Consider the following 72089-nt stretch of genomic DNA (forward strand, 5'->3'; position numbering starts at 1 on the left):
TTTGTTATGAATGAAAATGGAAGAGTCTCTCTGGAAGGAAAACTCAGGTAATTTCTATCTCAACCATATCTATTCCATAGTGTATATGGAACGCAATGCTAGTTCTGCCTATCATTCTTTGCCAGAGTAGAAAACAGGTTCCAAATAAAATAGTCATAAAGCCAAAAATAAGAATAAAATATTTAAAATTATAATTCACTAACTAGTGAAAACTGAACACATTATCGTCTTTAGTTGTGAATTTGTAGTCATCTTTTGCATACTATATTTAGCCAACCACCAAATTTTAATTTTAATTAGCAGACATTAAAATATAATTAGCAAGTAACAGAATAACAAAGCTAGAAAAATTCATACAGATCAAAGGAAGCAACATTTTTTTAGCCATAGCAAAAAGTGTTCTTTCATGAATTTAGGGACTCATGATGACCACTTCACCGTCCCCATATCCCCTTCCCAGGCAAATTTTATAGAAACAACATTGCTTTTTGACAAAAATGATGGTGATACAGGAATGGCTGTCAAAACGAGAGCACTTACATTCTCAGTCAAAAGATCCTCAAGCCCCAATAAACACCTTATATAAAGGAACATAGCAAATTCCAACACAGCATACACACAACAAAATTAATTAATTATCAGAGACCAATACAATTTTGAATATGCATTTTCCAGAAGGAAGCAGGGGGCAACAGAAGCCACCTGCAACTGTCAACCCTGTGGAAGTGAAACAATGCATTACAAAATACCCACTATATAGGAATTCTAAGTGAAAAACAAATGTTTTATCCAAAAAGAAAGTTGGTTGATGGCCCAACATATAGATATTTATTTGTATATATTTATATAGAGAATGATAAAAATCAGCTTGCATGAGGTTCAGAGTCTATCTACTTTGAAGTTGTATCACACATACTATAAGCAATTTACAGAATTTGTCATTTGCGTATACAAGAATTGCAAAATAACTTAAAATGCACTGAAATATAGAATGCTTAAAATGTCTTCATATAAACCTCCCAGGATTTACAGGGATTGGCCACAATCAGCATTTGCCAGCATGGAATAAGAACTACAATCAAGAAAAAGGAGACAAACCCAAGAAAAGGGTTGAAATTAAAAAAAAAAAAATTCTCTTTTATTATCTCTTATTTAAAATTATTCCTTATTTAAATTATTATTTATTTAAAATAATGTTGTTGACTTGCAGTGTTGAAAATTTTGTTCTTGCCCCCAGCCAGGGGTTTTGTTTGATGATAGTTTATTTTCTGTAGCCTTTTGATCTCTGCTTACTTTCTGCAGATAATGGGTCTTTAGTAGGAAATCAGTGGTGTCTGTGGTAAATATTCACTATACCGAGGACGGTCAGGCCAACCCCTGAGTAGTCAGTGAGATGATGCTTTGAGTAGCCGAAAGAAAAGGAAAAATATAGATCTTGCTATTAGAAAATGTTCTATCATTTCACACTAATTCTCTTGAAATAAAAGATCAGTGATTTGCCCAAGAAAATGTTATGAACAAAGCGTGAGATAGCCTCTTCGTTTATGCTTCGGAAAGCGGGCGCTCCTTGTGTAGGTAATTAGAGTACAGTGGGTGCAGAGTGGTGCTTGGAGTTTAGGGTCAACTTTGCTGTCCGCTCCGTAGATTTTACAGGCGATTTGCTCTTTGCTTTAAGAAGAGAAAGTGATATTGGAAAAAAGTCAGCACTTTAGACTAAAGCAAAGCACCCTTCACAAAGCCACAGACAAGAAGCAGGACAGAAAGTCCATGGCTTGTAGCTATCCTCGCACCTGCGGAAGAAGTTATAAGATATTCGCTCATCTCGAAGATTTCCAATGCTCCTTATTAGGCTGTTTTAAACACATACATATATATATTTAATTAGCTCGCCAGCTTGGCTCTGGTGCCCATGAATGTCTTGGCATGCACTGCAAATAACAACACATACAAAGTATTTCAGTCCCAGGAAGTGGTCTTGTTTGCTTTGTCTGTTTTCAAACCATGCCATTTCACGGTTGGGAACACTGAGAGGAACAAATGCAGATAATTTTTCCTCAAGCAATTTTGTGAGGATTATTCCCTATAGTCATTTGGTTGTTCCTAAATGGGTGTCTAAAAACACATCCCCTGTTTTACCACTGCAAGCGTAAAACCACAGGAGGTGAAAACCAAACCAAGGGCAGCAGGCTTCTCAAGGGCAAGGAGAACAGGTTCTGGAGCATGTGCATTTGGGCATCTGCTTTTAGAGGAAGAGCTTTCTCAACTTTTTATCCTTAAAATCTGAAGAAAATTTAGCATTATCAAGAACTGGACACATTTGACAGCTCTCTGAGACTACATAAGAGAAGGAATGAAATTGTCCTTTTGCATTTTTCTTTACATATTTTATCCATGAATGTAAATGATATACCTTTACTAGTAATAATCATTATTGATAAGAAAATAAAAATGTGATGGACCTTAAAGCATTTCTTTTCTTTCTTCCTTTAATTCAAGAAAAGTCAAAAGGGTTTGAAGGGAGTGAAGGTAGGCAAATTCAATCTTTCAAATATTTCAGCTAAATCATGTTCAAGTCTACATTGGTAGTGATAGAAATTAAGGTGAAAGCACACACTCTCAAAAAGTCACTGTAGAGTAAATATTTAGGGTTCTAAAGGGGTGGTTTAGCAGACTCACATTAATGTTTCTAGTTAGGTTACTTAAGTGTCGCCATTGATTTGCCTTTGTTTAGGTGGTGAGTCATGTACTTAACACAGAAACCTGATGACTCAAAACCCAAGGTCAGTGGTGGGTCTCTGGAGTGTGTTGCTTCACTCAAGCTGGGGGACAAATTTCAAAAATGCAAAAGTAAAGGTACAGTACATGTGTGGCTCTAAATATAAAGATTATGCAAGGAAAATATATACAATCCATGTAGAATCACTTGCATCAGGGCCAAAATTAAATATGTGCCCTCATTATCTTTGAAGGGAGACTCTTTGACAGGAATTCATTTAATTATAAGAAAGAAATTCATGCAATTAAAAGAAAGAAAGAAACAAAATGATTACATGACTCAAATTGCCAGTAGTACTTGACATAAAGTATGTATGATAGCAAATAAAGGTTTAAAAAATGCTAAAAACAATAAAACCAAGGAAAATGATTCATTCTACAATAATGATATTTTGTGAAATAATGTTTCCTTTTCAGTATAAGCATTGCAGATTGGCTCAATCTTGCTGAAACTGTTAATTATGTGCTTCTTTTCTCAACTAATCAACCCTTCACAGGAGATGTCCATCATTCCTGAGAATGATGAGATTCGAAGGGAACAGCTACCATCCTGACACAACATTTTCTATTATACTGTGTCCAGTATGTGCAAATTAAAACAAAATTTACATAGGCAGTATAACTGCAAACAAACCCAATTATACACTGTAAAGAATATGTTAAGATTAATATTTTGAATTGCCATCAGATATACAATAAACCACTGCAACACATAACATTTTTTTCAGATTGTAATCATTCATCCACTTTAGGCACTTGCATTACTAGCATATTGTTCATTAAGTGAAATTTATTTCTGTCAAGCCAATTTTTTTTCCCCTATACAGTAAATTCTAGAACAAATCTGTTGTGTCATCAAATCATAGATTGTTTCTCTCTTCTTTCTAAAGGTTATATTCATGTCTGGAAAGAAGGGATATGTGCTTCTTCATAGATCTTGGTAATCCCAAAGATTTCAACAGTGAAATCTGAGACTCTAAAATGCTATACTGGGTCCTATGTAATTTTAACAAATAATCATCATAGTCGATTTCATTTAGATGCACACTATTCTGAATATATAGGGCTTCCCAAGTGGTGCTAGTGGTAAAGCCAATGCACGAGATGTAAGAGATCTGGGTTCAATCCTCAGGTGGGGATGATCCCCTGGAAGAGGGCATGGCAACACACTCTAGCGCCTGGAGAATCCCATGGACAGAGGAGCCTGGAAAGCTATGGTCCCAAAGAGCCAGCCACAACTAAAGCAACTTATCACACACAAGCACACATTCTGAATATAACATTATTGTTTTATCAAACATGCTGTGGTTTATTCTAAAGAAAATTAAAAAAAAAACAATACTTTTTTTTTTTTTTTTGTAAAGTGCAAACTTTGGCTACTCATCATGCTCTATTGTTGTTATTGTTTTGGAATGATGAGATTCAGGATTGCAATCAGGAGCCCTGACTTCTAATTTCCTCTGCAGCCACTCACCTTGAAATCTCAAAAAAATTATTTCTTTGATGTTTCCTAAAATGAGCATAACAATTGTTTGCATTTTATTGTTTTATATATATTTTCTCATGAGGAGGCCAGAAATTGTATTTGGTCACCTGTTTTGCTTTATTTGGTTTCCTTTTGCTCTGTGCTCAAACCAAGCTAAGATAACCTGTTTTTCCCTAAAAATGATCATTCTCTTAAGCAACTCTTCCCCTCACATAACCTGTATTCTGCTGTGTCTGTTCCCATCGAGTAGCTGGAAGCTCTCTCTCCTCTAATCTTCCTGGTGATTCTGGTTTTGCCTCTCTTATGGCCTTAACAGGGCTCACATTGACTTATAACTCATTATATTTGTATTTTATCTGACTGATTACACTATAAACTCATTAAAGGCAAGGATAAAATTTTAGGAATTTTTAAATTATTCTCAAAGTGTAAAGCAATGACTTAAGTTTTTAAACTTTTGCCCCCACCACAAAATACCCTGTGAAGAAGAAAGGGAGAGGCTGTTATCTAAATTATGGCTAGAAAATGTGCAGATAACATGCTTCAATGAGGAGCAGTCTAACAGAATCTGAAGATTTTTCTCTGATTCAGAATGTGATTTCAAGATGTCCTTTGACTTCAGTGTAATAATGACACCTTTCATTTGTTTTAATGCTTAAAGATTCCTCAGTGCTCTCTCAGGTACAATTTCTCATGCCTTTATAAGGTAGGGTGAAGAGGGATTTGTTCCATTTTGCAAATGGAAATGTATAAGAAGTCTTCTTAGAAGTCTCATGAGTACAGGCACTTAGCTTTCTTCTTCAGCCCTTTTTCTTTCTGGTGATAGTGCATCACACTGCCCTCACTGGGATGCAGATAAACAAGATCGCTGCCCAAGGCTGTGTCTGTGACAAATGAGTTTGGCCAATGAGAAATAGGAAAGAAAAAAGCTTCAAATATTTTATCTTCACTGTGTAAAACAATTATTTCAGAGAATAACAGAAAATTCCATCTACTTCTTTTATAAGAAACAAGACAAAATAAGAACCTAACACGACAACACAAGAGTCGAGATCTTGGAGTCCTTGGAGATCAGGTGGAGGAGGAACCATTTACTCACATTCTCAGTCACTGCCTTCCTCCTGCCTTGATTAACTCAGCACAGTGTCCGAACTGGAAAGCCTTCCTGGCCCTCAGCTGTTTGCCAGATGGAAGGACTTGGCTCCCTTTTTGCACCTCCGTTTTTAGATGGTTCCATCTGAACTGCCATTTCTTTCCCCCTGCATCTACAGCCATGAGGCTGGAAGACACTGGGCAGATTGAACAAAGCTGCACCCTCTCCTTCGCGCCAAACTGGAAGATTCAGCACCTACCATGTATCTCTAATGGAATACGTATACATGTGACATACAAATGTTGTCTTAGTTTATCCTCTCATTAGGCCCATACAGTGAACACACAGATTAGGAAAACTCAGTGGCATGGAATAACTCAGTCTAGGTTACACAGTTAATAGATAACTAAACAAAGGTACAGAAATGAGGACATAGCAATGCAGTCAGATCAACTCACGGTCTGGATGTGTTTTTTTCTGAAAATCCCTCAGGCACTGCAAACTTGCCTCACTGCCTCCACATATTAGATTAAGATGTGAAGCTATTATTTAAATGTACAATAATCTTTTCAGGGAAAATACAACTGGCTTTAGGGGAAAAAAAAAATAAACTTTTTCCCCAAGACTGAACTGATAAGTATTGGATATGAAAACATCAGCTTTTTTTTTTCCTAAATATTAATAAAGTTTGTTTTGTGCCATGCAGTATGCCAAATGTCTGATGGTATAATATCATTTTGAAATTTTCTATTATAGTCTTTTAGATCTTACAGGTTCCTCCAAATTCATTTCAATATTTGAATGAGACGTGGTCCCACTCTTATTCTTACATGTCCTCTTCTTTCTATGAACTCTTCTCTATACTTTTAATCTAAATTTGATAGCCTGGAACCAGGAAAAGTTAAGTTGATGTTCAAAGTACCACCATTAGTGGTGGGAAGAGAAAGACAACCAAAGCTTCTGGCCACCAGGAAAGATACGGGACATGGATATTTAATTCAAAGAAGGAAACCATTGAGACAACTATCTAGATAATTTATCACATCTAAATCTTACCAGCTCTTTAAATATCCTCTTTCTCTGGGCTGAGATTGTTTTGATGGATTGATTTCCTACGTGAGGACAACTTGGTTTTGATATGGGGAAGAGTCGCAATTCAGGGCACCAATCTACAGATTTAGGTATAATCCTCATTGGTTCTTCTTCTTGTTTGAGTATCCAGTGGGATTAAAAGGAGCAAGAGAAGAGAAAGGGCACAATTTATGTCCTTCTGTGGCTTTCTGATCTGGCTCCAGAATCTTAATTTTCTCCAAGTGAATATTAGTGATGCTTATCCTAGGAACAAACTTAAAATGGAATTTTTCCAATAATAAAAGAAGCAACACTGGAAAAACTGTTTTGCCTGTGAAGAGGCCTAGGTTACAGCTCTAGGGACAGACAGGCCTTGACTAACCTCTTTTTTATTATAGGTGTCAGCTTTACAATATGAAATTAGCTGTGAGAAAATTTGAGCTATCTTTTAATGCAATTTTTATTCAGGTTTGCACATACTATATCACAACTTAAGGGGAAGTGTCAAATAACAGGATGATTTTATCCTATAATTTTTTGAAAAGAATATCTTTTTTATTAGATTCCTATGGAACTAGTGCCAATTTCTTATAGAGATCCATTTTTTAAAAGAAATGTGCTTCATTTTGACCTAATACATAAATTGCCTATTTCGCCCAGGCATGTTGGCAGCAGCTGTTTAAACTTCCTTTCCTGCTTTCCTTTAGTCAGCAGATTTACACCTCTATTCTAGTTTTGAGGCCTCTTGTAGCTGAGGGAGACAAGCACAGCTTCCCATGTACACAAAGGTCTAGGTGACAAGGTGCAGGAGTGATACCCCATTCACCACAGAAGGTTCCAGACTTTTCTGCTTACAGCATGCTTTTGGGGTTCCTACTTTCTACAGCAACTCAAGAATGGGCACATAAAAGTGAAATTGCCTTCTGCCTGCTAGGACCACAGTGCATCTCAAAACAGCACATTTTCACTGTAATTGATTCATCCAAGTAAGAACTGATCCTGGTGCAGACAGGGTGATGATTAGGACAATAGCAGCTAATATTTCTTTACCTCTGACTGTGGTCCCAGGAGGCTGCCACAATCATTCTGCTGATTAAGGAACTGAAACTGAGAGGGGTTATACAATACTGTTTGCTCAGAGAGTAGGTGAAGGACTGCTACTCAGGAGTTCTGTCTGAGGCTAGAAACTGATTTGCATCTTGACAAATGTTTGAGCACTTAAAGAAGCACATTCAACTCAAGAATAATCTATGAGGACAACTGGTGCCAAGGTGGGATGACTTTGCTGAGGGCCTGTGGGCCAGATTTCTGATCCCATCACACTTGCATCACTCTAAGGACAGTGTCCTAAGCTTTTGCAATTTGCTTTATTTCAAGCACTGAGAGTTTAACCTATATTGGATCTTTTAATGCAGATAGGATTCTGACTTCATACAGAAATGCTCTCTCAGACTTTTCTGAAGCACTCGTATGAAATAAAACAAGGTTAATATGTATAAAATCTCCCAGAGTATTGACTTTCCTTGGCACCCCTGGAGACCATACCACCACTCATCACTTTGATCTCCCTCCAAATTGGGGGCTCAGTCAGTCATATTATAGAAAGGAAAAGTAATTGAATGAAATTTTATTTAAAGACGTTATATGTGCTTGATTTATTTTATCAATATAAATGTATCAAGATAACACCCATTATGTTTAGACAAATAAGAATAATTTAATGGTCAGATTCTCCAACCAGCTCCCAGGAAATAAGATATAATGCTCTTAATTTCAATGCTACTAGGAATTTCTAGGGACACCACTTTCACCATAGTGCTTTTAATATACATACACACATATGTATACATGCATGTGAGTTTTTTTGCCATAAGCTTCACAATTACACAAAATTTTACTTTGCTTTTGTTTATTTGTTCAATGTATTTTCTTTGTTTTTCTCTCAAGAGCCGTCTGACATTGGCTTATTTTTAAATTTGGGCAATTTAGAATATCTTTTTCTTATGACAAAAGTAATAAATTATCAGTGTACAAATGTTATCAATACAAACAAAATAAACAAATAATTTGATGGGCATTTTCATATTATTTCTTGTCATTTTCTATGTGAATATCTCAGATTGACTTAAAATTTAGTATTCTTTATGTTTTCACTTTAAAGTTCTTTGTCCTATATTTTTCACATTGTATTACATATTGGTTCTTTTCTAATTTCATTAAACTTTCTTTGAAGACATGCTTTTAGAAGGTGCTTACTATCCATTGTATGGTTTTGCCATGCTCACTGTGACACTTCCCTCCTATTGGTCCTCTGAGTATTTCCCATTGTGGGCAGAACTCCGTGATATGCATTCCTGTTGACAGGTCTGGGTCTGCCTCACTCCTGAGCTCCTTGGATTTTCCTCCCCGAGCATCATCTCAGGGCCAACCTCATCTTTCTTGCCAATTTCCCTCCAGAAAGGAAGTATCAATTCACCCTGCAAGCAATGATACAGCAGAATACCTGAGTCACTGTAACCTCGCTGGCATGTGTTGATTATTAAGTGAAAGTGAAAATTGCTCAGTTGTGTCCGACTCTTTACAACCCCATGGACTATACAGTCCATGGAATTCTCCAGGCCAGAATACTGGAGTGGGTAGCCTTTCCCTTCTCCAGGGGATCCTCCCAACCCAGGAATTGAACCCAGGTCTCCCACATTGCAGGCAGATTCTTTACCAGCTGAGCCACATCTTTGCCAAATTACATGTGTCAAATTTTCAAAATTGACTAAGGATTTGACTGGGAATGCAACAAATCTATAAATACTTTTGAAAAACTTGACATATTTCCAGTACTGAGATTGCTCATCCAAAAACAGCCTATTTTCTCATTTATTCAGACCTAAACTTTTCTAACAAAATGTTCTAATCATTTTCATATTTATACTACTTATTTGCTATTCCTTTAAAAAATCAGATATGTTATACCTTTTTCTTTTTACTATTGAGGATTATATATTATGCTGCAAATATTTTCTATTTGCTTATTGCTGTCATATGGACAACTGATTTAAGTTTATATCTTTCCTTTGAGCTTATCAAAATTACATGATCACTTTTGATATCTCTAAGGCATTTAGAGTGGATTACATAATCATTTGCATTTCTAAAATGGAAATTTTCCCTTCTTTCCCTGAGTATTAGACACAAATATTTCTCTTACACCACTTATTAGTTACACTTGATTTAATCAAACAAATGTTTTAAATTATTTATAGTACAATGTTATTTTCATTTGTATATTTTGTAACTTTAAACTTTCTTTAGTAACGTTAAACCGTCAGGCCTCTGATTTTATGCTAATCTTATTGTGTCAAATTTCTCTTTTCTGCTCACTCTTAATTCATTTGGATTCATTCTTAATTCATTTGGAATTCTTAATTCATTTGGATTAATTCTTAGTTCATTTGGATATTTAGCTCTTAATTCATTTGGATTCTTTCTTAGTTCATTTGGATATGCAGCCTAAATTGTAATTTTTTTTGTTATTTATTAAATAAATTCAGCTTCAATTATTATATTTTAATGCATCAGATATTACTGCATTTTACTATTTTAGAGCCTTCTTTGTTTCTATTTATGTTCCTTTATTTCCCTCTTTATGCATGGTTATTTCAGAGAACCAAAAAGTGACGACCTCACTCACGTGCCAGGTTTACTCTGCTAGATGTTTAAAATAGATCATGACACAATGCTGAAATGTTACCTGGGGCACATGTGTCACTACCTCGATTTTATAGATAAAGACTCTGATATTCAGAAAGATTTGTATGCAGCTCACTCAAGAAACAAGGTATCTAGGAGACAATGTTATCTACCACTACTATGTCATTCATATTATAAGGTTCTAAATCCTTTTTGCTTTTCTCTCTTTTTAAAGCTTTTAATCATATTCTTGTTTATGTTTTCAGATGCACCTGTGGGGTCGCAAAGAGTCGGACATAATTGAGAGACTTTCATTTTCACTTTCCATAGTTATTTTGTGATTAAAAAAAAATTCTGAGGGTCTTTTCTGAAAGCTTGAATTTAATTACAATAGCATAACTTCAGCTTCCATAAGCACATTACTTATTCAAGTCACAGTTCAAAGTCCTAAAAATCCTTTGGAATTTTATTATTTTGTAACCAATAAAGTCAACCATCTAGTTATAACATTGGTCAAGACAGTTGGTGGCTAATGTGGTATGGTTTTTTCTTCTGTGACAGAAGAAAAAAAGGAAGCTCTGAAATTACGAACAATAAAAGGTAGTCAGGAATGAAGACCCATTCTCCCTTCTTTAGCTCATCACCTACACACAGCCTTACATACTTACTCACTTATCGAGAGTTGATCAGTGACATGCTCTCTATGTATATAATTTCATTTAATTCTCAAAACCATGAGGATCATTCCTATTTAATAACTGAGAAAGCAAAGGTACACGCAGCTGTGAGTGATGGACATGAGACGAGAACAGCCTAATAACTGTGCCCACCACCTCCCCTGGTGAGAGAACCAGCTGGTCTAAGAAGCATGTTCCCCTGGATTTCTGCCTCTTTGGCGCAGATGTAAAGAAGCTGCCTGCCAATGCCGGAGACGCAGGAAAAGCCGGTTCAATCCCTGGGTCGGGAAGATTCCATGGAATAGGAAATGACAACCTACTCCAGTATTCTTGCTGGAAAATCCCATGGTCAGAGGAGTCTGGCAGGCTACAGTCCATGGGATCACATTCAGACACAACTGAGCAACTGGGCAGGCACAGCTGAAATGAATACACCTGTCAGGCTATAGGTGGCAGCAGTGTTCCTTGGAAGAAGGAACCCTTGCCTTTCTTGAGAATTTGCGCTATTTTGACCAACAGAGTGAAGTCTTTCGAGCAACTTCTCAACCCTTTGGTCATCTATCCAGATAAAGCTCCTCTGGCAGCTTCCTGAAACCTTAAGGAGAATGAAATCATTCGTGACAAGATCTTAAAACACTGGCAAATTCTGCTTCATGGCTCCTCAATCACAGAGCCCTAGTAATCACAAATGAACTTTGCAGAACACTTAAGTGTCCATGCATTGAAAAAACCCTTACAGCACAAAATGGAGCCTTGGTTTTGCAGACCCAGCTAGTTACTGAATTTCAACCAGTTAAGTTAAATATAGTTTACAGGAGAATTTAGCCAGTATAGACTCTTACTCTGCATAATTTGAACTCAAACATAGCTCCAGCAGATTCTTTGACCTGTATTATCCAAAGCATTGCCTCAAATCTATTTTTTATCATATTCATGGCTGCTTGATTTACATAGCAGCCATTTAACTGATAGAAGTACAATGATCAAATTAATTTAACCTGTGTAAGCAGCCACGTTGGATCTTTATACCAAAATCAACATTGAGGTCTGGATTGTATACATGTGGCTCTCTACCTGGATGTCATGCACCACTTCCTCATATTTTAACTCAGGAAAATAATCTCCAGCAAGATACTGAGCCCCTCATCTACCTCCCCTCACCAGCTCTGAAATCTGTTGTAAGATCATTTCTCTAACTTTGACCACTTTTGGAAAGCTGCTACATTTGTAAGCCAGAGAGGAGCTTCCGGAGCCCTTGGAGTCTAGCAGCTGGAGCAGCAGCTGCCTCTCAATGCTCAGGTTCACATCATGTTGAAAACACAACAATCATATTTCTGAGTTCAGAGAATCACTATTCCTGCTGAGCAACCACACATGGAAACATAACTACACCTTAATTATGGCCAGTTTTCTTATGACTGCCAGCTTGAAGAGAACAGGTTCACAAAAGTCCAAAACAATGCTGGAAAAAACAATAACAAAAGACCAGTTTCTAAAAGTGTATTTTTTAGTATCACACACATGCACACACATCTCATAGTACATAATGAAATTTTTTCTCTCACTCATACGAACTTTTTAGAGAGAATGATTCTCATAATTAACTGCTCATAAAAATGGGTATTTCTGCTTCTAGATTCAGACGTTTGTTCTGGGATATGAACTTTTTAATAAGCTTCCTTGTAAGTCTGGCACAGGACAGCTGCACTTTGAAAAACACTGTTTAGGAGTCTTGATCGTTTTTGAAACAGAGGCAATGTAATCAATTTATGCAAATATATGAAAAACGACAAAAGCAAAGTTATATCTGCCCTCTCTCTCTTCCTTTTCTCCCCAAACAAGACGTCCACTTGTCCTAGACACTTACTTATAGGAAGACAAAAGAAGGGGTGATCTCTGTAGCCAAAAAATCATCTTCAGGGTGACTACTATTTTGTCTGTGTGTCAGGTTTCCCAGAAAATGGGACTTCTAGCACTGAAAGGAGGAACACCCCAGGGCAAAGGATACAATGAGGACTTCAAAATAAGTGTAAACAAGTTGCTGTGGAGACCTGAATGAGGAAACAGCCAATTCTGACTAAGACAACAGGAGAAAGTTTTATAAAAGAATTTTGCATTCGTGTACAACTCCAAAAAGAGGGAAAGAAAACATCATTTTCAAAGTCAGAGAGGTAAGAAATATCTGAAAACATTCAGGAAAGAGCCATATAGAAGATTATGTGTGAGGGTTAGGAAATCAGGAGAAACAGCTGGAAATGAGACCTTGAAAATCTATGATAGTGCTTTGGAAATGATAATTATTCAATATTTATGCTCTGTTGTGACGTGTTCCACATATTGAGATATGAGCTTATTCAAGACTTCCTCATTACTTGTGATGTTGTTACTAAAAGAACTGGGGACACCGGAGGAAGAACATTTTTTGTGTGTGAGAAAGCTAAAATAATAAATTCAATTTTTGAATATTTAGGGACCTAATCTAAATATTTATTTCCATGAAACAAGCCACCCTAAAGCCTAGCACCTTAAGACAACAATTTATTATCACATCTCACAGGTCTGGAGGATGGTCAGCTGGGGCTCAATTCAAAGGCTAGCTGCCTTCAATCAACACCCTGTCTCAAGGCAGCTGCACTTGGTGCTCAATGGCTGGCTCTAAGGCCACCGCAGAGGCTGCCTATCCTGTTGTAGGAAAGGTCTCGGATTGGCTGGTGAGGCATTACTCCTTCCTATCTCATTGTCACAGCAGTCACAGTCCAGTCCAGGCTCAGGGTAGGGACAAGCGGCACATGTGTCAACAGGTGCTGTCAACCACTGTGCAGGGGCTCTGCTCTGCACAAGCCTCCTGGGACAGACATGGCAGTGGTGGAGAGGAGGTTAATGGGGACAGCAGGAGCCCTGGTCTGGCTTTCCAGAGAGAAGTCAGGATCAGACTGTCAATTTGTTAGGGGAACCACTGACCAAAACCACTTGTCTTGGCCAGGCAAAACAGTAATCACTTGCATTAGTTATCCTCCAACAGGAAGTTCTGGTAAGGAACCTGGAACTAACAAGCTACCAATGACAGGAAGGACTTGGGAAAGGTCAAAAGAAGAGAGGAGATACCAGTTCATATGCCAGACCTATGAGGTCCTACCACCTCCCAGAATCCTCCTCGCTGGAACCCATCTTGGCTGAGCGAAGTGCAAGCCACCAGCAAGGACCCTGAGTCACCAAATATGGGCCAAACAGGATGACTGGCCACAGACAAACTGGCAACTAACCCCCACTACTATAAGCCCAAGACTGCAAGTCATGTGGCAGACCTCCTGGGTTCTCATACCTCGCTGCTCTCTACCCAGGTGCCCCTTCCCAATAAAGTCTCTTGCTTTGTCAGCACTTATGTCTCCTCAGACAATTCATTTCAGAGTATTAGACAAAAGTCCACTCTCAGGCCCTGGAAGGGGTTCCCCTTTTTGCGACAGACTGAGAAATTTTCTAAGGAAAACTTAGTAGTTGAAACCATAGAAATGGATGAGACTGGAGCACTAAAAACGGGAAAAGAACTACATTTAAGAGAGGAATTTAGTTGGAGAAGTCCACAGAGAGAAAGGGGAATGCTAACAGTCAACTTGAAGGGGCCAGAGGGGAGTTCAGGAAACCAGCAGCTGAGGGGTGGGGCTGTGGGTGTGACCTTTAGGGGTGTAGCTGCCAGGCTGGGGTGGGACTGGGCCAGGCTGTGTTCATAGCTTCATTGGCTTGTTGGCAAGAATGTGGAGAGGGGATCCATAGAAGGGGGTATAGACTGGGTGGGGAAGGACAAAAGTAGGAAACTGGGGTGGTGGTGAGTGGAGGGGATGTTTGGCTTCTGTATAAAGTAGATGTTCTCCATGAGACAGAAAGAAATGAGTAGAGAATGGTGTAGTTTATTGAGGTACTTGGGGATCTGTTCTCAGTGCAGATGGAACTAAACCAGTTCATGCTACAATCAGGACTTGTTACCCTCAGAACATCTATAGGACATTCTAAATATTAGTTATGACTACAAAGATTGGAGAAGAGAAAAACCTAAGGGACTGCAAAAGCCAAGTTCTAATTATTTGCTTTATGATTTTTCTTCAGTATTTTGGTTCTAATTGTGGATTATCAAATGTAGGTAGAATTAAAAGAATTAAAAATAAATACCATAAAGATACAGCTCAATTGGATAGTTACATGTGCATTAGGTTTTGAAAAAATATCTGGTAAAGTAGCTATATATTTTGTGATATACAGATAATAAAAGACTATTTTTCTATATTTTTAATATAAATTTCTGCTCTAGGAAAATTGAGTAATTTGAATGTTATGATATATATTCAGTTATTTTCAGCTAATGGTTTTCCTTCAAAGAGAGACAGAACTACTTTAACAGAAAGAAGTATGAATTAGGAACTGAGAATTTCAAACTAAATAGTTCAGTCAACTAAGTAAAAACTGTGATGAAAATAAAAGGCCAACAGCCCAGGTTTTGGTAACAGGTTGGTATTAGAGTGTCACAGACACCATGGATGACACATGCCTCCCTATATCAAGTGAAAAAACAAAAGCCTAATATAATTCTTGGTCTGTAAAGGCAAGATTTCAATTATTTTTTCTTCATCATGTCTTGCCTTTAATAAAACAGGAAAACAAAGATACGTGGTCAGTGTAATTTACAAATATTTTGTTTTCTCACAAATGAAAATATAAAAATGATTAACTTTTAAGAATGGAGGTATGTCTTCCATTTTTGTATCATTGTGCTTGGCATACAAGTTCTCGAAAGGATGGAGAGTGAATAAATGAAGCATGGGTATTGAAATCAGCTTTATTTGAATTTGAATATAACCTGAAAAATCATAAAGCAAAATTACAAATCAGGATGTGGGTGTTAGAGGAAATATTATATAGGTATCTAACCTAAATACTATATCTTATGCAATAATTGTGCAAGCACAGAGACTTACACATGAATAAAATGAGTGGCTGGGCCACCATAGCTTCTGCACTAGAAGTTAGAAAATGTTAAATGTATATAAAATATTTTCCAGAATTTAATTGTAGAAGAAACTAGAAATGAAAATTTTTCATGTGTTTCAGATTAACCTTTGCTACTGCTGATCGTTTTTAGTGGAAATGGCTTTGGATGGATACAGGCTTCCATGAGCAGTACACCCTGTTCCTTTAGAAGAAGCAATGGGTGAGCCTGGTGAAGGTTGGAAAATGAGTGGTGATTTCTCTCTGAAATTTTTTAGATTTGTATAGCCCTTGCATTTAGCACCAATCACAAGACTAAGAAAAAGATACTAAAATAAAATGAATCTTTTTAGAGCACATTATTCAATCTAAAATGTAAAGAATTTAGAAACAGAACTTTTCATCCTATGCTTAGAATCCTTCATCTGGGATAAGTAATCTGATTCCACAAAGTGGATTTATGATTTCTAGCTTGGAATATTCTGTGCAGGCTAATAACTTCAGTTCCATGATTTGGAGCCCTCATCAGTTAGATTGTAAATTGTCTGCTGAGTGGTCTCTGTAATTTTGAATATAGCATTTTGGTTCTTCTTTTGACAGTGAGAAAGGAATGAAGACAATGTCTCCAAAAGTATAAAATCTTTACCAAATAATGGCCAAAAAAATTACAACTGTTAGGTGTGTATGTGCATACGTGTGTGTATATGTGTGTGTATATACATGTGTATAAATATATATTTTTTAGCTTGTTTTTTTCCTTTGGGGAACAAAAGAGATGATAAAGATGAAAATGAGACAAAGTCACACAAATATGGCTTCAGAGAAGCTGTCTCCTTTCAGCATGGCATAAGGTACCATAAGCAATGCATGTTGGGATTGCTGCTTACCTACATCACAGGGACCCTTAGTCAAGCTCACAACAAATAGTCTCCATTAGCATATGAAGCCTAAGGAGGAATCTAGGGTGGCATATATTATTTTTAAAATATTGTTTATAAATAAGTATTTAAAGATATACACATGCACACACACATGGGCTTCCCAGATGTCTCAGTGGTAAAGAATCTACCTGCCAATGCAGGAGGCACAGGAGACACAGACTTGAACCCTGGGCTGGGAAGATCCCCTGGAGAAAGGGAAGAAATAGCAACCCACTCCAGTATTCTTGCCTGGAATATTCCACGGACAGAGGAGCCTGGCAGGCTACAGTTGATGGGGTCTCGAGTTGGACGCGACTGATAAATATATATATATATGTACATATTTTTACATATAAATGTAAAAATACATTTAAATGTTTTTTATATATAAATCATCCTGATAAAATGATGGAATTTTAAAAATCTAGTAGCTAAAAAGAATTTGAATGTTAACAATATAATTTTCTATTACAATAGTAGTATCAATAATTCTTCAATGATAAACTATAAAGAGACAAACTCAAAAATGAGAAATTCAATATTTTATGCTCCCTTCATCCTATAATACTACAGCAAGCATTTGAGCAGGATGGAGAACAGTCTAGGGTAGTGTAAGGTATTGCTCATTCCATGCCAAGGTTAAAACTTCAGTGAGTTTCCATTGGCTGAATCAGTGCATAAATTAATGCTATTCAGAACAGCTTTAACTTGCACAGCTGACTTAGGAAATGTGTGACTAAGCTTCTAAATTGGCATCGAAGCCACATTGACAGGAGCTGCCTTATCACTGTACCACTTTCTGCCTTTCACCCCTCCTTATTTCCTCCCATTACCATAATTACTTTCATCACAGGCAGCTGAAGTTTCTCCTTCAAAACAGGAGCCCTTGGTAACTGGTCTTGCTTAAAGCTACGAGTCCCTGAAAATGTGGTGTGTCTCTTTCATTTACATGATGATGAAGTGAAAGTCTCTTAATTTGGGTCATTATCGATACATAAATCCGTAGAGAAAATGAACATGCATTTATAATGCAACCAAATGCACATGATTTATTGTGTTTATAGTGTGTAAATACAGAAGGAAAAGAAGTCCAGTCCTCAGATTCCCTGGACATGAAGCACTGCCAGCGACTAATGGGGCAATTCACACCCTTAGGAAGATCAGCCTCCAGCTCTCATAGCTCATCCTCATTTTAACTGAACTAGCTGTCCAATTTTAGAGAAACCATCACACATAAATCTGTCTACACTGACCCATCTTCCTGTGGAGAGTTTGTGAGTGGTAAAATGGGTTTCCATACCTGATTGTGGACTTTGTTTGGGGATTTTGGCTACCTCTTGAGGGCTGGAAGTGGAGGGCACTCGCTGGTTGGCAGAGCTGTGCATACTGCTGGGAGCTGCCACGGAGACATTCTTGCGAGGTTTCATATCCTGCAGCCACATGGGTGAGGCCTCAAAGGCCTGCATCCTCCGGGCATGGCTGTTGGCGTTGACTTTTAGGTAGGCCTGGGCTTTGTATTCCTGAAGCTCTCCATAATTGGCGTCGGTCACCCTGCACTCATATAAGCCTTCATCCTTTTTCCTCACTTTGGAAATCTGAAGCTTGTGAGAGATGTCATTCCCTTGGACTTTCACTGTCTGAAAAATTGCAGGTAAAAAAACAAAGTGCCACATCAAGTGATTTGGTTTCCATATCTTGTCCTGAGCTTGCTAAGGTTGGAAAATTAAAAGGTCTTAATGGCCTCACAGCCACAGTCAGAAAGTTTTTTTTTTTATTTCCTCAGCTATCTAATTAGAAGATCTTATTTATCTTATTCTATTAACACCTAGATTCACAAGATCATGGAAACATGAGTTCAGTCCAGCTGAACCAGATTCCATCAGCCACATGGTTTGCATTTGGTACCAGCTCTACCATGATCCCATCAGGGGACTGGCCTCTGCCAGGTGAGCTCAACTGAATGAAGAAGAATCTAACTTGTGCATGGTTTACAAAGCCTCTCTTCTTCACTGTAGGCTACCTACCACTCTGAGAGATCACAAAAACAAGCTGTTGGTCACAGCTGAATTTAAGTGGGAATGTGCTTTTAATCCCCACTTCAGGATGATTACTAAATGAACTGACAAAATAGACTTGGATAGTAAAGTTTTTACTCCAGCTGTTGGTGCAGTCTGACCTATAGTCATGGGGTGGCAAGACTCAGGGAGCAAATAAATATCTGAAATCCTATGACTCGGAGTACATGCCCCTACCACAGGGTCTGTGTGCTGCTGGAACTTGAGATGCCATTAATTAAACACTGCTTTGATTTTCAAAATAGAAACTGACTCCCACTTCTGATACCATTTATACCAGATTAACATCAAGAACATGTATATGGTTATATAGAATATATAAAATTCTAGATAATATGCAATAGATCTCTAAGCATCTTTATCAGAAGAGGTAGATTTGATATACATCATATTATCATATTATCCATAACTGACAATGATGGACTTCATATGACATTCAAGATCTGGATTTGGATAATTTCCAAATTAATTTCAAAAGACAAAGAAGAGAAGTGAGAACGCAGAAAGTTATTCCTGTACTGGGCATTACACTTTCAAACAGCCATAAATAATTTAGAAAATTTGGGAAGTGTTCATCTGGTTTTTACATACAGAGTTGTATATATAAACAGTTTTCAACATCTGAACCATAACCATAAGTATGCATTTATGTTCATGAAAATTGCATATGAATATTATTAAGACTGTAAAACTAATGGGAAACAGTAGTTTCAAATATATTTTCAACTGGGTGTCCTGATAATGTTAGGTAGTCAGAGTGCTTATATATTGTTATTATTCCGTTTTATAGTAAACTGAGGCTTAGGGGGTTTGGGTCAGTGCTTGTCAATGTTGACTGTACACTAGAATCATCTGAGGAGGTTTAGAAAATACTCTCATTTGGATTAATAGAGAAACACTCTGCATCTCTCCAGGGCAAAGCTCATACTGTATTTTGTAAAAACTCACCTGGGAATTCAAATTAACTGCTGGCTTAGGACCTATGTTCAAGATCACATACCAGGTAAACTGGGAACACACTGCTTTCTACCTCTGTGTTTAGAGCTCTTTCCAGTTGACTAGATTGTATGAAATCTGGGTGTTGATAATGCTGTTAGCAGTTGTGTGCACAACTATGCAACTAACTGCATGTTTCTCTAGGTCAAGATGTGTGAGGCTGCTTTACGACTGGTCTTTGGAGGATTGGGGTATGGGTGAAGAATGAAAGATGGATAGGAAATAAACAATCTATCTAATTATATGTGTATATATAAATGAATATTTAAGAAAAACATCATTAGTAACTGATCTTACCAATAAAGCTTTTCTAGCACTGCTGGAAAAGAACAGATTCTGTGCTATAAGAATAATTAAATTGAAAGAGTCTAAAAAGTCAGTGAGTTTATGAAAAGAAATTGGGAGTTTCTGGTTTATATCTTATTTTTGATATTTTTTCCATGCTGAGATTATATAGAGAATTTGATTGTATTAGCATATTTTTACACTTTTAATTATGATGGAACCCCTATATTCTATCACTTTATATATGCCTAAAATAGCCTCAGAATAAATTTCCTTTTAAAATGTGATTATCAGATTCCTTATACACATATTACTTCTACTAATGAAAACTTGTTTACTAATTATCAACAAACTAAGCAATTCTATTAGTATAAAGTGATTCTAGATGGCTTCCTCTGAGGTACAGTAATTTTTTTTTTCTAATTTCAGACATTTATGAGCAGTATTAACCAGCAGAGTAGAAACACATCTCTATTTCCAAAAGGTTAACCTCCTCTAACAATGCTTTTATATTTATATTGGCTTTTGGTCATATATTACATGATTTTGAACACTGGCATTAGAAATGCCAATGACATTGAAAGTTGAGTTATTTTAATTACAACTTCACCACCCTGTTGGATGCTTTAATTTTTTTTTTCTGCCTGGGAAGATTTTCATCTTTTACTTGCTATTGAAGGATAATTATTGGTATAAATTTGAACGTACTCTTATAGTTAATGAAAGCAAGAAAGTGTCACATTCCTCTTTGGATGCAAAATGATTCCCAATCAATTTTTCAAATATTTACGCCATTATGATAAATAATTTTATTGTATGAATTCTAAATCTCCTTCAGTTTGTTTGTATCCAGTGAGGTAAGGTATGACAGAGCCAGAGGGCTCTCGTCCTGCGTGTGCAAATTTCCTCTATTGGGAACAGTAAGTATAAACACTTTTGAAAACCGAAATTCACTAACTGGTGCCCCGGGCCCGAGTGCACCGGTTTCATTGACACTCACGCTGATCTTGGTCCCATCTCCGTCAGGGTCCCGGTCTGGCAGCAGCTCAGCCTGTGGGGAGGGATGGGGAGTGGGGCACACGGATGCTCAGAACTCGCCCAGCCAGAGCCGTCCGCAGCGCAAACCTGGAGGGAGGGGCGCTGCCCCAGCTACCCGCTAGGGGACCAATCCCTGTGGCTGCGCTCGGGGACTCCGGAGCAGGGATTAGGGGACAGGGAACTCTGGGGGTGGGGGAGGGGTGAGGAATCGGCGCGGGCGCTCGGACTCGGGGGACGGGGACTCGGGAACTCGAGGAGCTGCATTCGGGTCAGTGCCCGGGGTGCGCGAGTCTGCGGGGGATGGGGGACCTGGGATCTCGGGGGACTGCATTCTGTCATTCCCTGCTGTCACTCCTACAGACCTTCCCTCACCCCCGCACATCCGCAGCCTCTTCTGCAGAACTGCCTCCTTCTCGGTTCAGACGTTCGTTTCTCTACCCGCCCCCTCTTCTCTCCTCTTCTCCCCGCCCCCTCTCCACTCAAGTCGCCTCGGGTTCCTCCGTCACTCCCCATTCCCTTTTTTCCACCGTCACCCCGTCTCTCCTTCTTTCCCCATCTCCTGCCTCCCTCCTGGGTCTCCTCCCACCTCCTTTCTCCCCTTCCATTCCTCGCCCTCTGTCTCTCCCCCTCCTGTTCAGTCTCCCACTCCTCTCCATCTCTCCCCCCGCTCCCTCCCTCTGCGTCTGGCAGAGGTGGTAAGAACCCAAGAGGGTGGGGGTGGGGGTGGCGGTGAAGGAAAACCGACAGAATTTTCCCCCATCCCACCATAATGAAGGGATAGCGAGTGTCCGGGGATGTATCAACGCAGCAGTGCCATCTAGGGCTGCTGAAAATGTCCAGTACTAAAAGGAGGAGTCTATTCCCAGTTCTTAACCGGGAAAGACTAGACAACCTGCCTTCCCCTGGTTTTAACGCGGTGTCGCCAGGACAGTGTTCACCCCCTGGCATCCCTAGGTGTCATCCTTGCCACCAGGAGAGCCAGGGGGGTTCCCAGGGGCGCCCCAACACCATCTTGGTCAAGATCTCGGCTGGACACTCAGGAGTCTAAGTCAGTGAATGGACCGGACACGAAGCAGGAAATTCGGACGACGCAACTCCGCTACCTGTGCCCCGGCCACATCGGCCCCAGGCTCCAGGTCCTCCGGCCCCCGCAGGAACCACCACTGGATCTCCAGGTACACCGAGGCAGAGCCGCTCTGGAAAGCGCAGGACATCTCCACATTCTGCCCCTCCGTTGCTGTCACATTCCGCGGAAACTCGGTAAATTTTGCTGAAAAACAGAAACACACCCTTTTGGAATATGCACTCCACTCTTGACAGCATCTCTTGTGAGCTCACTACATTTTCCTGGGTCTTAAAAAAAAAAAAAAAAAAAAAAAAAAAAAACCTCTATGATATCCCAGAGGCTCCCCCCACCCCTTTCCTTGGCCTCTTTCTTGTCTTATTTTTGGTATCATACCTAAATCATTTTGTTGTTGATCAAATCCAGATAATAGAAAGGTTAACTAGCTTTCCAATAACTCCCCTCTGCTAGCCAGGCTGCTCACAGTTAGATACAAATACCTTTTGTCAGACTGCAGTATTCCCCAAAACTTACTGAGGGATTCAGGGAAGTACATTTTACACAAATCTGTCAAGCTGATACATGAAGAGAGCCTCTTATGTCCAGGTTTCTAAACAATCTGTGACTAACTGGATGTTCCATGTAATAAAGAAAAGATCACGATTATCTGTCAAAATTTGCATTCCTGATATATATATATATATATATATATATATATATATATATATATAATATCACAACACATTAGCAGTTGTGGTTGGAGGGCTACTGCATTGAAACAAGTTGCACAGTTTTTAAGCTGTGGATATTTCTTTCTTTCTTTCCAAATTAACCTTCATATCTGTTCCCAACAAGCTAATGTATTGTAAATTGTCATACATCATGGGATGTAAGAATCACACACTTGGGCTTGGTTCAGATTAAAGATTGTTCTAAAGTCACTAGAGACTTTTTTTTTTTTTTGAGCCTTTTCATTACAAATCTTGACACTGCTAGTTTGCAAGATTCATGGAGTCACGGCGAAACTCACAAAAATATGTTTCCTCTCTCCCAAAGGCACTTCCTTAACACGGAATGCGTTGGATGGTTGTTCTTATCTTGTCTAAGAGACACTCTGAGAAAGGCTGATGATTCCTTAAAAGTCTAGGAGAGATTTGTAGCTTAAGGAAGTGCACAGCTACAATGCGTACTCATGGGGAGGAGGATTGAGGGGCTGCAGGATCGATTTAGGGTAGATGCACTTTGCCCCCACTCTTTAAAGCAAGGCGCCATCAGTGTCTCTTTTAAAAATTTATAAAATCCCAACATGATCTCTACTGAAATAGAACTGTATTTATACTTAGAGGAAACGGGAGATGTTAAGAAGACATTCTGATCTGAAAAGGACTTTTCTGTTGATGGCATTTCTGTCTGCAGAAGTGATGCAGTCTTCTGGCACCAGAGATGTGATCTGTTCATGGTGCTGAAATGATCACTGCAGCCTGCGAAGTCCTGAACAACTGGATTCAGCAGGCTGCTGCTGCTTGTAATGCAAGTCGTGCCTTTTTATGAGTCCTCAGAGGAGTCTGTCCTTTGATAAACACACACGCAAACGAAGTCACACGGACACAGAAAAAGGAAACTCTAAGCCCATACTGCCTACATAGAGGAGGGCTCGCCATGGAGAGACCCCATCCCCAGCTCTGTTTGCGAAGAAGATAATGTATGCAAGAGTCGTTACCCTGTGCATGCACACAGATAGAGGGAACACACACACACACACACACACACTCATAGCTCTGTGTTTGTGCTCACCGAGGAACCCCCCTCGTTGTCAGGAACCAACTGGATTTGCTCTCAAATCTACCTGGGCTACTGTTAATAAACTTTAAAGAAAAATGCCAAACAGAATACTATTCTTTGTTACTTGCTAAGAACCTGACTAGATCTGCCTGGCCATTCTTTGAACGCAAAGACACAGACACCGCGAGCAAATGTACACTTGCCAGTGAGCACAGACTTACCTTGAGAAGAAAGCCCTTGCTGTACATATAAAACGGAAAAGAAAACAAATCCAACATATGGCAAAAAGATCCCCATCATTCCAAAAAGTGTAAGGTTGGCGGGGGTGGGGGGTGGGGGGTGTCACATCGGTGTATCCAACAGCCAAAAAGCTTCAAAAGAAAGGAATGCCACTGTCCGGCAGGCTTCGTCTCAGCGGCCAGGGTGCGGAGCCGCGAACATCCCGCCCCTCGCCTGCTCGGACTGCTCTGGAGACCCGGAGAGGGGACTGGGAGTTGGCGGCGCGGTCGAGGGCTGGGTACTGGGCTCGGCTTTGGCGGGCTGCGCTTGCACACCCAGACCTCGGCGCGGAGTAGTGCTCGCCGCTCGGCTGCCCGCCTTCCGCTTCCTGCTGCGGGTCCAGCGTCAGCCCGCGGTGCGGGGTGCCGGGCGCGGGGCGCGGGGCGCGGGGCGCGGGGACGGCGCGGGGCGGGGGCCTCGCGGTTTCGCGCCGTCTCCGCTCTTCGCGCCGCGGCGCCGTTAACTCCGTGCGCGCCGGGCCGCGTTGGGTCTACGCCTCAGTCCCGGAGAGCAGCGGCCCCGGTCCTTCCCCATGCGCTGCTTCCGGCCAACTGAGCCTCTCCCGCCTCAGTGAGTCCCGGCAGGCGGACTGCGGCGGGGCTACGAGGACGGGGCCGGGGCAGCGGGCGGGAGGATGGGGCTCTCCGGGAAGGAGAGGGACGGGACTGGGCGAAGACACTGCGCCGGGGCGACGAAAACAGCCATTGGAGGGAGATGTCGCTTAACCAGTTATTAACTGCTCTAACTAGGAAGAGCGCAAGCTATTATTTCACACGGATTTATTGCTGAGCAACCTCGCGAGGAAGAGAAGCGGCTCCTGCAGGGACCGTATCACTCTTGCTGGTGAATGGAAGGGACGAAAAGTACAAAAAGTCACGTATTGAGGGAATTTTCCAGAAAGAAAAGTCGTACCACTTTTACGCCTTCATTTATTTGTTTTTGCTAATTCATATACTACTTTGCTTTCCCAGCCTCCATCTCACGTGTATTTTGGCGGTGGGGGAGGGGGTCTCAAATACCATTAGGGTCTTTATTGCATGGTCTATTTTTTGTTTGTTTTTTCTTTTGGCTAACACAGTAATGATTTCATGTTCCCTGAGATTCTATTAATAACAAATACAGTTTTAGGAAGAAAAAGTACAGTAAGCTTTACGATATGGAACAAATCTAGCTGTCTTCCATGGAGAAGATTTGAGATGTGTATTCTATTTCTTATTAAGAATCTAAAAGCAATAACTGTCGCTTTAAAGACTCTGTCCACCGTTAGGCAGTGAATTTAAGTCTTCTTAATAAAATTAAAATTATTTGCCCTTTAAGCACAGTGCCAAGTATTTTATTTTCACTGTTACTTCTATGCATCTCTACCACAGATTTACAGTATTATTTGAAAATATGACTAAGTGTTAACAATGCTGTCAGGAAACCAATGCAGTATGTGTATTTTCATTTTATTGCTAAAAATATGTAGGTGGCTAATTCCTTCACAGACCAGAAAAAAAAAAAAAAAATACTGTCGGATTACTAAACCACTTATCTGCTGAATACAGCAGTAACTTAAATGTTCAGAAAATTAAGGCACAATAACTTCAGAACAATATTATTTTTCTGGAGATTTATTTATTTTTCACTGTGGTTTGGCAGACTGTAAGACTTGGAGAAAGTCATGAGGGACGTTTTATATTTGTTCATGTTTAGGCTAACATGACTCCTTATCCTTCCTCTCTTGAGCAAAGAATTCTGAAGGATGTCTTTTCAAGAAAATAAATCATTTTTACATCGAAACACTCTCTTATGGAGAATGTGTTCACAATATAGAAAAAAAAATTTCCAAGTTAATCCAGCTACTTAATACATTATTATCTGAAAAATAAAAGTATGAAGATATTCGATCCTCAGAGGTTAGTCACCTCCAGCTTTAAATTATATGCCTAACAAGATGTGTGCAGTGTTTAATCACAAGGTTTTAGCTTTCTTTTAATATTTCATATAAACATAAGATTAATATATCATGGAAATGACCTGACTTGAAGGTTATCTACGGTTAGAACTGTTTCTAATATAAAGAAAAGGGCGTCCATTTTAAGCAAAGGAAGTTCTGAATTAATTTGGCAAAGCATGTCAGCTCTTTTTAAGGGTACCTTGGTCAATGTAACTGCAGAAGTACAATACAACTAAGTTGAAAATGTGAAAAGTAGAGTGAGAAACGTTTTTATAGGACAAACTATCAAGCTTCTTTAAATAGAAAGATAAGCATTTTAAGCAGTGAAAGAAGGAAAATGATGGAAAGAAAGGAAAGAAGAAAGGAAAAAGTAAGTAAGAAATGAAGAGAGAAGGGAGATAAAATTGGGTAAAAAAATTATGCTCTTTTCCTTGTGAAAATTGCCTTATATATATTTTATTTTCAGTCTTACCAGTGAGACCAAAGTATTTTCTTAATACTTGGCACATCATCATAAGGACATTTGCATTACCTCTTTTAGAACATTTGCCTTATTAAAGACAAAATGTCTCTATATGAATAGTTTGAAATAAAATTAAATTAAAACCCAAATATATTCAGTATACCAAATGACACAGTTCTAAGTCCCATTATTTTAAATAAGTCCTTGTAAAACATTATATTTTCTTATAGGATTGGAAACAACTTCAAGGAAAGACAAACTGTCCTCATCCAGTTGTGGGAGAGATATTTCCTGCTCATTGCTATGCCTTATCTTATAAAATGACTGCATATCTCTTCTTTGAAAATATTTAGGAAATAGATGCTACAAAAAATATGATCTCATTTTTATTATTGTGTTCTTGCTCTTTGAATTAGCTTTTTTGATCTTTTATTTTTCTTTTCAAAGATTGAATATCAATGGACATGTGTATGCTAAGTCGTTTCAGTCTTGTCCAACTCTTCATGACCCTATGGACTGTAGCTTGCCAGGTTCCACTGTCCATGGGATTCTCCAGGCAAGAATACTGCAGTGGGTTGGCATACCCACCTCCAGGGGAATCTTCCCAACACAGGGATCTCTTAAGTCTCCTGTATTGGCAGGCAGGTTCTTTACCACCTGGGAAGCCCATCAGTGGACATGAATTTGTGCAAATTTCAGGAGATAGTGGAGGACAGAGGAGCCTGGCATACTACAGTCCATAGGGTCACAAAGAGTCAGACACAACTTAGTGACTGAACATTGTTACAGCTGTTTAACCCTAAGATTTATAATAGAAATGTTTATATGCTTCTTTCTCAGCTTGAGTTCATGCCATTGTCTTCCTTTGGTTTTTATTTTTCCTTTTTTTTCCTTTCCTTCCTTTTTTTTTTTTTCATTGGAATTTATCCTGTGTGTGTATTAAAAAAAAAAAAATACTTGTTTAACTTTTGTCTTTCAAATACTGTTCCCTTATGAGTCTGTAGGCCTTTACAAATGCTTTCAGAGCCATCCATCCATTCAAGAGTTGACTGGAGAGGGGGCTCATCAAGTTCAGTGATTATAGACTAAATCATTTCTTTCTCCTAGGAAGGATTTTAGGCATGATTGCATCTTGGGCTTAATGGGAAATCACCACCCTTCGCTGTCATAGGCTTGTGATAGAGTGATATTTTATATTACATTTCCATCATCTCTCCTAAGTTGGGGCTTAAGTGCCCAATGTAAACATTTTTCATTTTCTGAGTAAGTGGAAGTCACAAAATTATGTATTTTATTTATAAATAATCAGTAAAGCCAATTCTGGAATAGGAAGATCACCCTTAGGAGCTCTAGGCATAAACTTCATGTCTTCATCTCTCTTGCAGACATCTCACAGTGCTGTGGAGTGAGCACACTTTTCCATTCCTGCCCCTAAAGAGCCTCCCTCTGTGGCCTTGAACACATTCTTTGGAGAAGCTCAAGACTGAGTAAGAGAGAATATTGCAGGGTTTTGAAGAAAATTTTCATTTGTAACCTCATGCCTGCATTATTTTTCCTCATTTGGAAAAATAAGATGAATTAAATATTAAATAATTGATATTAATTATTAATAAACATTAATATTTAAATAATAATAAAACAAACTCTTTAAATATGGAAGTAATATTGACAATTCAAAGAAGCTGTTTCAACTAAAAAAAATAAGTGTCGAAGAGAAAGACATTAACTAAAGATGAGCTTTTTTTCCTTTTTTTTAAAAGTAATTTATTTATTTATTTTTATTTTACTTTATTTTACTTTACAATACTGTATTGGTTTTGCCGTACATCAACATGAATCCACCACGGGTGTACACCACTGGAGTCCACGGGTGTTCCAATCCTGAACCCCCCCTCCCACCAGAAGCTTTGGTAATGCTGGGTTTACCAGTATCCTCCACATTGTCAGATTTCCAAAGATTGACAGAGTCAAGGACACACAATTATGACAAAAAATATGAATAATATACTTTTAAGACATATACACAGCATATAGTCACAAAATAAGTGAATTTCAGAACCAGAATGGAACTCAGTAAGGAATGAATCTGAACCATTCTACATATGAAGGATTAGGGCTGCTAGTGATAGTCAGTTGTATCACACACACACACACACACACACACAACCAAGGCAAGGCCTTATTTCTTTAGGCTTTTAGCTCAAAAATGCTTAAAATGTAGGGCAGAGAATTAAACATTTTAAAACAAACAAACGAACAAACAAAAGTTTGTTGTTCATACTCTTGGTTCTATTTATACTGAAAAAGTGAGCACTGAAAATAAAATTAACTCCACCCAAACTCTTTCCTAGGCATGAGTGCACAAGTCATTTGTATTTTCAGACTCTGAAATCTTTTGAATCTTTGAATTGAGTCTTTAAATCTTCTCTATACAACTTGTTGTTTCATATCTCATCTTATAAATGATTCTGAGAGTAAGGTTACTGATGGTCATTGGAAATGAACAGCAATATCAAAGAGCCAGATGGCCTATATAGACTTTAACTGTCCATCATACAACTGCTCATTTAAAATTTCTGCGTGGCATTTCTCCCTTTATCTTTTCCTTCTGTACATGACTAAACTATAAATTACCTAGATCTAAATTATTCTGTGGAGCTCTATGTAACTTTGGAGTTGAAGTTCATGAAGTAAGAACTCTTAATTATTCATGAGGTCATGTTATGTCATTTTGAGAATGTAACATCTGGCCTGGTGGTGGCCCCTGGAAACAGCAAAGGAAGTGTCACATTTTCTGTATTTTGTAAACCCAAAATATAATCTGCTTAGATGCCCTCTACAAACCTATGGACCCTTTTCTTAAGATTGTGATATAAACCAATACAGTATTGTAAAGTAAAATAAAGTAAGAAAAAAATAAAAAAATAAAAAAATACAAATAAATTAAAAAAATAAAATGTTATGTTATTTATCTTCAAAAAAAAAGAGATTGTGATAGTTGATGTACATTGTTATATAAATTACTGGTGTACAACAAAGTAATTTACAGTTTTAAAGCTTATACTCCACTTATAATTATTATAAACTATTGGCTATATCCCTTGTGTTGTACAATATATCTTTGTAGCTTATTTATTCTATACATAGTATTTTTAAGTAAATTAATTAGGACATGTCATGTCTTACTTGTGTCATGTGGGATCTTTCCTTCCAGTGCACTCTCTAGGTGTGGTGTGCCAACTCAGTAGTCGCATTGCGTGGGCTTAGTTGCTCTGTGGCATGTCGGATCTTACTTCCCAGACCAAGGAACAAACTTGTATCCCCTACATTTCAAGGTGGATTCTTAACCATTGGACCACCAGGGAAGTTCCCCAAAGTAGTTTGTACTTAATCCCCCACCCCATGTGCCCCTCCCAAAACTCATTGACTCTTATATCTACAAGTTTTTTCTGTTCTTCATTAGGAAAAAAGTTAACATGAATAGTATATGTCCATCCCATAGTAAGATATCTATGACTAGAAACCATGAGGTAAGGAAAGCTGAGGATCTTGTAACTGAATCTGCTATTTCCAGACTATTTCTTCTTATTTCAAAGTCAAAATGCAGCTTTTGAGATATTTATTACTTTTAACATATGCTTTTTATTCATTAAAAATCTTGTGAGGTTGATTAGACATGAATAACTACTTTCTAATCTATTTTTGTACAATGGGTAATTATTTGGGGAAACAAACCCAAAATACAAGAAAACTAGCAATTTTTGGTGAGTCTGTAATTTCCATGGTTCTTTGCCTATATTTATAAAATAAATAATGACTCATAAGGTGCTGTAGAAAATCTTTCAAGAAACAAAAGAAATTTATAAACATTTAACTAGCTTTACATTTTTAAGTATATATGTTTCCTAATTATTTACTATTGCAGACTGAGTTCAAGTTTCTCTTCAGTATTTATCACTATATCCTCAAGCAAGTGACATCCTCCCTAGATATCACCCAGTTTCTCATAAATAGGGTTTTATATCTCGGGAAGAACATAGGGGTCCCTAAACTCCAGGGCATAATCCCTGATGATCTGAGGAGGAGCTGATGTAATAATAATAGGAGTTAAGCACTCAATAAATATAATGTACTAAATCATCCCCAAATCTCCCTGCAACCTTGCACCACCATCTGTGGAAAAATTGGCTTCCACAAAACCAGTCCCTGATGCTAAAAATATTGAGGACCACTGTACAGTAAAGTCTCAGTAAAAGCTAATTATTACTTTATTGTCATTTACCCCTAATTTTGACTTGTGAGCCTTTTCATGAAAATCAGACTGAATGAAAAAGAAAGTCTAGTTAAATCTTACAATGAGTTGTTAGGAGGAAAATATGGGAGTCTTCTCAGCTTCTCCAAAGGCAAGCAGTGGTAAATTATAACTGTATTTCTGAAATAAAGATCCTGAAGTCTGAGAGAAACACTGGAGTTCAAAACATCAAAGCTAAATAAAACACTGTATTCATGAGATGTATTATAGGAGGTGCCAAGACAACAGTTCAGAGATCTAGAATTGGTATAGCCCTGTTATACCACAGAGTTATCCTAGGGAAAGGGCTTTGGCCTGACTCCAGTACATATGAAGTTTCAGCAAACCAAACCAGATATGTTAATAGTGACTATTATTAAATCTTTATGGCAATGAACTTAATTGGAATCAGTCTAGCTGTAGTAGAAAGGGTTCAGTGAGTTAAGGGATCACTGTCATCATAATACCTCTGTGTCTTCCCAACTCAACCCAAAGCCTTTTAAGGGAATATCCCAGAAGTCCTATGATGGTTAAAGACATAGTGACCACACTGGAATGGTCTTGGTTCTTGTCCGTTGTCTCACCATAATTGTTTACAGCACGTACTTTTGTTTTAAGAATAATATGACCATTCTAGCTAAAGAGGAAAATGAAGCTTTTAGATTTATATCAGCTTCAAGATCTTGACTGGGTAACTTGCAAGGTACAAGATGAAAGACTAATACTTCTTTATTTTTTTTTTTTTTAAGTTTTCTAACTCTTTATACATACTATTGGAGAAGGCAATGGCACCCCACTCCAGTACTCTTGCCTGGAAAATCCCATGGACAGAGGAGCCTGGTAGGCTGCAGTCCATAGGGTCACCAAGAGTCGGACATGACTGAGTGACTTCACTTTCACTTTTCACTTTCATACATTGGAGAAGGAAATGGCAGCCCACTCCAGTGTTCTTGCTTGGAGAATCCCAGGGATGGGGGAGCCTGGTGGGCTACCATCTATAGGGTCGCACAGAGTCGGACATGACTGAAATGACTTAGCAGCAGCAGCAGCAGCATACATACTATATATATATATATATTTAAGCTTTTCTACTATGCTTGATAAAGGCTTGAGAAAGAATATTAAAAAATAAGAACAGATGGAGATATTGGAAAACAAGCTAAATGAAATGGGAGCACTGAATATGAAATAGAAAAAGTGAAACAATCTAGGTAAAAGTAAAAGATCAATATACTCGAAGCCAGTTGTTTTTAAACATGGTTGCTCATTAGAAACATATTTGGAGCTTTGGAGAAAAAAGCAACACCTGGGTATTTGTATTTTTCAAAATATTCCAAGATAATTCTTATATGCATCAGGATTTTGAAAAGCGACTACAGGTTTTTCTATTAAATGGAAATCTTGGTGATATAGAATTCTATTATTTTTCTGTTGATCAATCATGTTACAATGGTATTATATGAGTAATAGTTACATGATCACAATAGTAAAAGATGTTTATCAGTTTTTACATCAATAGATCAAAAAATAATAATAATTACAATTGCAAGTCACAAAGGGAACATGATTAACCTAATATGAAAATATATAATTACAATATAAAATAATTACATACAACTTGAGGGGTCCAGCAGACTGATGTGGTAGTGGAAGTGCATGTTTTCACATGTTTTCATCCACCCTGCAAATCTATGTCTTTTGGTTGGTGATTTTAACCCATTTGCATTTAAGGTAATTATTGATATGTATGATCCTATTACCATTGTATTAATTGTTTTGGGTTTATTTTCAGTAGGTCTTTTCCTTCTGTGTTTCCTGCCTAGAGAAGTTCGTTTAGCATTTATTGCAAAGCTGGTTTGGTGTTGCTGAATTCTCTTAACTTTTGCTTGTCTGGAAAACCTTTGATTTCTCCATCAAATCTGAATGAGGCTTGTTGGGTAGAGTACTCTTGGTTATAGGTTCTTCCCCTTCATCACCTTGACTATGTTGTGCCGTACCTTTCTGGATTGGAGAGTTTCTGTTGAGAAATCAGGTAGGAGTTCCCTTGTACATTGTCATTTTTCCCTTGTAGTTTTTAATATTTTATTATTGTCTTTAATTTTTCTTAGTTTGATTACTATGCATTTTGGAGTATTCTTCCTTGGGTTTATCCTGCCTGGGATTCTCTGTGCTTTCTGGATTTGGTTGAGTATTCCTTTGCCGTGTTAGGAAGTTTTCATCTATTATCTCTTCAAATATTTTCTTGGGTCCTTTCTTTCTCCACCTTCTGAGATCCCTTTAACATAAAAAAAAAATGCATCTATCTCTGCTTTATTGACTATGCCAAAGCATTTGTCTGTGTGGGTCACAAAAAACTGGAAAATTCTTAAAGAGTTGGAAATACCAGACCACTTTCTCAGACCTGCCTCCTGAGAAATCTGAATGCAGGTCAAGAAGCATGGTAAAGTTGGAACCAGACATGGAACAAGAGACTGGTTCTGAATTGGGAAAGGAGTACATCAAGAATGTATATTGTCACCCTGCTTATTTAACTAATATGCAGAGTATATCAAGCAAATTCTGGGAGGGATGAAGCACAAGCTAGAATCAAGATTTCCAGGAGAAATATCAATAACCTCAGATATTCAGATGGCACCACCCATATGGCAGAAAGCGAAGAAGTACTGAAGTGCCTCTTGGTGAAAGTGAAAGAGGAGAGTGAAAAAGTTGGGTTAAAACTCAACATTCAGAAAACTAAAATCATGGCATCCGGTCCCATTGCTTCATGACAAATAGATGGGGAAACAATGGAAACAGTGAGAGACTTTCTTTCATTGGGCTCCAAAATCACTGCCGATGGGGACTGCAGCCATGAAATTAAAAGATGCTTGCTCCTTGGAAGAAAAGCTATGACCAACCTAGACAGCATATTAAAAAGCAGAGACATTCCTGACGAAGGTCAGTCTAGTCAAAGCTATGGTTTTTCCAGTAGTCATGAATAGATTGAGAGTTGGACTATAAAAAAAGCTGAAAGCTGATAAATTGATGCTTTTGAACTGTGGTGTTGAAGGAGACTCTTGAGAGTCCCTTGGACTGCAAAGAGATCAAAGGGTCCATCTTAAAGGAAATCAGTCCTGAATAGACATTGGAAGGACTGATGCTGAAGCTGAAGCTCCAATAATTTGGCCAGCTGATAAGAAGAACTGACTCATTGGAAAAGACCCTGTTACTGGGAAAGATTGAAGGCAGGAGAAGAAGGGGATGACAGAGGATAAGCTGGTTGGATGGCAAAACCAACTCAATGGACATGAGTTTGAGCAAGCTCTGGGAGTTCGTGATGGACAGGAAAGCCTGGCATGCTGCAGTCCATGGAGTCACAAGGATTCAGACACAACTGAGCAACTGAAATGACAATGAATGTTCGTGGTTTAATGTTGCCCCAGAGGTCTCTTGTTGTTCAGTTGCTAAGTTGTGTCTGACTCTCTGTGACCCGCCCCCCCCGGCTCCCCCCTCCCCCGGCCCCTGACAACCCAGGAACTGCAGCACATCAGACTTCCCTGTCCTTCACTATCAAACTCAAGTCCATTGAGTCAGTGATGCCATCCAGGCATCTCATCTTCTGTGTCCCCCTTCTACTCTTGCCCTCAATTTTTCTCAGCATCAGGGTCTTTTTGAATGAGTCGGCTCTTCAGTTCAGGTGGCCAATGTATTGGAGCTTCTGCTTCAGCACCAGTCCTTGCAACAAATATTCAGGGTTGATTTCCTTTATGACTGACTGGTTTGACTTTCTTGCTGTCCAAGGGACTCTCAAGAGACTTCTCTAGCACTACAGGTCTCTTAGGCTATCGTTTCTTTTTGTTTTTTTTTTTTTCATTTTTTTCTATATTCTGTTTTGTGGTGGTGATTTCCATTATTCTGTCCTCCAGGTCACTTATTTATTCTTCTGACTCAGTTATTCTGCTATTGATTCTTTCTAGTGTAATCATTCATCTCTATTTGTTGTTTAGGTCTTTGGTAAATATTTCTTGCATCTTCTCCATTCTATTTTTGAAATCCTGTATAATCTTCACTATCATTATTCTGAATTCTTTTTCTGAAAGGTTGGCCTATTTAGTTGTTCTTCATTTAAATGTTTTTCTGGGGGTTTATATTGTCCCTTCATCCTGGGTGTAACTGTCTACATTTTCATCCTGATTAACTTTCTGTATTTTTTTTTTTTTTCTAGCCACAGTGGGATTGTGGTTCTTCTTGTTTCTTCTGTCGACCCTCTGATGGATGAGGCTAAGAGCCTTCTGTAAACTTCTTGATGGGAGGGACAGGGTAGGAAAAACTGGCTCTTGCTTTGGTGGACAGGGCCTTTCTCAGTAAAGCTTTACTCTAATTATCTTCTGATGGATTGGGTTGTGCTCCCTCTCTGTTAGTTATTTGGCTTTAGATGGACCCAGCCCTGGGATCCATAGGATCTTTAGTAGGGTTAATGGTGAATTCCAAGAGTACTTATACCAGAGGGGATCCTCCATGACTGCTGCTCCCAGTGCCCTCATCCCTGTGCTGAGTCCCTGACAAACCATGCCTCCACAGGAGACCCTGGAACACTAGCAGGTAGATTCGGTTCAGTCTCCTATAGGGTTACTACTCCTTTTCTCTGGGTCTTGGTACATGTAAGATTTTGTCTGTGCTCTCAAATTTGGAGCCTCTGTTTCCCCAAGTCCCGCGGAAGTCCTATAAACAAATCGCACTGGCTTTCAGACTCCCTGGAGATTCCTGGTCTCTTTGATGGATTCTCAGATTGGGAAGCTTGACATGGGTTCAGAATTTTCACTACTGTGGGAAAACTTCTATGGTATTATTTTTCTCCAGTGTGTGGGTCACCCACCCAGTGGGTATGGGGATTTTTTTAAATCGTGATTTTGCCCCTCCTACCATCTCACTGGGGCTTCTTCTTTGTCTTTGAACATGGGATTCAAGTGTCCTCCTGTCGATGCTTGTTCTTAACTAGTTGTGATTTTGATGCTCTCGTAAGAGGAGATGAGTGCACATTCTTCTACTCTGCCATCCTGAACCAGAAAGAGACAAGGTAAGACTTATTTAAAAGGCTTGGATTTTGTAGTGAGGTTTTTTTTTTTTTTTTTTTGAGGTTGGACAAAAGGAGATTTTGATTCGAAGTCATAGTGGTATAAATCCTCAGAGTAAAAATCATCTTATATTCTTTTTGGACAGACCCATAGGCCCTGTGGGAGTAGCCCCCAATGGCTAGACTGAATCATCAATTACTCTTGATAATTGCTAAGAAAGAGCAAAAAGGCTTTGGGTTTAAAAAAAAATATGAGTACAGGAAACTGTACTTTGAAAAAATACCTTGCAACTTAAGAAAGAAAGAAACAGGTAAAGGAGGTCTTTAGAATTTCCTGGAATTATGAAATGTGCATTCATCACTCCATTTTGAGAGCAGAGGGCTGTGTGTGTGTGTGTGTGTGAGCATGCATACATAAAGGGTGCACTGCAGCAGTGAAATACAGGGAAGGAATGCAACAGGGGAAAGGGTGGTAAATATAAGACTAAAGGGAAAACTGAAGCTGGCACTCATTCTTATATCCTTTTTAGCCAGATGACTATATTAAACCACACATGCTTGTCCCAGCATGCTTTATTTTCCAAGGAAGAGGTACACCAACCTTCTTAATTTATTGAGGATTCAATACTTCATCTCTTAATCTCTAACCTATCCTTATCCTCTCATCCCTTAGTTACTTCAACTTTCATTTGGATGGTGCTTTCCAAATACTGGTACCTCATACTTGTAGTTTCATACAAAATAAAAATATTGTTTACCCTACTAAAATTACCTGATTTCATTGTCTCATTATGAACTATGCCATTTTCTAGAAGAGTTGTACCTTGGAAATAATAAATTCTGGCATATCATCACTTACCAAAACATTTCATTCTTTCAATCATTTTACTCCACTATCCCAACAATGTTGGTTGGTCAACTATCTTGCAAAGCTTATCCAAAATTCCTCTTCTGACCCTTCCACATGCATCATTTTCTCCAGTCTTCCCTGCCTTCCCTCTCAAACTTAGATTCAGTATGATACCACTTTAACCAGTCTTGGCCTCAATTGTTACATAAAGACAGCGATATAAACATTATGCAAGTTTCTGAGTATGTCTAGGTTAATGTTCATTAAATGTCCAGTTTAATGTTCAGGCAAAAATAAGAGACCCCATGAATTGCAGCACACCAGGCCTCCCTGTCCATCACCATCTCTCGGAGTTTACTCAGACTCACGTCCATCGAGTCAGTGATGCCATCCAGCCATCTCATCCTCTGCCGTCCCCTTCTCCTCCTGCCTCCAATCCCTCAAGCATCACAATATTTTCCAATGAGTCAACTCTTCGCATGAGGTGGCCAAAGTACTGGAGTTTCAGCTATAGCATCATTCCTTCCAAAGAAATCCCAGGGCTGATCTCCTTCAGAATGGACTGGTTGGATCTCCTTGCAGTCCAAGGGACTCTCAAGGGTCTTCTCCAACACCACAGTTCAAAAGCATTAATTCTTTGGTGCTCAGCTTTCTTCACAGTCCAACTTTCACATCCATACATGACTACTGGAAAAACCATAGGCTTGACTAGATGGACATTAGTCGGCAAAGTAATGTCTCTGTTTTTGAATATGCTATCTAGGTTGATCATAGCTTTCCTTCCAAGGAGAAAGCGTCTTTTAATTTCATGGTTGCAGTCACCATCTGCAGTGATTTTGGAGCCCCCAGTAAATAAAGTCTGACACTGTTTCCACTGTTTCCCCATCTATTTACCATGAAGGGATGGGACCGGATGCCATGATCTTCGTTTTCTGAATGTTGAGCTTTAAGCCAACTTTTTCACTCTCCTCTTTCACTTTCTTCAAGGGGCTTTTTAGTTCCTCTTCACTTTCTACCATAAGGGTGGTGTCATCTGCATATCTGAGGTTATTGATATTTCTCCCAGGAATCTTGATTCCAGCTTGTGTTTCTTCCAGCCCAGCATTGCTCAGGATGTACTCTGCATATAAGTTAAATAAGCAGAGTGGCAATATCCAGGCTTGACATACTCCTTTTCCTATTTGGAACCAGTCTGTTGTTCTGTGTCCAGTTCTAACTGTTGCTTCCTGACCTGCATACAGATTTCTCAGGAGGCAGGTCAGGTGGTCTGGTATTCCCATCTCTTTCAGAATTTTCCACAGTTTATTGTGATCCACCCAGTCAAAGGCTTTGGCATAGTCAATAAAGCAGGAATAGATATTCTTCTGGAACTCTCTTGCTTTTTCCATGATCCAGCAGATGTTGGCAATTTGATCTCTGGTTCCTCTACCTTTTCTAAAACCAGCTTGAACATCAGGAAGGTCACGGTTCACATATTGTTGAAGCCTGGCTTGAAGAATTTTGAGCATTACTTTACTAGTGTGTGAGATGAGTTCAATTGTGCAGTAGTTTGAGCATTCTTTGACATTTCCTTGCTTTGGGATTGGAATGAAAACTGACTGTTTCCAGTCCTGTGGCCATGGCTGAGTTTTCCAAATTTGCTGGCATATTGAATGCAGCACTTTCACAGCATCATCTTTCAGGATTTGAAACAGCTCAACTGGAATTCCATCACCTCCACTAGCTTTGTTCGTAGTGATGCTTTCTAAGGCCCACTTGACTTCACATTCCAGGATGTCTGGCTCTGGATGAGTGATCACACCATTGTGATTATCCAGGTCATGAAGATCTTTTTTGTACAGTTCTTCTGTGTATTCTTGCCACCTCTTCTTAATATCATCTGCCTCTTGTTAGGTCCATACCATTACTGTCCTTTATCGAGCCCATCTTTGCATGAAATGTTCCCTTGGTATCTCTAATTTTCTTGAAGAGATCTCTAGTCTTTCCCATTCTGTTCTTTTCCTCTATTTCTTTGCATTGATCGCTGAAGAAGGCTTTCTTATCTCTTCTTGCTATTCTTTGGAACTCTGCATTCAAATGCTTATATCTTTCCTTTTCTCCTTTGCTTTTCACTTCTCTTCTTTTCACAGCTATTTGTAAGGCCTCCTCAGACAGCAATTTTGCTTTTTTGCATTTATTTTCCATGGAGATGGTCTTGATCCCTGTCTTCTCTACAATGTCACAAACCTCATTCCATAATTCATCGGGCACTCTATCTATCAGATCTAAGCCCTTAAATCTATTTATCATTTCCACTATATAATCATAAGGGATTTGATTTAAGTCATACCTGAATGGTCTAGCAGTTTTCCCTACTTTCTTCAATTTCAGTCTGAATTTGGCAATAAGGATTTCATGATCTGAGCCACAGTCAGCTCCCAGTCTTGTTTTTGCTGACTGTATAGAGCTCCTCCATCTTTGGCTGCAAAGAATACAATCAATCTGATTTCGGTGTTGACCGTCTGGTGATGTCCATGTGTAGAGTCTTCTCTTGTGTTGTTGGGAGAGGGTGTTTGCTATGACCAGTGCGTTTTCTTGGCCAAACTCTATTAGTCTTTGCCATTTTTCATTCTGCATTCCAAAGCCAAATTTGCCTGTTACTCCAGGTGTTTCTTTCTTTTTTTTAATTTTTTTTTTTTTTTTACTTTATTTTACTTTACAGTACTGTATTGGTTTTGCCATACATTGGCATGAATCCACCATGGGTGTACATGCGATCCCAAACATGAACCCCCCCTCCCACCTCCCTCCCCACAACATCCCTCTGGGTCATCCCCGTGCACCAGCCCCTAGCATGCTGTATCCTGCATCAGACATAGACTGGCAATTCAATTCTTACATGATAGTATACATGTATCAATGCCATTCTCCCAAATCATCCCACCCTCTCCCTCTCCCTCTGAGTCCAAAAGTCCACTATACACATCTGTGTCTTTTTTGCTGTCTTGCATACAGGGTCATCATTGCCAGCTTTCTAAATTCCATATATATGTGTTAGTATACTGTATTGGTGTTTTTCTTTCTGGCTTACTTCACTCTGTATAATCAGCTCCAGTTTCATCCATCTTATCAGAACTGATTCAAATGTATTTTTTTTAATGGCTGAGTAATACTCCATTGTGTATATGTACCACAGCTTTCTTATCCATTCATCTGCTGATGGCCATCTAGGTTGTTTCCATGTCCTGTCTATTATAAGCAGTGCTGTGATGAACATTGGGGTACTTGTGAAATCCCTTGCATTTCTATACACTAATAATGAGAAAGTAGAAAAAGAAATTAAGGAAACAGTTCCATTCACCATTGAAACGAAAAGAATAAAATACTTAGGAATATATCTACCTAAAGAAACTAAAGACCTATATATAGAAAACTATAAAACACTGATGAAAGAAATCAAAGAGGACACTAATAGATGGAGAAATATACCATGTTCATGGATCGGAAGAATCAATATAGTGAAAATGAGTATACTAACCAATGCAATTTACAAATTCAATGCAATCCCTATAAAGCTGCCAGCGATATTTTTCACAGAGCTAGAACAAATAATTTCAAGATTTGTATGGAGATACAAAAACCCTCGAATAGCCAAAGCAATCTTGAGAAAGAAGAATGGAACTGGAGGAATCAACTTGCCTGACTTCAGGCTCTACTACAAAGCCACAGTCATCAAGACAGTATGGTATTGGCACAAAGACAGAAATATAGATCAATGGAACCAAATAGAAAGCCCAGAGATAAATCCACACACATATGTACACCTTATCTTTGACAAAGGAGGCAGGAATATACAATGGAGTAAAGACAATTTCTTTAACAAGTGGTGCTGGGAAAACTGGTCAACCACTTGTAAAAGAATGAAACTAGATCACTTTCTAACACCGCACACAAAAATAAACTCAAAATTGATTAAAGATCTAAATGTAAGATCAGAAACTATAAAACTCCTAGAGGAGAACATAGGCAAAACACTCTCCGACATAAATCACAGCAGGATCCTCTATGATCCACCTCCCAGAATTCTGGAAATAAAAGCAAAAATAAACAAATGGGATCAAATTAAAATTAAAAGCTTCTGCACAACAAAGGAAAGTATAGCAAGGTGAAAAGATAGCCTTCTGAATGGGAGAAAATAATAGCAAATGGAACAATGGACAAAAAACTAATCTCAAAAATAAACAAGCAACTTATGCAGCTCAATTCCCGAAAAATAAATGACCCAATCAAAAAATGGGCCAAAGGACTAAACAGACATTTCTCCAAAGAAGACATACGGATGGCTAACAAACACATGAAAAGATGCTCAACATCACTCATTATTAGAGAAATGCAAATCAAAACCACAATGAGGTATCACTACACACCAATCAGAATGGCTGAGATCCAAAAATCTGTAAGCAATAAATGCTGGAGAGGGTGTGGAGAAAAGGGAACCCTCCTACACTGTTGGTGGGAATGCAAACTAGTACAACCACTATGGAAAACTGTGGAGATTCCTTTAAAAATTGGAAATAAAACTGCCATATGACCCAGCAATCCCACTGCTGGGCATACACACTGAGGAAACTAGAAATGAAAGAGACACTTCAGGTGTTTCTTTACTTCCTATTTTTGCATTCCATTCCCCTATAATGAAAAGGACATATTTTGGGGGGTGTTAGTTCTATGACGTCTTGTAGGTCTTCATAGAACTGTTCAACTTCAGCTTCTTCAGCATTACTGGTTGGGGCATAGACTTGGACTACTGTGATATTGAATGGTTTTCCTTGGAAACAAACAGAGATCATTCTGTTGTTTTTGAGATTGCATCCAAGTACTGCATTTCAGACTCTTTTGTTGACCATGATGGCTACTCCATTTCTTCTGAGGGATTCCTGCTCACAGTAGTAGACATAACGGTCCTCAGAGTTAAATTCACCCATTCCAGTCCATTTTAGTTCGCTGATTCATAGAATCTTCACGATCACTCTTGCCATCTCCTGTTTGACCACTTCCAATTTGCCTTGATTCATGGACCTGACATTCCAGGTTCTTATGCAGTATTCCTCTTTACAGCATCGGACCTTGTTTCTATCACCAGTCACATCCACAGCTGGGTATTGTTTTTGTTTTGGCTCCATCCCTTCTTTCTTTCTGGAGTTATTTCTCCACTGATCTCCAGTAGCATATTGGGCACCTACTGACCTGGGGAGTTCCTTGTTCAGTATCCTATTATTTTGCCTTTTCATACTGTTCATGGGTTTCTCAAGGCAAGAATTGTGGTCTGAAGTGGTTTGCCATTCCCTTCTCCAGTGGACCACATTCTGTCAGACCTCTACACCATGACCTTCCCATCTTGGGTTGCCCAGTGGGCATGGCTTTGTTTCGTTAAGTTAGACAAGGCTGTGGTTTAGTGTGATTAGATTGACTAGTTTTCTGTGAGTATGGTTTCAGTGTTTCTGCCCTCTGATGCCCTCTTGCAACACCTACCATCTTACTTGGGTTTCTCTTACCTTGGGCATGGGGTATCTCTTCACGGCTGCTCCAGCAAAGCACAGCCGCTGCTCCTTACCTTGGACAAAGAGTATCTCCTCACCACTGCTCTTCCTTACCTTCAACGTGGGATTGCTCCTCTAGGCCCTCCTGTGCCAGCGCAGCCACTGCTCCTTGGATGTGGGTTGCTCTTCCCGGCTGTTGCCCCTGTCCTCGGACATGGGGGGGCTCCTCCTGGCTGCCGACCCTGGGCTTGTATGTGGGGTGGCTCCTCCAGACCATCACCACTGACCTCAGACGGAGGGTGGCTCCTCCTGGCCGCTGCCCCAAGCTCGAACGTGGGTTGGCTCCTCCCGGCTGCCACCCCTGACGTTGAACATGGGGTAGCTCCTCTCGGCAGCACTGTGAGCCGGCCGTCACAGCCGCTTGTGCTTAGTGTGCCGGCCGTCCCAGCTGCTTGTGCTTAATGCGCTGACCAGAGCCAAGATTCCATTTATGACATGATTTCAATAAGTTACTAAACTGCTGAACTATGGTGGCATTTTAGGTCTCATGGTATTAGTATGTAAGTAAGCTTCTTTAAGGAGACCCAGAGAATTCTATGATCAAAGGGTTTTTGAAGTGATTTATAATTTGAAGGAACAAAGATATACATACATTTATATTGTACATATACATAGGAGGAAAATTACAGTTGGTAGTGTTAAGCACATCTTAAATTTATTAGACATATCAATCTATTTAAGAATGGTAGCACTATTTTGCTACTGTTCCTAGTAAACAGCATGAGCTTTCCTATGTTGCTTTATGGGTAGCCAACACTTGACAACATCAACTTTTTTTTAGTTGTAGCTATGCTAATATTAAAATAGGAATGTGTATAAATGTTTTCTAAGAAACTTGTACAAGCATATTTACAATAGCACTACTTTTAATAACTCAAAACTAGAAATAAACCAGATGTTTATCTGCAGTAGAATAGATAAATTGTGTATTCATATATCAAAAATCAAAGAAAATTAACAAACACAGCTATAAACAACAAAATTGACACACCTCATACACACATTGAGCACAAGAAGTCAGAAACAGAAGAATAATGTACTGTATTGTACTATTCAATACAATTTCAAAAAACAAAAATCAGAGCTGAAGTCAATACTGAAATTATAGAAAGAGACTCGAAGGGGGCTGGTCATATCTGTTTTTTGTCCTGGGAACTGGTTTTGTGTGTATTCTCAGTGTGATAATTTATTGATTTAAACATTTATGTTTTCTGTAGTTCCCTTTAATGAAAAGTTAACAAGAAATTCAAAATCATTACCATTAAACTGACATCATGAAACATTCATTTTCACCAGCCTCAAACAGCTCCTCAGTGAAGCCTGTAACTCTGTTATTTTCACTGAAGCAATAGCAACTCTATTATTTTCCTAGTTGGTTTACTCCCATTCCCCACAGCTACTATTTCAGACTTTTGCCAGCTTCTTCAACCATCAGGTTCAGAGCTCCTCTTTTATGATGTGCAAACACACTACTCTCACTCCAAATATTAAATATAATCTCTCAATCATAAGAAAAGTTCACCCAATTTTCTGTCATCATACACACAGTCTTCCTGGAGGATTGAAGTTAATTATTTAAAGAGGACAAATTTATTGGTAAGAATTAAGTTTTGCTCAGAGTGATAAAAAGCAAACAAATAACAACACTCTTAAGCAAGACTGAACTTCAACTTTCTGTCCTGTAGACAATGGTGAGTGGATATCAGTGGTTCAGGGCCCATCAGGCTTTCTACTCTTGGGAGGCTCAGAAAGGCAGAATATTCCTTTTGTCCTCACGGTTCAACAAAATCATATCTGCATTCCAGAGCAGCCTAGCAAAAAGGCAAAGACACAGGGCAAATATGAGGATGGGCAGGGGACTTGTTATGGGCAATGCACATTCCTCTAGGTTTGCTTTTCCTGATTTTCTGTTCTTTACACCACATACACTCTAATGGAATCACATTATTCCCAGACCATCCTCATGGACTCTCTCTTCCATTTGTAATAATAATTCTTATAAATTTTATTTATAAGAACTTCTATGAAGTGCAGCAAGCTCCAGTGCAACAAACCCATCTGTGTGCACATGCAAAAGATGGCTTATGCCCACTTTCATTCACTATTTAATCCAGTGTAATCTGGATTTTTGCCAACAAAAACCCCTGAAATTATTTCACTGCAATGGCTTTAATCTCTTTTGCAAAATAAAACTCAGACATTTTCCATTCCTTATCTATTTTGACTTCTTAAGATCATTTCATTTTGAAGACTACTGCATTCTTCACAGATGGTCTTTCCTCTTGATTTCTGAACATCTTTCTCTTGATTTCTTACCCCAAATCAAAAGATATTGAGAGTTTCCAGGGAACCATTTTTAAAGGCAATATTTGGGGTGAGGGCTGCAAGGTGCATGACTATCTTGTGCTTGACTAGTGGTGAGGTGACAGGAATCTTAAATCCTCAACCTTCTGGTTCCAACCAGTCTGGGGTCTAGTGTTTATGCTCAGCAGACAGTCACCAGGTTTCCTACCCAAGTTTACCTGGATAGGAGTCTTCTTGGTTTCTGCAGAACAACTCAAAGATATGCATAAGATTGTTGTATATCCCTTGAGGAAGAACTCGGACTGTTTTATCACTGAGTATTGTTTAAGCTACCATTTGTTGTCTTGCTGGATTGCTTTGCCTTTGTTTCTGCATTCCCTCACTTCCCTAATCAGTAACTGCTTAAGGTGCTTTGGGTTCCCCAGGCAGGTAAAGAATCTGCCTGCCAATGCAGGAGACACAAAGACATGAGTTCCATTCTTGAGTCAGAAAGATCCCCTGGAGGAGGAAATGGCAACCCCCACTAGAATTCTTGCATGGGGGAATCCCATGAACAGAGGAATCTGATGGGCTACATCCATGGGGTCACAAAGAGTCAGCCACAATTGAGCACACAGATAAGTCTACTCTTTGGAGCTAAGGGAAGGCTGAAGAGACCTTTTGGTTCATACAAGAAATATCTATGAGGACCCTTCAGCGTTCTGCTTAATTTCATTTGCCAACATCAGTTGGATCATTGAAAAAGCAAGAGAGTTACAGAAAAACATCTAATTCTGCTTTATTGACTATGCCAAAGCCTTTGACTGTGTGGATCACAATAAACTGTGGAAAATTCTGAAAGAGATGGGAATACCAGACCACCTGACCTGCCTCCTGAGAAATCTGTGTTAAGATCAAGAAACAACAGTTAGAACTGGACATGGAACAACAGACTGGTTCCAAATCAAGAAAGGAGTACATCAAAGCTGTATATTGACACCCTGCTTATTGAACTTATATGCAAAGCATAACATGAGAAATGCTGGGCTGGATGAAGCACAAGCTAGAATCAAAATTGCCGGGAGAAATATCAATAACCTCATATATGCGGATGACACCACACTTATGGCAGAAAGTGAAGAAGAACTGAAGAGCCTCTTGATGAAAGTGAAGGAAGAGACTGAAAAAGTTGGCTTAAAACTCAACATTCAGAAAACTAAGATCATGTCATCTGGTCCCATTACTTCACGGCAAATTGATGAGGAAACAATCAGGAAACAGTGATACACTTTCTTTTCTTGGGCTCCAAATCACTGCAGATGGTGACTGCAGCCATGAAATTAAAAGACTATTGCTCCTTGGAGGGAAACATATAACAAACTTAGACAGCATATTGAAAAACAGAGGCATCACTTTGCCATCAAAGGTCCATCTAGTCAGAGCTATGGTTTTTCCAGTAGCCATGTATAGATGTTAGAGTTGGACTATAAAGGAAGCTGACAACTGAGTAATCGATGCTTTTGAATTGTGGTGTTGGAGGACTCTTGAGAGTCCCTTGGACAGCAAGGAGATTGAACCAGTCAATCCTAAAGAATATCAGTCCTTAATATTCGTTGGAAAGACTGATGCTGAGCTGAAGCTCCAAAAATTTGGCCACTTGATGCAAAGAACTGACTCATTTGAAAAGACCCTGATGCTGGGAAAGATTGAAGGATGGATGAGAAGAGGATGACAGAGGATGAGATGGTTGGATGACATGACTGACTCAGTGGACATGAGTTTGAGTAAGCTCCAGAAGTTGGTGATGGACAGGGAAGCCTGGCATGCTGCAGTCCATGGGGTCACAACGAGTCAGACATGACAAAGAGACTGAAATGAACTGAAATGAACCTTTTTTTCAAGGCCCCCTTTTCCACCCTGCTCAGTACTGCTAAGCACTCTGTCCTATTCCACCTTCTGTTCATTCTTTACCTAATTCTTGACAACTTCAGCTCTTTCAGTTTCATTACACTATAGGCAGCTCCCAGGACTGTAATTTTATCTAAAGAATCTCTACTGAGATCTAGGATTACCTGATTTTTGAAAATATCTCCCAGCATGCCAAACTCACATCTTCTTCCCAAATCTGTACTTATTTTGTTTTCTAAGTCAGGAATGGCCTTATACTGTAAATCATTCTGCAATTAAAAGATCTCCAAGTCATCTTGCTTTTTTCTTTCTCTCTTTCCCTTTGTTCACTGAACTACAAGGGCTGCTGATTTACCTGCTTAAATTACTCGAATTTTGATTCTTAGCTTCAACTCCAGGGCACTATAATCGCTTATCTGAATCACATAAACTTTCAAATGTGGTTGTCTCCTTCCACTCTTCACTACCCTGTGTCTTTTCTGCTCTGTAGTAATAAGGATTTTCTGAAAGTGCAAATCAGATATTTTCACTATTTCAACATGATCACTGGAATAATTGCTACAGTCTTAGGATTATTTCTACTACCAGATTTCTGCCTACTGCTTTAGTCTTATCGCTTGTCACTGACACATTTAAATTTTGTGTTCCTTCTCCTACTTGGTGATGAACCATGCTTTGTCAGCACACAGTGTTCTCTCTCTGAACAGTATCTTCCCCACCTGGACCCCTGACATTCCTAGTCCTCACCCCTAGCCTGTGACTCCAAATCAACATAAAACTAATGCACTCCAGATCCTTTCATACTAGTATACCCTTGTCCTATGATTCTTAATCACTCTCTATTTTTCTTATAAAACTTATCATACTGTGTGGCAATTGCTTCTTTAAAATTTTGGTTTTCCTGACAGGCTATTAGCTCTGTTTATGTAGAATTTGAGTTATTTTGCTCAATGTTTTTTCTTCAGTACTTAACTCGGTGTCTAACAATAAAAATGTCCCTGGGAAAGAATAACAAATACAATTCAGTAAAACGTTATATACCTAGAAGCTGGATATATCTTTGTTCAATGCCTGAGATAAATAATTGTTTGTTAAATAATGAAACTAATCTAAATCCATTACCCTTACTTCAAGAGACTTTGGAAGTGTGTCCACATCAGTGATTAAAAATACATGAAGAGACTGTTCTATACATCTGTGTTGCTTTTGCTGTCTCGAATACAGGGTTATTGTTACTGTCTTTCTAAATTCCATATATGTGTGCTGCTGCTGCTGCTAAGTCGCTTCAGTTGTGTCTGACTCTGTGCAACCCCATAGATGGCAGCCCACCAGACTCCTCCATCCATGGGATTTTCCAGGCAAGAGTATTAGACTGGGGTGTTGTTGCCTTCTCTGATATATATGCCTTAGTATACTGTATTTGTGTTTTTCTTTCTGGCTTACTTCACTCTGTAAGGGTGGGATGATTTGGGAGAATGACGTTGAAACATGTATAATATCATATAAGAAATGAATCGCCAGTCCAGGTTCAAAGCAGGATACAGGATGCCTGGGGCTGGTGCACTGGGATGACCCAGAGGGATGGTATGGGGAGGGAGGTGGGAAAGGGGTTCAGGATGGGGAACACGTGTACACCCATGGCAGATTCATGTTGATGTATGGCAAAACCAATACAATATTGTAAAGTAGTTACCCTCCAATTAAAATAAATAAATTTAAATTTAAAAATATACATGAAGAGACAAAGGCACAAGGACCACTCAATAGAGAAAATATAGTATTTGACAAGCAGTAATTTAATAATTGGACTTCTGTATGTATTAATAAAATAATGCACCTAGACATATATGGTACACTTTTCACAAAATTTATCTCAAGAAAGATGATAGACACAAATCTAGAATGCAAAGTTGTATAACTTCTGAGCCTGGCAGGCTATAGTCCATAGGACACAACTGAGTGATTGAGCATGCATGCACTGTGGCATTCCTCAGCATCTAATTCTCTATATTATGTTGATGATAGCTGGCAAAAATTAAAGTGATGTCTGTATTACTGATCATTCTATAATTTAAAATACTGAGTAAAGTATCTAAGTAAGGTTAAAAACAACTATATACCTTCTAGAAGAAAACAGGATAAAATCAACATTACTTTGGGCTTTGTGGTGATCTTTTTTTTTTTTTTTTTTTTTTAGATAAAATGCCAAAAACACAGTTCATTAAAGAAAAATGGTTATGTTGGAACTTATGAAACTTAAAAATATCTTCCATGTGAATGACATTGTTAAGAGAATAAATAGACAAGCTATAGACTTGAAGACAATACTTTAAAAACGTATTTGATAAGGAACTTACAATATTTGATCTCAAACATATAAAGAACTCTTAAGTATCAAGAGCAAGAAAACAACAATATTAAAATATAGCAAAATATTTGAACAGATACCTTACCAAAGAGGGGAGGGTATTCAGTGTATTGTGAAGAAGCATTCAATGTATTTGTCATTGGAGAAGTGAAAATATAAAACTAGAACACTTATTGGAATAACTAAAATCCCCAAATCTAAAAATGCCAAGTACTGATGAGGATGCAAAGCAACAAGAACTCTCATTCATTGCTTGTGGGAATGCAATATAGTACAACCACTTTACAACACATGCTTACAGAGCTTTGCAGAGCTTATCATTGCCTTAATGTATGATAAGCAATAGTGCTTCCAGATATTTACAAAACTTATTTGAGTACATAAGTAAGGAAGTGATGTAAATGAAGTTACTCAGTCGTGTCCAACTCTTTGTGACCCCGTGGACTGTAGCCCACCAGGCTCCTCCATCCATGGGAGTCACCAGGCAAGAATACTGGAGTGTCTTGCCATTTCCTTCTCCAGGGGATCTTCCCAACCCAGGGATCGAACCCAGGTCTCCTACATTGCACGCAGATGCTTTAACCTCTAAGCCACCAGGGAAGTCCCATTTGAACATATATCCACACAAAAAAACAAAATGTACAATTATGGATAAATCTTAATTTATAGTGTCTAGATGCGTCTACGATGTCTTACAATAGGTGAATGAATAAATAAATTACAGTACATACCTATAATGTAATATTCTTAAGCAATGAAAAAGAACTAACTATTAAATTTGTATGACAACATGGATGAATCTTAAATGCATATTATCAAATAAAAGATTAAGTTGAATAGGCTGTATACAGTTTGATTCCAGTTGTATATTATTCTGTAAACAAAACAGTGGTTGACAGGGGCTCAAAGTGTGTGAGAAGGTTCAAAAGATGAACATTACATTTTTAGGGTAATGTAACTATATTGTGACTTTCTTGGTGGCTCAGACAGTAAAGCGTGTGCCTATAATGTGGGAGACCCGGGTTCGATCCCTGGGTTGGGAAGATCCCCCGGAGAAGGAAATGGCAATCCACTCCAATACTATTGCCTGGAAAATCCCATGGACAGAGGAGCCTGGTAGGCTACAGTCCATGGGGTCACAAAGAGTTGGATATGACTGAGCGACTTCACTTTCACTTTCAAATATATTGTATGATACTGTAGTGGTGGATATAAAATATTTATTTCAGAACTCATAGAAATTTATAGTACAAAGTATAAGCCTTTGTACTATAATTTTGTATTATAACGTTTAGCCTATGCACGTTTAAAGCCTCGGTTGAAGTTTTCAGATTCCAAGATAAAATGCAGAATATAACAAAGGAGTCTAACTCTATCACATTTGTGTGAAACAAAGTTGCTGAACGTAGTGAGGGAAAGGTGTTGAGCTCAGTAACTTTGGAATTGAGTAGAGTCTATAGAAAAGTCTAAAGGGGAGAGGAAATGATCTCAAGCACTGTGTTCCAGCTAACAGAGTTGTTTTTCCTGAGGGCATGAATTAACATTCCATAAGTCACTGCATATTACACTGGAATTAGTGTGAACAGGTGGTAGATGACTGGGAGCCAATCTTTCACTGTTAGAATGGGAAGTTTCAGATAAGAAACAAGAGGAGGCTAGGAAAACCATGAAGAACCATGTGGTCATGGGTTAGAATTGGAGACATCAAGCTGGTTTTAGAAAAGGCAGAGGAACCAGAGATCAAATTGCCAACATCTGCTGGATCATCAAAAAAGCAAGAGAGTTCCAGAAAAACATCCATTTCTGCTTTATTAATTATGCCAAAGCCTTTGACTGTGTGGATCACAATAAACTGTGGAAAATTCTGAGAGAGATGGGAATACCAGACCACCTGACCTACCTCTTAAGAAATCTGTATGCAGGTCAGGAAGCAACAGTTAGAACTGGACAGGGAACAACAGACTGGGTCCAAATAGGAAAAGGAGTGCGTCAAGGCTGTATATTGTCACCCTGCTTATTTAACTTATATGCAGAGTACATCATGAGAAACGCTGGACTGGAAGACACAAGCTGGAATCAAGATTGCTGGGAGACATATCAAGAACCTCAGATATGCAGATGATACCACCGTTATGGCAAAAAGTGAAGAGGAACTAAAAAGCCTCTTGATGAAAGTGAAAGAGGAGAGTGAAAAAGTTGGCTTAAAGCTCAACATTCAGAAAACGAAGATTATGACATCCGGTCCCATCACTTCATGGAAAATAGATGGGGAAACAGTGGAAACACTGTCAGACTTTATTTTGGGGGGCTCCAAAATCACTGCAGATGATGACTGCAGCCATGAAATTAAAAGACACTTACTTCTTGGAAGAAAATTTATGACCAACCTAGATAGCATATTCAAAAGCAGAGACATTACTTTGCCAACAAATGTCCGTCTAGTCAAGGCTATGGTTTTTCCAGTGGTCATGTATGGATGTGAGAGTTGGACCGTGAAGAAAGCTGAGCACCGAAGAATTGATGCTTTTGAACTGTGGTGTTGTAGAAGACTCTTGAGAGTCCCTTGGACTGCAAGGAGATCCAACCAGTCCATTCTGAAGGAGATCAGCCCTGGGATTTCTTTGGAGGGAATGATGCTAAAGCTGAAACTCCAGTACTTTGGCCACCTCATGCAAAGGGTTGACTCATTGGAAAGTACTCTGATGCTGGGAGGGACTGGGGGCAGGAGAAGGGGACCAGAAAGAATGCGATGGCTGGATGCCATCACTGACTCAATGGACGCGAGTCTGAGTGAACTCCGGGAGTTGGTGATGGACAGGGAGGCCTGGCGTTCTGCAATTCATGGGGTCGCAAAGAGTCGGACATGACTGAGCGACGGAACTGAACTGACTGATGAGTAACATAATTAAGATGCAGTTGATTACCTAAAGAAATATATGTGTGTATATACATGGTTAATGCATACTCATTTATATTTCCATTTTCATCATCCGAGAAGGCCCAGGCACACTAGCAATGAGCACACTTTCTCTAAGAACTTGTTTTTTCTTTATTCAAAATTTATTTATTTATCTACTTTTTGGAGGCTAATTACTTTACAATATTGTGTTGGTTTTGCCATACATTGACATGAATCCACCATGGGTGTACACGTGATCCCCATTATGATAACCCCTCCCTCTTCCCTCCCCATCCCATCCCTCTGGGTCATCCCACTGCACCAGCCCCAAGCACCCTGTATCAAGCATTGAACCTGGACTGGTGATCCATTTCATATGTTTTAATGCCATTCTCCCAAACCTTCCCACCCCCGCCCTCTCCAACAGAGTCCAAAAGACTGTTCTATACATCTGTGTCTCTTTTGCTGCCTCGCATACAAGGTTATCATTACCATTTTTCATATGCATTAGTATACTGTATTGGTGTTTTTCTTTCTGGCTTACTTCACTCTGTATAATAGGCTCCAGTTTCATCTACCTCATTAGTTCAGTTCAGTTTAGTCGTTTAGTCCTGTCTGACTCTTTGCAACCCCATGAATCTCAGCACACCAGGCCTCCCTGTCCATCACCATCTCCCAGAGTTCACTCAAACTCACGTCCATTGAGTCCGCGATGCCATCCAGCCATCTCATCCTCGGTCGTCCCCTTCTCCTCCTGCCCCCAGTCCTTCCCAGCATCAGAGTCTTTTCTAATGAGTCAACTCTTTGCATGAGGTGGCCAAAGTACAGCTTTAGCATCATTCCTTCCAAAGAAATCCCAGGGTTGATCTCCTTCAGAATGGACTGGTTGGATCTCCTTGCAGTCCAAGGGACTCCCAAGAGTCTTCTCCAACACCACAGTTCAAAAGCATCAATTCTTCAGCGCTCAGCCTTCTTCACAGTCCAAATCTCACATCCATACATGACCACAGGAAAAACCATAGCCTTGATTAGACAGACCTTAGTTGGCAAAGTAATGTCTCTGCTTTATAATATGCTATCTAGGTTGATCATAACTTTTCTTCCAAGGAGTAAGCGTCTTTTAATTTCATGACTCATTAGAACTAATTCAAATGCATTATTTTTAATGGCTGAGTAATACTCCATTGTGTATATGTACCACAGCTTTCCTATCCATTCATCTGCTGATGGACATCTAGGTTGCTTCCCATGTCCTGGCTATTAAAAACAGTGTTGTGATGAACATTGGGGTACACGTGTCTCTTTCAATTCTGGTTTTCTTGGTGTGTATGCCCAGCAGTGGGATTGCTGGGTCATAAGGCAGTTCTATTTCCAGTTTCTTAAGGAATCTCCACACTATTCTCCATAGTGGCTGTACTAGTTTGCATTCCTACCAAGAGTGTAAGAGGGTTCCCTTTTCTCCACATCCTCTCCAGCATTTATTGCTTGTAGACTTTTGGATAGCAGCCATTCTGACTGGCATGAAATGGTACCTCATTGTGGTTTTGTTTTGCATTTCTCTGATAATGAGTGATGTTGAGCATCTTTTCATGAGTTTGTTAGCCATATGTATGTCTTCTTTGGAGAAATGTCTGTTTAGTTCTTTGGCCCATTTTTTTGATTGGGTCACTTATTCTTCTGAAATTGAGCTGCAGGGGTTGCTTATATATTTTTGTGGTTAATTCTTTGTCAGTTGCTTCATTTACTATTATTTTCTCCCATTCTCAAGGTTGTCTTTTCACCTTACTTATAGTTTCCTTTGTTATGCAGAAGCTTTTAATTTAATTAGGTCCCATTTGTTTATTTTTGCTTTTATTTCCATCATTCTGGGAGGTGGGTCATAGAGGATCCTGCTGTGATTTATGTCAGAGAGTATTTTGCCTATGTTTTCCTCTTGGAGTTTGATAGTTTCTGGTCTTATATTTAGATATTTAATCAATTTTTAGTTTATTTTTGTGTATGGTGTTAGAAAACGTTCTAGTTTCATTTTTTACTAGTTGTTGACGAGTTTTCCCAGCACTGCTTGTTAAAGAGATTTCCTTTTCTCCATTGTATATTCTTGCCTCCTTTGTCAAAGATAACGTGTCCATATGTGTGTGGATTTATCTCTGGGCTTGCTATTTTGTTCCATTGGTCTATATTTCTGTCTTTGTGCCAGTACCATACTGTCTTGATGACTGTGACTTTGTAGTAGAGCCTGAAGTCAGGCAGTTTGATTGCTCCAGTTCCATTCTTCTTTCTCAAGATTGCTTTGACTATTTGATTTTTTTTTTTTTTTGTATTTCCATACAAATTGTGAAATTATTTGATCTAGTTCTGTGAAAAATACTGGTGATAGCTTGATAGGGATTGCATTGAATCTATAGATTGCTTTGGGTAGTATACTCATTTTCACTCTATTAATTCATCCAATCAATTAACATGGCATGCTTCTCCATCTATTTGTGTTCTATTTGATTTCTTCCATCAGTTTTTTATAGTTTTCTATATATAGTTCTTTTGTTTCTTTTAGTAGATATATTCCTAAGTATTTTATTCTTTTTGTTGTAATGGTGAATGGAATTGTTTCCTTAATTTCTCTTTCTGTTTTCTCATTGTTAGAGTATAGGAATGCAAGGGATTTCTGTGTTTTAATTTTATATATGCAACTTTACTATATTCATTGATTAGTTCTAGTAATTTTCTGGTGGAGTCTTTAGGGTTTCTATGTAGAGGATCATGTCATCTGCAGAGAGTTCGAGTTTTACTTCTTTTCCAATCTGGATTATTTTCATTTCTTTTTCTGCTCTTATTACTGTGGCCAAAACTTCCAAAACTATGTTGAATAGTAGTGGTGAGAGTGTGTACCCTTGTCTTTATGGGAAATGCTTTCAATTTTTCATCATTGAGGATAATGTTTACTGTGGGTTTTTCATATATAGCTTTTATTATGTTGAGATATGTTATTTCTATTCCTGCTTTCTTGAGGGTTTTTATCATAAAGGGATGTTGAATTTTGTCAAAAGCTTTCTCTGCATCTATTGAGATAATCATATGGTTTTTATTTTTCAATTTGTTAGTGTGGTGTATTACATTGATTGATTTATGGATATTGAAGAATCCTTGCATCCCTGGGATAAGGCCCACTTGGTCATAATGTATGATCTTTTTAATATGTTGTTGTATTCTGTTTGCTAGAATTTTGTTAAGGATTTTTGCATCTATGTTCATCAGTGATAGTGGCCTGTAGTTTTCTTTTTTGTGGCATCTTTGTCAGGTTTTGGTATTAGGGTGATGGTGGCCTCATAGTATGAGTTTGGAAGTTTACCTTCCTCTGCAATTTTCTGGAAGAGTTTGAGTATGATAGGTGTTAGCTCTTCTCTAAATTTTTGGTAGAATTCAGCTGTGAAGCCATCTGGTTCTGGGCTTTTGTTTGCTGGAAGATTTCTGATTACAATTTTAATTTCTGTGCTTGTGATGGGTCTGTTAAGATTTTCCATTTCTTCCTTGTTCAGTTTTGGAAAGTTGTACTTTTCTAAGTATTTGTCCATTTCTTCCAAGTTGTCCATTTTATTGGCATAAGAATTTGTTTCCTAACACTCTTTTCTAATAATCATAACAAGAAACTCTTGAAGAAATGACTCACTCTAAGACAGTGACAGGAAGTGCACAAAACTTACCAGAAATTTGTATTGTGCCAGAGAGTAAGCAGGTGCTCAGTACAATAATACACAGTGATGGGGAAAAAGCAAAAAGACTCCAGGGCCAACAAAGAATTCTGTGTCAAGGCTGGGACAATTTGAACAAAAAGTAAGCTAAGTAGTATTTATTATAACCCAAAGCATAAAATAAATATATGTGAACTATACTTCTCAGATGGCAGAATCTGTATGCCAACAATGCAAGAGGTGTAAGAGACCTGGGTTTGACTCTTCAGTCAGGAAGATCACTTGGAGTAGGAAATGACAATTGGCTCCAGAATTCTTGCCTGGAAAATTCCATGGACAGAGGAGCCTGGCGGGCTACATGAGGTCACAGAGTCAGATAAAATGAGTGACTGAGCACACATACTTATATAGATCCTTGGTGTGGAGTAATGAAATGGTATTTAACCTTTGAAGTCTACCTCCTCCAAACCCATAACCAAAGTCTAATTATTAAAAAAAACAAAAAAAAAACAAAAGAGTCATCAGATAAATGTTATTTGAAGGCTATTTTACACAACAACTGGCCAGCACTCTCCAAAATTGTCAAAACTATGGAAAATGAAGCCTAAAAAATTGTCACAGTCAAGAGGAACAAATGATGGCTAAATGTATTTTAATAAATTGAATGGAATCCTGGAACAGGAACATTGGGTAAAAATTAAGGAAATGTGAATAAATTATCAACCTTATGTAATAATAATTTATCCTCATTTATTTATTATTTGTAATAAATATACCATACAATGTAAGATGCTAGTAACTGGGGAAACTGAGTATGGAGTGTACAAGAAAGGAATTCTCTGTATATTCCTTCAATCTTTCTGTAAATCTAAATCTGTTCTAAAATAAAATGTTTAAAAATACATGAAAAGATGTTACTTGTAAAAATTATATATCCATTGTCAAAATTCAGAGAATTATTCACAGACACAAAAATGAATTTAACCACTAGTAATTTTCTTTTTTTTAAATTATTTTATTATATTGAATTTGATGGGCCATTTTACCCTACATCAGTTTTCTTCAACTAAATTTTCATTTTTAACTTTGATTATTAATTCAGACCCACTTGATTTGTTCCTTTTACACAGTTTATCACTCTTCTTCTGTCTTCCCTATTTTTTATCTCTTCTTTCATTATATTCTTTTCTGATTTTTCTGCTGCATTTTGAATAGCTTCTTAAGATCCACTTGGAATTACTAACTCAGTTTTCCAAAATGCCTCATAGGCTGTCCTCAGTTCCTAGTGAGATCTTCAATTCTGCTTTGATGTTCAATGTTATCATAGGCTACTCTTGTTTTCATCTCAGGCTATATTGTCTTATGCTCTAGTTTTTTTTATGTTTCACCCATTTTCTTTGCCGTTTAAATTGTACAGAGTGTAACAACATAAAAATTGTTCATATCCCTTGTTATATATCTTAAGCTCTATATTCTTTTATGAATTGGAATTTTGGGGATATCACCATAGTTTTTTATAGACGTCCCAAATTTCCCTTATAGATGTCCCAATATTTTTGCTAGTTTTCTGTTTATTCAATTTGTTTGCAGGTAAATCTGACAGATATAACTGTCCCATAATTGTATGATTCCTTTCTTTACTGACACTTGGGGCTGATTAGTGTGGCCCAATTTATATCTCTTTTTATAAACACTCTGTGCCCCATGTATTTCCAGAGTCTATTGCAATATCAGATAAGCAATTATTCATTTAGTAGATATAATGTTTTTCTTCATACTTCCTAGGTGGCACTAGCGATAAAGAACTCCCCGGCCAATGCAGGAGATGCAAGGGATGCAGTTTTGATCCTTTGGTTGGGAAGGTTCCCTGGAGGAGGAAATGGCAACCCACTCCAGTGTTCTTGCCTGGAGAATCCCATGGACAGAGGATCCTAGTGGGCTATGGTCCACAGCATCACAAAGAGTTGGGCACAACTAAAGTGATTTAACACACAGATCTATTACTTTTCTTTCATATTAGACTATAAGACCCAAGCAGGCATCAACCACATGTCTCATTAAACACTGAATTCACTGCACCTAGCTCGATGGCTACAGCAGACTCTCAAAACTGTTTGCAGAATGAATGGAATTGAGCAGTGAGTAAAAAGCTAAGACTATAGGAAACCCCAAATAGACTATAGTCCACATGCGGAGTCAACTATTTTAAGTATCTCTTTGTTGAAAATATCTAAAGTGTATATTCTTTTGATTCAGAAAATTAAATATTATTGATAGTATACTATTATTGATTAATTTATATAATAAACTGTATAATTCATTTTGACTCATCTCTTCAATTTTTAGACGTATTTTCCTTTCAGTGGGTTAGAAGTAAGTTATATGAAATTTGTTTGTTTATTAACAAATTTGGTTAGTATGTGCTGAGTTGCTTCAGTTGTGTCTAACTCTTTCCATAGCCTGTCAGGCTCCATTGTCCGTGGGATTCTCCAGGAAAGAATACTGGAGTAGGTTGGCACATCCTCCTCCAGGGGATCTTCCTGACTCAGGGACTGAATCTGCATTTCTTATATCTCCTGCTTTGGCATGTGAGTTCTTTACCACTAGTGCCACCTGGGAACCCCACAGTCAGTGAGGTTTTTCCAATTGTTTTTATGGGAGAGCAGTATTGTGGAGAATATGCTGACAGTTACAGGATGAGTTTAAAATGTAAAAGAGTCAGATATCTAAAAGAAGCACTTCAAAAGTCTTCTTAGAGAGCTAACAACAAACTGGAAGATGCTATAAAATTTAGTTTTCTGTCTTCTGTTTTACTTGGAAAACTGTGATCTTGACTACTTATGGTGGTCTAGAAATAATTGTGCTAAAGGATACCTGACTGAAATAAGAATATGATAGTGAAATTGGGATTTATTTTTAAATAACAAAAATTCCCACCTATATTTTACTATTCTTTTAATGAGTCAGTTTTAGTGTGTTTACAGGATTCCACTGACTTTTGTGCTCTGATTGTTTTTTAATGTTGTAAAAAATGTTTAATATTGTAAAAAATGGTGAAGGTTACAAAAATTGTACAACTTAAATATTTACATTACAGTTCTCCATGAATTTGTCACATTTGGAACAGATTTTAGGTTCTATTATTTTGGGTTTTTAAAAAATGCATACTTTGGAATGTATTAGGTAATGTGAAATATACAAATGTATAATAAAGAATCTGGGACAATAATATTAGGAAATAATCAGTGTTTACTAAATGGTCCAAAAATTGTAAGGTATTTGTTTAAGTATATTTCTACATATTTATTATAGTGAGAATACTTTATGCCAAAACACATAGAGTTTTCTAAAACTGTACTGAGAAAGATTTTTCTCAACTTAAACATTTTTGTTACTAATCAAGAATTTTTGTTTTTATAATTCAACATTCAAAGTAAATAGTTATCAAAAATAAAATTGCATAAAAGTGGGAGGAAGGATGGAATTTTAAGGAGGAAAATTGTTGAATTAGCAAGTAGAAAACACAGAATTGTTAAGTATGATTAGCATCTGGTTCTTTTTTATATGTTTAATATATATTTTAAGGATAAAAACAGAATCATCCAGAAAATAATAATAAAAGCAACAGTATATTTGTCAACCAGACAAAGCATATTTTATCATACTTGCTTCAACTTGCTCTCCATTTCATCCAAGAAATGTTACAAAGTTCAAAGACCCTGTATCATCAGGCCACTTTTATTTCTGCCTTTCCTTAGTTAACTTCTATTTGAAAGTTATAATTTTTATTTATTTCAATATATTTTCTATACATATATGTACCCAGAAAGTAATTTAATTATCATTTTTTAGTATTCTTAAGTATTATCATGTTGAACATATCTTTTAATAACTTTTTTCAATCCAAATCCATAATAATATAAAATAGAATGAATATACATATTAACTAATTTGAAATGAGTAGACTGAATGAATATTACTGGATTAATAAATCTCTAAAGGTTTAACAATGATTCTTTTCAGATGCTTAAGGTTAATAGTGAGTTCTCATTTTTATAATGCATTTTAGAATTTAGTATGATGGAATTTAATTCTCTCATGATTAAAATGCATATGCAATATGTTTGAGGATAATATGCAAAAAGGTCTGCAAAAATGGAGAAAATGGTAATAATATACACAAAATTTTTTAAATAAAATTAGGGATTACAAATTATGTGTTAAAAATCAGTAACTACTAACTAGGTATACAATTCTGCATCTCTCTCACTCTACTTTTTGGTAATACCTAACCATGTGGTTTTAGATCTGTTTTTAAGTGTCAAGATTCAAAAAGTTTCTATTGCACAGGATAGAAAAAGCTTTCAGCATAAAAATAATTTTCAAAGCTAAACTAATTGCATATCTATATATGCATATCTATATCTAATGATGATTTCTATAAATATTGCTGTCACAAACATTGGGATGCATATATTTTTTTGAGTTAGAATTTTTCTTTTCTTTCGCTATATATGCAAGAGTGGAACTGCTGATTTATTTGCTCTCTGAGGAACCTCCATACTGTTCTCCATGGTGGCTATATCTTTACATTCCCACCAACAGCGTAGGAGAATTCCTTTTCCTCCACACACTCTCCAGGATTTATCGTAAACTTTTGATGACAGTTACTCTGACAGGAATGAGCTGATTATCTTCTATGGAAAAATGTCTATTCAGGTTTTATGCCTACTTTTAAATTGGATTGTTTCTTTTTGATATTGAGTTGTTTGAGATCTCTGTATATTTTGTATATTAATCACTTAGTTGACAAATCATTCAGACACGACTGAGCGACTTCACTTTCACTTTTCACTTTCATGCATTGGAGAAGGAAATGGCAACCCACTCCAGTGTTCTTGCCTGGAGAATCTCAGGGATGGGGGAGCCTGGTGGGCTCCTGTCTATGGGGTCGCACAGAGTCGGACACGACTGAAGCGACTTAGCAGCAGCAGCAGCAGCAGACAAATCATTTGTAAATATCTTCTCCCATTCACTAGGTTGTCTTTTTGTTTTGCTGATGACATTCTTCACTGTGTAAAAGTTTTTAAGTTTAATTAGGGTCTGTTTGTTTATTTTTATTTTTGTTTCCTTTGCCTTAAGAGATAGATCCCCCTTAAAATATTGATATAATTTATGTCAAAGAGTGTTCAGCTTGTTATCGTCTAGGGATTTTAGGGTTTCAGATCTTACATTTAGGTCTTTAATTCATTTTGAGTATTTTTTTTTTCTATATTGTATGAGAAAATGTTCTAATTTCATTCTTGAGCATATAGTTGTCCAGTTTTCCCAGCATGACTTATTGAAGATACTATTTTTCTCTATTGTACATTCTTATCTCCTTCACTGTAGATTAATAAACCATAAGGTCATGGACTTCTTTCTAAAAAAAATTTGAATCACTATGCTATATACTTGCAAATACTGTAATATTGTAAATCATCTATAACTCAATAAAACATTAAAAATCTCAACTGACAGTAAAATTATATAATACATTCTTTCAATTTATTTATACTAATTGATCAACATTATACAATATTTTGTAATTTACTTATGTAATGAAGATATGTTTTAAAAGAGCTTTTTTAAGCTTTGTTCAAGATTACTTTGTAGGCTTTATGTAATAGTAATGTTTACCTCATCTTTGATTGAACAATGTTGAACAATAAGAAAAGCAAATGACATGCCCTGCGGTAGGAGCTGCATGATACAATTTAAGCTAAACATAATACAATTCTCAGTTGATTTCCTTAAAACAAAGCTTTGTTGTAAATATCCAATCATTCTTCAACAGGGTGATGATGATGAACCCAATTAAGAAAGGAATGTAGATGACTTTGCAAAGTTCTGGGGGCTTGTACTGTTAAAATATTTCAGAAGCCTATTCTTTAGAACTGTTATAAGGTTCTTTTTTTTTTTTTTAATTTATTTAATTGGAAGCTAACTGCTTTACAATATTGTGGTGGTTTTTGCATACATTCACATGAATCAGCCATGGGTGTACATGTGTTCCCCATCCTGACCCTTCCTCTCACCTCCTATCCCATCCCTCAGGGTCATCCCAGTGCACCAGCCCTGAGCACCTTGTCTCATGCATCGAACCTGGACTGGTGATCTATTTCACATATGATAATATACATGTTTCAATGCTGTTCTCTCAAATCATCCCACCCTCGCCTTCTCCCACAGAGTCCAAAAGACTGTTCTTTACATGTGTGTCTCTTTTGCTATCTCACATATAGGGTCATCATTACAATCTTTCTAAATTTCATATATATGCATCAATATACTGTATTGGTGTTTTTCTTTCTGACTTACTTTGCTCTGTATAATAGGCTCGAGTTTCATCTACCTCATTAGAACTGATTCAAATGCATTCCTTTTAATGGCTGAGTAATATTCAATTTTGTATATGTACTACAGCTTTTTGATCCATTTGTCTGCCGATGGACATCTAGGTTGCTTCTATGTCCTGGCTATTGTAAACAGGGCTGGGATGAACATTGGGGTACATGTATCTCTTTCAGTTCCAGTTTCCCTGGTGTGTATGCCCAGCAGTGGGATTGCTGGGTCATATGGCAGTTCTATTTCCAGTTTTTTTTGTTTTTTTGTTTTTTTTTTTTTAAGGAATATCCACACTGTTCTCCATAGTGGCTGTACTGGTTTGCATTCCCACCAAGAGTAAGGGTTCCTTTTTCTCCACACCCTCTCCAGCATTTATTGCTTATAGAATTTTTGATAGCACCCATTCTGACTAGCATAAGATGGTACCTCATTGTGGTTTTGATTTGCAATTTTCTGATAATGAGTGACGTTCAGCATCTTTTCATGAGTCTGTTAGCCATCTGTATGTCTTCCTTGGAGACATGTCTGTTTAGTTCTTTGGCCCATTTTTTGATTGGGTCACTTATTCTTCTGGAAATGAGCTGCAGGAGTTGCTTGTATATTTTTGAGATTAATTCTTTGTCAGTTGCTTCATTTGCTATTATTTTCTCTCATTCTGAAGGCTGTCTTTTCACCTTGCTTATAGTTTCCTTTGTTGTGCAAAAGCTTTTAATTAGGTCCCATTTTTTTTATTTTTTGCTTTTATTTCCAACATTCTGGGAGGTGGGTCATAGAGAATCCTGCTGTGATTTATGTCAGAGAGTGTTTTGCCTATGTTTTCCTCTAGGAGTTTTATAGTTTCCAGCCTTACATTTATATCATTAATCCATTTTGAGTTTATTTTTGTGTATGGTATTAGAAAATGTTCTAGTTTCATTCTTTTACACATGGTTGACCAGTTTTACCAGCACCAGTTTTTAAAAAGATTGTCTTTTCTCAATTGTATTTTCTTGCCTCCTTTGTCAAAGATAAGGTGTCCATAGGTGTATGGATTTATCTGTGGGCTTTCTATTTTGTTCCATTTATCTATGTTTCTGTCTTTCTGCCAGTACCATACTGTCTTGATGACTGTAGCTTTGTAGTAGAGCTTGAAGTCAGACAGGTTGTTTCCTCCAGTTCCATTCTTCTTTCTCAAGATTGCTTTGGCTGTTCGAGGTCTTTTTCGTATTTTGATACAAATTGTGAAATTATTTGTTCAAGTTCTCTGAAAAATACCATTGATAGCTTGATAGGGATTACATTGAATCTATCAATTGCTTTGGGTAGTATACTCTTTTTCACTATATTGAATCTTCCAATCCATGAATATGGTATATTTCTCCATCTATTTGTGTCATTTTTTTAAATTTCTTTCATCAGTGTTTTATAGTTTTCTATTTATGTCTTTTGCTTATTTTGGGAGATTTATTCCTGTTTTATTATTTTCATTGAATGAAATTGTTTCCTTAAATTCTCTTTCTGTTTTCTCATTGTTACAGTATACGAATGCAAGGGATTTCTATGTTTTAATTTTATATATGCAACTTTAATATATTCATTGATTAGCTCTAGTACTTTTCTGGTGGAGTATCAAGCCACCTGACCTGCCTCTTGAGAAACCTATATGCAGGTCAGGAAGCAACAGTTAAAACTGGACATGGAAAACCACCTGGTTTCAAATAGGAAAAGGAGTACATCAAGGCTGTATATTGTCACCCTGCTTATTTAACTTATATGCAGAGTGCATCATGAGAAACGCTGGGCTGGACGAAGCACAAGCTGGAATCAAGATTGCCAGAAGAAATATCAATAACCTCAGATATGCAGATGACACCACCTTATGGCAAAAAGTGAAGAGGAACTAAAAAGCCTCTTGATGAAAGTGAAAGAGGAGAGTGAAAAAGTTGGCTTAAAGCTCAACATTCAGAAAACTTAGATCATGGCATCTGGCCCCATCACTTCATGGGGAATAGTTGGGGAAATAGTGGAAACAGTGTCAGACTTTATTTTTTTTTGGCTCCAAAATCACTGCAGATGGTGATTGCAGCCATGAAGTTAAAAGATGCTTACTCCTTGGAAGAAAATTTATTACCAACCTAGATAGCATATTGAAAAGCAGAGACATCACTTTGCCAACAAAGGTCCAACTAGTCAAGGCTATAGTTTTTTCAGTGGTCATGTATGGATGTGAGAGTTGGAATGTGAAGAAAGCTGAGCACTGAAGAATTGATGCTTTTGAACTGTAGGTGTTGTAGAAGACTCTTGAGAGTCCCTTGGACTGCAAGGAGATCCAACCAGTCCATCCTGAAGGAGATCAGCCCTGGGATTTCTTTGGAGGGAATGATGCTGAAGCTAAATCTCCAGTACTTTGGCCCCCTCATGCGAAGAGTTGACTCATTGTAAAAGACTCTGATGCTGTGAGGGATTGAAGGCAGGAGGAGAAGGGGATAGCAGAGGATGAGATGGCTGGATGGCATCACTGACTTGATGGGTGCGAGTTTGAGTGAACTTTGGGAGTTGGTGATGGACAGGGAGGCCTGGCGTGCTGCGATTCATTGGGTCGCAAAGAGTTGGACACAACTGAGCAACTGAACTGAACTGAACTGAACTGATGTAGAGGATCATGACATCTGGAAACAGTGAATATTACTTTTTCTTTTCCAATCTGGATTCTTTTTATTTCTTTTTTCTGCTCTGATTGCTGTGACTAAAACTTCCAAATCTGTGTTCAATACTAGTGGTGAGAGTGGTCATCCTTGTCTTATTTCTGACTTTAGGGGAAAGGCTTTTTATTTTCACCATTGAGGGTAACGTTGCTGTGAGTTTAGCATATATGGCTTTTATTATGTTGAAGTATGCCAACAAAGGTCCATCTAGTCAAGGCTATGGTTTTTCCAGTAGTCATGTATGGATGTGAGAGTTGGAGTATAAAGAAGGATGAGTGCAATAGAATTGATGCTTTTGAACTGTGGTGTTGGAGAAGACTCTTGAGACTCCCTTAGACTGCAAGGAGATACAACCAGTCCATCCTAAAGGACATTAGTCCTGAGTGTTCATTGACGGGACTGATGTTGAAGCTGAAACCCCAATACTTTGGCCAGCTGATGCAGAGAGTTGACTCATTTGAAAAGGCCCTGATGCTGGGAAAGATTGAGGGCAGGAGAAGAAGGAGACGACCGAAGATGAGATGGCTGGATAGCATCAGTGACACAATGGAAATGGGTTTGGATGGACTCCGGGAGTTGATGATGGACAGGGAGGTCTGGGGTTCTACGGTTCATGGGGCCACAAAGAAACGGACATGACTGAGTGACTGAACTAAGCTGAATTTAAATGAATGTTCCCTCTATGCCTGCTTTCTGGAGGGTTTTTATCAGAAATGGATGTTGAATTTTGTCAAAGGCTTTCTCTGCATCTATTGAGATAATCATACGGTTTTTATCTTTCAATTTGTTAATGTGGTGTATCACATTGATTGCTTTGCGAATACTGAAGAATACTTGCATCCTTGGGATAAAGCCCACTTGGTCATGATGTATGATCTTTTTAATATGTTTTTTAATTCTGTTTGCTAGAATTTTGTTAAGGATTTTTGCATCTATGTTCATCAGTGATATTGACTTGTAGTTTTCTTTTTTTGTGGCATCTTTGTCAGAGTTTTGTATTAGGTGATCATGCCCTTATAGAATGAGTTTAGAAGTTTACCTTCCTCTGCAATTTTCTGGAAGAGTTTGAGTAGGATAGGTGTTAGCTCTTCTTTAATTTTTGGTAGAATTCTGCTGTGAAGCCTTCTGGGCCTGTGCTTTTGTTTGTTGGAAGATTTCTGATTGCAGTTTCAATTTCTGTGCTTGTGATGTGTCTATTAAGATAGATACATATATCTTAAAATAGTCTATTAAAATAGTCTATTATTTCTTCCTGGTTCAGTTTTGGAAAGTTATACTTTTCTAAGTATTTGTCCTTTTCTTCCAAGTTGTCCATTTTATTGCCATATAGCTGCTGCTAGTAGTCTCTTATGATCCTTTGTATTTCTATGTTGTCTGTTGTGATTTCTCCACTTTCATTTCTAATTTTGTTGATTTGATTCTTCTCCATTTGTTTCTTTATGTGTTCAGATAATGATTTGTCTATTTTAGTTATCTTTTCAAAGAACCAGCTTTTAGCTTTGTTGATTTTGTCTATGGTCTCCTTTGTTTCTTTTGCATTTCTTTCTGCCCTTATTTTTATGACTTCTTTCCTTCTAGTAACCCTGGGCTGCTTCATTTCTTCTTTTTCTAGTTGCTTTAGGTATAGAATTAGGTTATTTATAGAATTTCTCTCCTGTTTCTTGTGGTAGGCTTGTATTGCTATGAACCTTCCCCTTGCTGCTGCTGCTAAGTCACTTCAGTTGTGTCTGACCCTGTGCGACCCCATAGATGGCAGCCCACCAGGCTCCCCCATCCCTGAGATTCTCCAGGCAAGAACACTGGAGTGGGTTGCCATTTCCTTCTCCAAAGCGTGAAAGTGAAGTTGCTCAGTCGAGACCAATTCTTAGCGACCCCATGGACTGCAGCCAACAAGGCTCCTCCATCCATAGGATTTTCCAGGCAAGAATACTGGAGAGAGTTGCCATTGCCTTCTCTAGAACCTTCCCCTTAGCACTGCTTTTACTGAATGCCATAGGTTTAGGGTTGTTGTGTTTACATTTTCATTTGTTTCTATGCATATTTTGATTTCTTTTTTGATTTCTTCTGTGATTTGTTGGTAATTCAGAAGTGTGTTATTTAGCCTCCATATATTTGCATTTTTAATAGTTTTGTTTTTTTTTTCCTGTAGTTGACATCCAATCTTACCACATTGTGATCAGAAAATATATTTGAGATGATTTCAATTTTTTTTTTTGAATTTACCAAGGCTAGATTTATGGCCCAGGATGTGATCATTCTTGGAGAAGTTTCCACGTGCACTTGAGAAAAAGGTCAAATTCATTGTTTGGGGGTGAAATGTCCTATAGATATCAATTAGGTCTAACTGGTCCATTCTATCATTTAAAGTTTGTGTTTCCTTGCTAAATTTTTGTTTAGTTGATCTATCCATAGGTGTGAGTTGGGTATTAAAGTCTCCCACTATTATTGTATTACTGTTAATTTCCCCTTTCATACTTGTTAGCATTTGCCTTACATATTGCAGTGCTCCTATGTTGGGTGCATATATATTTATAATTGTTATATCTTATTTTTGGATTGATCCTTTAATCATTATGTAGTGTCCTTCTTTGTCGCTTTTCACAGCCTTTATTTCAAAGTTTATTTTATCTGATATGAATATTGCTACTCTTGCTTTTTTTTTTTTTTTTTTTGTCTCCATTTGTGTGAAATATCTTTTTCGAGCCCTTCACTTTCAGTCTGTATGTGTCCCTAGGTTTGAGGTGGGTCTCTTGTAGTATACATAGGGGTCTTGTTTTTGTATCCATTGGGCCAGTCTTTGTCTTTTGGTGGGGGCATTCAACCCATTTACATTTAAGGTAATTATTGATAAGCATGATCCCATTGCTGTTTACTTTGTTGTTTTGGGTTTGAGTTTACAAATATTTACTGTGTTGCCTATCTAGAAAAGATCCTTTAGCATTTGTTGAAGAGCTGGTTTGGTGGTTGCTGAATTCTCTGAGCTTTTGCTTGTCTGTAAGGCTTTTGATTTCTCCTTTTTTGAATGAGATCCTTGATGGGTACAGTAATCTGGGTTGTAGGTTTTTCTCTTTCATCACTTTAAGTATGTCCTGCCATTCCCTCTGTCTTGAAGAGTTTCTATTGAAAGATCAGCTGTTATCCTTATGGGAATCTCCTTGTGAGTTATTTGTTGTTTTTCCTTTGCTGCTTTTAATATTTGTTCTTTGTGTTTGATCTTCATTAATTTGATTATTATGTGCCTTGGGGTGTTTTGCCTTGGGTTTATCCTGTTTGGGATTCTCTGGGTTTATTGGACTTGGGTGGCTATTTCCTTCTCCATTTTAGGGAAGTTTTCAACTATTATTTCCTCAAGTATTTTCTCATGGCCTTTCTTTTTGTCTTCTTCCTCTGGGATTCCTAAGATTTGAATGCTGGGGCATTTAACATTGTCCCACAGGTCTCTGAGGTTGTCCTTATTTCTTTTAATTCTTTTTTTTCTCTCTGCTTCATTTATTTCCACCATTCTATCTTCCACCTCACTTATCCTGTCTTCTGATTCAGTTATTCTACTGTTGGTTCCCTCCAGAGTGCTTTTGATCTCAGTTATTAATTCATTTTTATTGACTATTATTCATTATTGATTGACTCTTTTTTATTTCTTCTAGGTCCTTGTTAAACTTTTCTTGCATCTTCTCAAACCTTGTCTCTAGATTATTTATTTGTAGCTTAATTTTGTTTTCAAGATTTTGAATCATTTTTGCTATCTTTACTCTGAATTATTTTTTGGGTAGACTCCCAATCCCCTCCTCTTTTGTTTGGTTTGGTGGGATTTTATCATGTTCCTTTACCTGCTGAATATTTCTCTGCCTTTTCATCTTGTTTAGGTTGCTGTGTTTGGGGTGGCCTTCCTGTATGCTGGAAGTTTGTGGTTCCTCTTTACTGTGGAGGTTCCGCCCTTCCTCCTTGGACAAGTGGCTTGTCAAGGTTTCCTGGTTAGGGAAGCTTGCCTCGGTGTTCTGGTGGGTGGAGCTGGATCTCTTCTCTCTGGAGTGCAATGAAGTGTCCAGTAGTGAGTTTTGAGATGTCTGTGGTTTTGGTGTGACTTTTGACCCCCTGTATTTTAATGCTTAGGGTTATGTTCCTGCGTTGTTGGAGAATTAGCTTGGTTTATCTTGCTCTGAAACTTGTTGGCTCTTGGGTGGAGCTTAGTTTTAGTGTAGGTATGGAGGCTTTTGGATGGGCTCTTGTCGATTATTGCTCCTTTGAGTCAGGAGTTTTTTGGTGTTATCAAGTTTTGGATTTAAACCTCCTTCCTTTAGCTTTCAGTATTATTCTTACAGTAGCCTCAAGAATTCTCCATCTATACAGCACTGGTGATAAACCTTCTAGGTTATTGGTGAAAAGATTCTCCACAGTGAGGGACATCCAGAGAGATTCACAGAGTTATGCGGAGAAGAGAAGAGGGAGGAAGGAGATAGAGGGGACCAGGAGGAGAAGAGGGAGAGTCAAAACGGGAGAGACCAATCTAGCCAGTAATCAATTCCCTATTTACTCTCCACAGTCTGGAACACTCAGAGAGGTTCATGGAGTTCCACAGAGAAGAGAAGAGGGAGGGAGGAAGGTGATAGAGGTGACCAGGAGGAGGGGAGGGGGAATCAAAAGGAGAGAGACAAATCTAGCCTGTGATCAGTTCCTTAGGTGTTTTCCACAGCGTATAACACCCTAATAGATTCACAGAATTAAGTAGAGAAGAGAAGGAGGAAGGAGGAGATAGAAGTGACCTGGGGTAAAAAAGGAGAGCCAAAATGGGAGAAAGCAATAAAGCCAGTAGTAACACTCCTAAGTAAAACTGTGTACTGAATACTGGATTCTTAAAGGTAAAGAATTGTTAACAAATACCAAAAAACAAAGATTAAAAATCTAGAGTAGAAGTTAGACTCTCAAAACTACAATGTTAAAAAAGCAAAGCAAAATGCAAAAGTTATAAAAAAGTATATGAAATTTGCTTTAAAAATAGGGTCTTTTTTGGGGCAAGGTAATAGTAGGTTTTAAAAATGAAAATTAAAGGAGCAATAAAGTACTTAAAAATAAAAAAAAAATTAAACAGTGATAATAGTAAAATATATCTAGGAATTTCTCTGGAGCTGTTGAGGGCAGTGTGGGGTCACTTCTGTTTCAGATAGTTCTTTGTTCCAGCTTATACTTCTTCTCAAGGATTATAGATCTCTTCCAGTGTAGCCAGTTCTAACTACAGGGTGTTAATCTGTTGCACCTGTCACTTCCAAAGCAGTTTCCTCTTTTTTTTTTTGGCTCCTGCTATTAGCAACTCTTTTCAGTATTTAGCTTCTGCCCTGACACAAGGGGGCGAAGGTGGTTATTTACTTAGGTTCACTTGTTCAGTTGAGCTTCAGGGAGGGAGGAACACTGCAAACAAATATCACTGACAACTGTGGAGAGTGCTCACAGTGTCTGGGCCACACAGGGTTTGCCCCCTCCCATAGCATGTGTGCTTTCCCGGTTTATACTGCTCAGGCTCCAGGATGATCTGCAGGGGAACTGTCTAAGGTAGGCTCTGGGTTGCGTGTGCTTCCCAGGTCTAAGCTGCTTAGGTTCAGGTTCTTGGGTACTCCACAAAGGCACAGACTCAGTTGGGTCTGCGTTTTGTGCCCTTCCCTGGTAAGAGCTGCTCAGGCAACCAGGTGCTTGGTGAGCACACTCTCCCCAAGTAGGTGGTGCATTTTATCACTTCCCTTGTCCCAGCTGCTCTGTTTCCTGGGTGTGCAATGGGAGCACCATCTCAGGGGTTCCGTGTGTCTCCTCTGGAGAGCTGATCTCATGGCAGATCCTCGTGATCCTCATGGCAGATGTTAACCATCCAGGATCCCAGGAAAACTTGGTTAGAAACTGGGAGCCTGCTCAGTTTGGTAGAGGATGCTGTCTCTGAGGCCCCTTGCCTTTCGGCTCTGGCTGTCGCCAGCCTGCCTCCCTGCTTCCTGCGGGGGATGGGCCAGCCCACTGCTGGCTAACTCTCCTCTGGTATTCGCTCAGTCCTTTATTCTGTGAGCAGGCCAGCAGTGCCTTAGATTAGCACACTGAGAGGGAAAGTTCTCTCTCTCTCTCTCTTTTTTTTTCTCTCTCTCTTTGGCTATCCCATGGTTTGGGTTGCTTTCTCACGTTAGCTCCCTCAGACTGCCCTCATTGCAGTCAGGCCTGGTCCTTACCCTAAGCAATGCAGCTGGGGCCTCCCTGTTCAGTCCCTGCTTGCTTGTGGCAGACGTGAGCATCTGTGCCACTTCTCTGCTGGGAGCTGCAGTTAAACGCATATTCTGTGGGTTTTATTTGTTTTTTTTCCTTCCAGTTTTGTTGTCTTGTAAGATTCCAAAACTCCCCACAGACCTGCTATTGGGAGGGTTTTCTGGTATTTGGAAACTTCTCCTTCATGTCTCCCTCCCTGGGACTGGTCTTCATCCTTAATTCTTTTGTCTCTCTTTTTATCTTTTATATTTTGTCCTGCCTCCTTTCAAAGGCAATGGGCTACCTTTCTGGGTGCCTGGTGTCCTCCATCAGCGTTCAGAAGTTGTTTTGTGGTATTTGCTCAGAGTTTAAATGATCTTTCGATGAATTTGTGGGGGAGAAAGTTGTCTCCCCATCCTATTCCTCTGCCATCTTAGGACCCCATCCTGTTATAAGGTTCTTGAATTACCTGGAAAGTTTTTAAAAGAGTCATTTAAGGTACACTCTAACAGGTAAAGAATTAATAGTGTACTATATAGGGAACTACTGCATTAAATTTTAGAAATGTATAGCTAAAATATAGGCAATATGAGTAATAAATATTCCAAAAGAAGGCAAGAAAGGTAAAATAAGGGAACATAAAACATGTGAAGCAATTAGAAAGTAGAAAGATTATAGACTCAAAAATTATATCTGAAAGTTAATGTAATTACTACATTAATTTTAAATGGTTAAAGTTTCCAATTAGAAGATAAAGATCATCAGGATCAATATTAAAAACAAACAAACAAACATAGTTCAAACATTGCTGTTTAAAAGAGATACACTTTAGATATTAGGACACAGATTTAACTTGAAAGGACAAAAATTATGTATACTTGATTCTCATTATTCACATATTCAAAGTTCACCTACTCATTACAGCTTACTTGTATCCCTGAAATCAATGCTCCCATGCTTTCAAGTCATGTATAAACTTGAATCCTCTGTACAGCAGTGAAAAATCTGCTCTTCCTGACACACATGATTCTAGACAAGGTTGAAGAAGGTGACATTATGCCTTCTTGTTTCAGATCTTGTACTGTAAATATGTCCTTTTTGCAGTATACTTCAGTTCAGTCACTCAGTTGTGTCCGACTCTTTGTGACCCCATGAACTGCACCACGCCAGGCCTCCCTGTCCATCACCAACTCCCAGAGTTCACTCAGACTCACATCCATCGAGTCAGTGATGCCATCCAGCCATCTCATCCTCTGTCGTCCCCTTCTCCTCTTGCCCCCAATCC

At 38.3% G+C, this 72089-nt stretch overlaps 1 protein-coding gene across 2 annotated transcripts; it reads right to left on the reverse strand.

Annotated features, from left to right (window-relative positions):
• Positions 1–1579: 1579 nt before the first annotated feature.
• On the reverse strand, positions 1580–24222 carry VSTM2A (V-set and transmembrane domain containing 2A). 2 transcript variants are annotated; one of them, XM_068973351.1, is made up of 5 exons: positions 24144–24222; positions 22181–22347; positions 21040–21090; positions 17984–18320; positions 1580–1668 (listed from the first exon to the last, which is right to left on the reverse strand). In XM_068973351.1, exons 1-5 carry the CDS (start codon positions 24220–24222, stop codon positions 1580–1582), a joined length of 723 nt encoding a protein of 240 aa, XP_068829452.1. The 2 variants fall into 2 exon arrangements, with proteins under 2 accessions (XP_068829452.1, XP_068829454.1); XM_068973353.1 differs by lacking the exon at positions 1580–1668 and adding an exon at positions 1714–1790.
• Between the last annotated feature and the right edge of the window lie 47867 nt (positions 24223–72089).

Source organism: Capricornis sumatraensis, chromosome 5 (assembly GCF_032405125.1).
Source record: "Capricornis sumatraensis isolate serow.1 chromosome 5, serow.2, whole genome shotgun sequence".
Lineage (NCBI taxonomy): Eukaryota > Metazoa > Chordata > Mammalia > Artiodactyla > Bovidae > Capricornis > Capricornis sumatraensis.

Excerpts from the sequence above, each read along its gene's own strand:
- VSTM2A (XM_068973351.1), bottom strand. The coding sequence starts at position 24,222 with ATGATGGGGATCTTTTTGCCATATGTTGGATTTGTTTTCTTTTCCGTT. Across the intron at positions 21,091-22,180 it reads CCGATGTGGCCGGGGCACAG|GCTGAGCTGCTGCCAGACCG; the intron begins GTAGCGGAGTTG and ends CCCTCCCCACAG. Across the intron at positions 18,321-21,039 it reads GAGATGGGACCAAGATCAGC|ACAGTGAAAGTCCAAGGGAA; the intron begins GTGAGTGTCAAT and ends GCAATTTTTCAG.